At 43.4% G+C, this 72089-nt stretch overlaps 1 long non-coding RNA gene across 1 annotated transcript; it reads right to left on the bottom strand.

The window, feature by feature from the left end:
* Positions 1-18930: 18930 nt before the first annotated feature.
* LOC146785725 (uncharacterized) lies at positions 18931-52844 on the bottom strand. The gene is made up of 3 exons (XR_014970835.1): positions 52708-52844; positions 31544-31732; positions 18931-19015 (listed from the first exon to the last, which is right to left on the bottom strand). It is a non-coding gene; the product is annotated as an uncharacterized LOC146785725 (long non-coding RNA).
* Between the last annotated feature and the right edge of the window lie 19245 nt (positions 52845-72089).

Genomic DNA, 72089 nt, shown 5'->3' with positions numbered 1-72089 from the left:
GTCTTTCAAGAATGTCTTTGGAGGAAAATTCTGTTGTTAATGATGATGTTGAATGTGTTGTAGCTGCAATTGATGCTATTGCGGAATGTCCACCTATTTCTGAGTCTGAGTGGAATTCGGCCTACAATGATGATGTCACACTCTCAAAAGTTAAGAGTTTTATCATGAGCAAATGGCCTGAACGCAGAAATTTATCTCCAGATTTAAGAGCTTTTGCAAATATTTCGGAAGAACTTTCCTTAGTTAACAATATGGTTATGCGTCATGAGTTGTTTGTTCCACCTGAATTCTTACGTAATTCAATCATTCGTTCGGCCCATCAAGGACATCTTGGTGTTGTCAAGACATGTCAACGCATTAAACAATTTTATTGGTGGCCTTCCATGGATGCACAGGTTAAGAGAATTATTGACAATTGCACTCAATGTCTCCTTTCTGACAAACACTGGAAGACTCTTTCCACTCCTTTACATCCTGTTCCTCTTCCTGTAGGCCCATGGGATAAAGTTGGTTTAGATTTTTCTGGACCTTATGATATTTTACCTAATGAAAACAAGTTTCTCATTGTCTTGATTGATTACTATACTAAATGGTTATACTATTCCTTTTGCAATGCAGCGTCAACTGATAATGCCATGAAATTTTTACAAACAGTGTTTGATGTTGAAGGTTTCCCTAAAACCATTGTCACTGATAATGGTACACATTGTGTGTCTCAAAAGATGTGTTCTTTCCTCAAGATTCATGACATTTCTCATTTTAAGGTTGCTTTATACTCGCCTTCTTCTAATGGTTTGGTGGAGAGGTGCAACCGCATAATTAAGGAGGGCATTCAGACTGCAATATCTTCTAGATTAGACCCTTTGTCCTTTGTACATGATAAGGTCTGGGCTTATAACACCACGCCACATTCCACCACTGGCATTGCACCTTTTACGTTGCTTAGGAAAAGGAGAGTGCATACTCATCTTAATCCCACTTGGCTTCACAAAGATGATAGTGTTTCACTTAAGCCAGCTTCCATCCAGGAGCATGTTAGAATAAAGCAAAATGCTATGAAAGCACGTTTTGATACTGGCAAACATTTTGTAGATCATCCTTTGGAAAGGGGAGACTGGGTGCTTATAAAAAATCCAAAAAAAATTCCAAAGGGGCAATCAAAATTTTCTTCTCCTACATTAGTCATTCATGTTAGTAGAGGTTCTGCTCTCCTTGATAACAAAGGATGGTGGAACAAGAGGGCTCTTGTTAAGGTGTCTCCCCTTCAAGCTGATGTTATTAGACAACATACTTGTTCAGAGTCAGACTCTGAACATTGTGACTGGTTTGATTTGACCTATGAGAAACCTTCTTCTGTTGGTTTTTCTGTATCATCTGGTGTACAAATTGATCAACCTGTTGTTAATGACAGTGGTGCATTGTCTACACCTCTTTCAACTTGTGTTTTGGAACCATTTGGGAGTCAACTCATTCAATCTGTTGCCCCTGAACCTTTGCCATGGGTACTGGTGAATTTTCTGTTGCAACGGCAAAAAGATCTTCACGTTTTAGAAGGATTTCATGTAAATTGAAAGACTATGTTTTGGAATAATGTTATGTATATTTATTTTTCTTGTTCCTCAAAGAGGGGAAGGTGTTCTAGAGATGTTTTACTGTCATTCAATACAGTGTTCTACGCTATCTGTATTAGAGTCGCATGAGTTCACGCGACTCATGTATTCTGTTTGTCTGCATTCCAGATTGATGTCTTCCACTCGTGGAGATTCCGATTAACGTCACTCTGGACGTTGGTTTCTCCACGGTTGGATGGCTCCGGTCGTGGGTGCTTTACTTAAGCAATAAACCACGCTTTCAACTACATACCTTGTCCTGTATTTAACAGTGGCAAAAACACATTTGTGGTAATGCCTGTGTTGTAACGGCAGCGTGTTGTTCGCGCCACGTTGTTAATTTAGTTTCCCCCTCTGGCCTGTTATCAGACCACCTTCTGTTTACAGCTGCATTTTTCCTTCATTTATTAAAATACATCTTCGAGGTCTATTGGTTTATTTTTGACAGTTGAACATTTATTCACTGCTAGCTCCAATAATTTTCATGGATTTTTTTTACAGTTTTTACTTTAGAGTTTACAGCATTGGCATAATGGAAGTCACTGTGTTTTAAATTTTGCGTTCTTAGCATTAAAATGATGGCAGGCATAAAGGATGATTGCCGCGTTGACTCCGAGGTCACAGACAGCGACGATGACCGAGCCTTTAAACAGCAGACCTTCAAGCTAAGCGACCATCAGCAATTTTGTTGTTACAGTGATGCTTGCACAGCACTTCAACATTTTAAGAAGATGATTGCAATGTGAAATTTAGCTAGTTAAGCTTTTAAGCGAGGGCGGCAGGAAAAAAAGAAAGCAGTGGTAAATTTCGCAAGAAATGTTGTTTCTTGTAAGGCATCAGTTTCTTCAAGCACTAAAATATACTTTTGCACAGTGTCAGATCATTCCCTTAGGGCTTATCAGACAAGTCAGTCTGTGGGACAGTTTTTATAATGTTTTTGGGGTTACTGACCAGTAGTGTGAGCTCATTGATATCATTCGAATTTTTAATAAATGTGGATTTAGCGAAGGATGGCAGGGAAATGACTACCTTGTGCCTAACAAGTTTAGAAAATTGTAATATACTGGTTCATTTTACAGCCATTCTTCGAAACATATGGCTACAGCAAAGTATGGTATGCCCATTCATGTTCATGTAAATGGCCTTCATGCTGAGAAGTCAAGTGAAACCATCAGTGACTTGCCTTATGGATTGAATGATCCTATCTTACAGCACAAGGGCCTGTTCTCCATCTGGATCTCATAGAGACTGATTTAAACATTGGGGGCACAGATGGATCCCTGGGTGCACAAAGCATATTTACTCAGAGCTCTAGTCTTGACACCAACATAGCGGATTCACATTCCCCCAAAATAGTGTGTCCACCGATCACATCTTTGCAATACGTTGACCATGTGGTGCTTTTAAGCCAAACAGGGGTTAGCGTAGAGAGATTAATAGATCTGCTTGATAACTACTGCAAAGCTAATGAATGGAACTAAACTTTGAAAAAGCAATATTGTAATCTTTAGAAAGAAAATAATATAACATGAAGCGTAGTACTTTGAAAAATGGTGATTGGTGAAAACTACCAAATTTAAGTATTTGGGCATTTGGTTAGGTGATCTGGGCATCTCAAACATCTCAATGCACTGCAGCCAAAAATTGCATCCCTGCAGCACTTTACTTTCTACTCACTGTTAAATTCCACTAAGAATCTGTCTCTTACACCAATTTGAAATTAATCAAAGCCAACCATGGTTTATGGAACTGAGGCATTTCCTGACACAATTGACTTTTTTCCCAGTAATACTCAAAGTAATATTTACAGATGCCTATTCAGGCTCCGGCAGAATTACTCACCAGCTCAGGTCCGGCTAGAATTTAATTTAATCGAACAACAATTGGCTCACGAAGAAGCGTTAAAAAAATATTAAATATATATAATACATTAAAAACTGCACAAATATTAAAATTGAAGCACTTTATTTGAGAGGAAACAAATCCTCACCAACTCTAATTGAACAATGCTTGGTCTAATGCCCTGAATGCCAGTTTGTGTTTGTAAGGAGCTGAAATCCTATGGAATCAGAATCTGCCACATGTTCCTATAAGAAGCTGCTAAATAAATTGGCTCAAGACATTACATTGCCATGGACAAACATATCTTCATGAAAAGAAGTCATGCATAGGTTATAAAAAACTCATATAGAAGCTGGCAACCCCAAGGTTATCTGCAGAGCCAGACTGGGAACCCAAAGCAGACCTGATGACTTTTCCAGACCAGCTGTCTGGGGGTGGGGGCAGGATGGCTGCAAGTATGAGGCATTACTGCTTTTGTTACTGGGAGCCGGTGTTGCAGCTCTTCTGCAAAACCAGCCCCCAGTAACAAAACTGGCCCCAACCCCTACAAAACCAGCCCCCAGTAACAAAACTGGCCCCAACCACTACAAAACCAGCCCCTAATAACAAAACGGGCCCTCACTGCTAGAAAACCGGCCACCAGCCTCCCGGGGAAATGCCAGGTCAAGGCCGACCCTGGTTATCTGGCTCCACCTTTTAAAGTCTACTACAAAATTAGACTAATACAGCTTCATTTTGGTTGCCTCCCTTGACTTGATTCCTGCCTAAACTGGTGATGAGACCTGTTGTGAACACTGTCGTTTATGATTGCAACTTAAACTCTGCTACATCTATTATGAACTTCCTGGTGACTAATTTCAGAGCGCAGATAATTGCTACGTAACATCTTGCAGACAGGCTGCTAGAAAAGGGACAACGTTAAGGACTAAGGGGCTTATTTATGAGCCCTTGCGTCACTTTTGCGCCACCGGTGCGTACCTTTTTGTGACGCACCAGCGGCGTAAAAAGTGAGCCTTGTTGCAACATATTTACAAAGTGACACATCTACCTAGACGCGTCACTTTGTAAACCCCTGCATCACATTATACCTGCGGCAGGTATAATGGGGCAGATTTACAAGCCCTGTGCGCCACTTTTGTGCCGCCGTTGCGTCACCTCTGTGACGCAGCGGCAGCGTAAAGCTAGAACCATGCTGCAGTGGATTTACAAAGTGACGCATCTAGGGAGATGCGTCACGTTGTAAAGCCCTGTGCCACATGAAACCTGCGTCAGGTTTCATGTGGGCGTACCGGCGCAGGGTAGGGGAGGGACGCCTCAGAAAAGTGCCTGAGTGAAATCTACAACATTTCACTCAGTCACTTTTCCGACCCCGCTGCGTCAAAACCTTGCGCCTGCTTGAAACTGGCGTTAGGTGTGACGCACCATGTGGAAGATAGGCCTGGTTGGCACAGTGCTGGAGTTGCGTCACACCCACGACACAACTTCTGCACTGCGCCAACCTTACGCCGGCAGATGCGACACGTATCTGCCTATCCTTGCGCCATGGTGCGCCACGTTGTAAATGCGGCGCATCCGTGGTGGCGCAACGATGGCATTGCGTGTCGCACATTTCTTGGTGCATCCCTGCTGATTTTCAGGGATGAGCCAGGAAACGTAAATCTGCCTCAATGTATGCAGGGGGTCGTTCCAACGCAAGAAAGGATCGTAGAAGTGATGCAGTGAAATCTATGAGCTTTCACTGCATCACTTCTAGTATGCAAATGTGTCAATATCTTATGCCTGCCTCACAGCAGGCGTAAGTCTGACGCAGGCACATTTCACATGGGACTTGCCCATGTGTAATGACCCATTGATGGAGTTGCGTCACTTTTGTGACACACTCGAGCAATGCGTCATTTTTGCGCCTACAGATACGTCAGAAATACTGACGTACCTGTAACTCCTTGCGACATGATGCGTCATACTGTAAATATGACGCATCATTGGTGTCGCAAGTAGAGGGCAATGAAAAGTGACGCATCGCTGTTTTCTCGCAGCGATGAGTCACTGTTCATAAATGAGGCCCTAAGCATCTTTATACAAGATTGCTGGCTGTTATTAGAACTAATGCTGGGCTCTTTTTCAGTATTCTGTCTGCAGAAGGTTTTACTCTGAATAAAGGTGGAGGAGTGTCATACCACTGCTCGTTGAGCAGTGCAAAAGACAAATAAAATGATAATAAGAAGAAGTTATTATCATTTTCTTTTTCTTTGTGGGACTCCAGCTAGGTTGGACGGGGCGGGGTGCGGCTGGGCTAGCCGCCAATAGAGGGAGCAAGAGTGGTTTGCACTCCCTCCCTAAGTGTGCCTAGGGCAGGCCAAACAGTCCTGCGCACTTGCCATGTTCTCTACTGGGCTGTGTTGCACAGCCCAGTGGAGAACATGCTCAGTCTCCCAGGTACTATCTGAGCGGCCAAACAGGCCACTCAGATCAGTCATGACGCTGCTCCTGCAGCGTCGTGATTGGCTGGGAGAGTCGGGGAGCCTAGGTGATTCCGGTGGCAGAGAGCGAGGACAAAGGAGAGACATGAGGTGGCAGCAAAGAAGTTAAGTTAATTTTTTATTATTTTTTCATGCCTCATCCGCTCACCACCCCCGTACAGAGGCAGCCGCCACTGCTGAATTCAAATGTTGTACTTTCATCGCTCAGTTACAAGAACTAATGATCGGCCTTTCCTTTATGTAATAAGGTCACTTGGTTTCATATTTGGCAATTAATTTTTCTTTAAACTATTCAAAGTATTAAAAAGAAGAACTCGTAAAAATAGTCTTCATACATCATTTATATTTCATTATGCATTTTAGACATTTAATCTTTATTTATATCTACACACTTTTAAGGAAGGAACGATTTCTGTCTTTTTACTAAATTTTAAGGTATTTAAGAAAGTTCACTATGCTCTAAAGGCCTTTTAAATGTTGAATGTTGGGCCATATATTTGTGAACTTTTACTATTAAAATATTGCCCATAAAGTGAAATTTTATATTTCCTAAAAAGGTTTCTTTAATTACTTGAGATAGTATAGCACGTTACACTGTATTTTGTGGTTTTGATCAACCGTAATAAACTTACCACTTGATACCAAGACTCACTCAGAGATTTGAACTTTTTCAGCATTAACCTCTTATATATGCACAGGCTCTCTTATAATTTGATCCTGATAATAGACAAAACGCCTCCAAAGCTATGTTACTGATAACATCTAGATTTATCCACCTGTAGTTCTGTTATTGATAATGCATACTCACTCACTCCTGTGGCCTTAATAATGCCCAAATAGTAACCTTGCCATAACCCATCCCAGATGTACGAATGACCACCCTCCGCCCACAGTCTTGCTCAGGCACCATTACATAACCCCTCTGGGTAATCAGAGTCGGAGTCTTATCTGGTGATTAACGGCTGCAGTTTATTTTGAAAGCATGAAACATGAACATTGCATTTCATTTTGGTCATTCGTATGCTCCATGATTTCAACACGGCATCACATCTACAAAATTATCACATTCTGATGCATTGGTCCATAAACTCCTTCCAGCATTTCCAGCACAGCCCCCTGAGAGACAACCCCATTTGGTGTCTAGCGCTTGCAGCCTCCAGGCTTCCCTTGCTACCAATATCTGAGTGGGCAGTCTTCAAGCTTTACCTGGGCTGCAAGTGCTGTGATTGTCTGCTCCGGACCCCAAGCTGGTCATTCGCCTGCTCCCCCAGTGGCCCTGATGAAAGGCATCCCAAGGACACTATTTTGCATGGCTCGTCATACTAGGCTAGTGTGCTTTCTTGTTGGTCTACTTTGTTCTGTTACCCGTGGCTTCCTTGCCCATTCCCAAGTTGCATCTGTGATGCCTGCTGTTTGTTGTTGGTGGGTGGGCTAACATCGAGAGGTCAAGGTCTGGCCTTCCTCACCTTTTCTTAGCCCCCTGTCTCCCCTGAGAACTTTGCTCGGATTGGGGGGTTCAGACCAAACCTGCCAATCACCTGGCCCCTTTTTCCCATGATCCCATCTCTATTTAACTGGCTTTTGCTTCCGTGCTCCAGAAAGCCCCGCCCTCAGGAGGCGTTTTTCATGGGCCCTCCATGGCTTCGGCTCTGCTTTTCCGGCCTGTCCTATAACCCCTCTCAGACATGTGAACGACCACCCTCTGCCCACAGCTTTGCTCAGGCACCTAACCCCTCTATGTAATCAGAGTCTGAGTCTTATCTGGTGCATAACCGACACAGTTTATTTTGAAGGCATGAAACATAAACATCACATTTCTTTTTGGTCACCTGTATGATCCATGATTTCAACACAGCAGCACATCTATAAAATTGTAACATGCTGAATGCATTGGTCCATAAACTTCTTCCAGCACTTCAAGCACAGTCACTGAGAGATGGCCCCTTTGGTGTCTAGTGCTTGCGACCTCTAGGCTTCCCTTGCTACCAATATCTGAGTGTGTTGCCATCAGGTCTGAACTGGGTTGCAAGTGCCGTGACCATCTGCAGCTGACCCCATGCTGGCTATTTGCCTTCTCTCACAGTGCCCCCGCCGAAAGGCATCCCAAGGACACTGTTTTGTGCAGCTCGCCATCCTAGGCTAGTGTGCTTTCTTGTCTGTCTACTTTGTGCTGTTTCCATGTTACCTGTGGTTCCCTGACCTCTGGAAGCTCCCCCTCCTCCGGCTTGCTTATGAAAACCCCAATTGCTCCAGCATCGCTACCATGTTTAGCAGGAATGTGTCCATCCCCATTCCCTGCAGGTGGATGCCGTCAGCCTTGTGGTTCCCTGGAGTCTTCAGATTGATGAGGCCATGCCTCACAAAGGCCCACCCATTCCCCTTGCAGATTTTTGCCATTGAGATATTTACCTTTCTTCTCGATCTTTCTAATGCTACATGGTCATGTGCAACCCGCCATTGGTGACGTGCTATGACCTCGGACCATATGGCATCCACAGGGCGGACTTGCCTTGCCACTGCCATTAACCCTGATGTCATGGCCCCTAATAAGTCTTTCCTCCCCAGGGTTGCCAGGTCATTCCCCTCAAGGTGCACCAGGACTGCTTCTGGCCTTTCTCCCCACCATAGTGTTTCTTCGCTAGTGGATAGCAGTTGCACCCATCACATGCCCAACTGCCCCAGCCATGCCATAGCCTTGTTTCGCAGCCAAATGCCCTTGAAGTTCTTGAGCGCCTCAGCCCATCATTGCGCCCTTGCAATGTACGAATGTCCCAGGATCCACACTCTGCGCCCATCTGCTTGGGGGCCTGCTGTGGGAGAAACAACATTCTTAAATTTTTGTGGGTCGTATGTAGCCTTTATGGTTTAAATCTTTTTATTGAAGCAAATGTCAATCGTTGTATACCAGCAAAAAGGCGTAGTGCGACCAATCGGGCCTCACAGGGCCCCAGTGCAATGGAATGACATACGAAGTTACAAGGGAAAGAAAGAAAGGAATAGGATAGCGCTCACCCACCTCCTCCACCACCCCCTCAACCCAGCCTGTCTATATATGAGCGGCTCCCTAGCCCAAGGCGCAGGAAGCTCGGGCATGTCAATCCCCTAAAGTCCTGTGCTAAAAGGGCCAGAAATGGCTGCCATAATTCACTAATCCCGGAACCTTTGCCAGCCATGGTGAGCGAGATCTTATCCATGCCTAGTATGTGCCACCGTCGATGAAGCCACCCGCAGTGTGTTGGGATTTCTGATGTGTGAGGATGTTTTGTGTGGCCAGGCCCAGTGCAAGCGCAATCTCCTTCCCCCTCCTGGATTTCAGAGGATAGGTCAGTGGGTTAGTGACCCCTAGAAGCACCTACTCCGGGAGCCGCCAGGCACAGCCCTAGATGCACAATATGACAATGTTTTTAAGACAGCAGAATAGGTATCCCACTGGATCATTGAACAACAGCCAATAAAATACAGCGCTGAACTGGGATGGCAAAGCAATCTTTTAGTACCACCCACAAAATAATCAACTTTCCTCACTTCTAACTTAATTTTCCTTGTATATTCCAATGTGTGCCTTTACATTCTCATAAAGTAGATGAGTATTTACTTGAAAGGACGAAAATGGGTAAGCTAAAAGTTTCATATTCGTAGTCAACAGACCACAGCACTATCATTAATCTTTGACATATCTCAAAGGCTCAAAAGCTACAGAGACCTTACAGGTTCAGACTAAAGATGTATCCACATAACTACATCAATTGGACACCAACTTTACCATCTCAAACAGCAGTAATGGTAAAAGTAATAAAAAAGTTATCAATAAAGTTGATGTCAAGTCTCCACCTTCCGTTGCCGCACATACACCAGCACCAAGTAAGTAACGCCAACAGTAACAGTAACTCACTATGAATTAACATTAACTTATCAGCATTACATATCTAATGAAAAAGCATTAGCACTGTCCTCAAACATCAATTAGTCATTTTCGGAAAATGCCAGCTTGTCATTTTTATCAACTACTCATGCATAATACTGTTCCAGAGGAATACATTATATTTTACATGTTCATGTGCCACAATCATATGAAAGAGATGTTCATCATAGTCCAGTGGTAGTAATTTGCTTGCAGCCTCTAAATGCCCACCTCAGCATGTCTATCAGAGGTCATCATGGACTTCAATTCACCAAAATGTCAGGGGTAGCGGAAATTATATCACCCGCCTTTTGACTTCTTGGTCACATCACAGGAGGTGTCATCACATAAACTTGGCCCTCACTGCATGACAGAAAGTGATGCCAAATTACCTTTAACCCAATGGCATCAACAAGAAGTGACATCACCAAAGTAAAATAAAACACTAAAATAAGTGTAAAATGTAATAATTTCAATAAAATATCAAAAAAGTTGTTAAAGCAGGCAGCTGTAAGTTTATTTTAATTATTTTTTTAAATCCCACCAAAAGAAAAAAAGGTTTTATGCATTAATAATTATTAAAAGCAATGTACAGAATTAATTACAATAATTTAGGTACCTTTTAATATAAATGATTACATTAATTTTTAATTCAAACTACGGTATTACAATATTTTATAATTCAATAAAATATATTTCTAGATTTTTTACATGAAATTATATTTAGTTATTTTTTCACTATTTTATAAAAATATATTCTATTTAACATTATTTCCTAAGGGATATTATTCTAATTCCCTTGCTTCATTCATTTTCTATGGGAGGGTTTTGCTGTACCAGTGGTTGGCCATGTGTGGTGTGGACTTACTACAGTTTTTTTAACAGAAACATTTACAAAAAAGTGCAGCAATCTTGTAAAGGTTTTGTTCTACTTTTCTTTGAAAAGTTCCAACTTACTTGGACTTTTACGACTATCTGCTAAGAATGCTGATGAATACAAGTTTTAGATCATGGATAACTTCCACCATATGCAAATACTTGGTAAGGAAAGCCATGATCTAAAAACATGGCGTGTCGCATCTGCCGGCGTAAGGTTGGCGCAGTGCAGGAGTTGTGTCGCGGGTGCGACGCAACTCCAGCATTGTGCCAGCCCGGCCTATCTTCCACATGGTACGTCACACCTTACGCCTGTTTCAAGCAGGCGCAAGGTTTTGACGCAGCGGGGTTGGAAAAGTGACTGAGTGAAATGTTGTAGACTTCACTCAGGCACTTTTCTGAGGCGTTCCTGCGCCGGAACGCCCTCCCTGCGCCGGTACGCCCACATGAAACCTGACTCAGGTTTCATGTGGCGCAGGGCTTTACAACGTGACGCATCTCCCTAGATGCGTCACGTTATAAATCCCCCGCAGCATGGCACTAGCTTTACGCCGCCGCTGCGTCACAGAAGTGACACAGCGTCGGCGCAAAAGTGGCGCACGGGGCTTGTAAATCTGCCCCTGGGTCCCTATTCCATGTCACTGCTATGTCATTGATTGGGCATTCAGGTTAAGGGTAATTACCTGTGGCATACAGCATCTGCATTCCAAAACCTCTTCCACTTTCTGGAGGGAACCTTGTGTTTCACTCGCAACCTTTTTAGAGTCAAATGTACACAAAGAAGGGGGACGCTAGCTCTCGTACAGCCATTGTTGCTGCTAGACCTGCGGGGCAGTTCTGGGCCCCTGCATCCCGGCTCAAGCCACCTTCCCAGTATGAGAGCCGCGTATCTCGCTCCTGGCATCTCCCATTAGGGCATCCTTGCTCAAGACACATTTGCAGTGGAGCATTAGAGCCAAGATGACCACTCAACGGCGGTTCTATGCATTTCGGCGCATGACGCACAAATCTTACAACCTTGGTAGCTTTGGCTCGGCAAATATCAACCCAGTCCCAATTGAGCCCCTACTAACATGGGATCGAAACGCCGTAAACTGTTTGCATAAGATCAGTTCATATTGTTAAATCCATTTACGGGCTGTGTATATATTTGACGATACTATGGGGAATATGTACAAGCCCCTATCGCCACCGCAACATCACTTTAATCGACGTTGTGGTGGCGAAAGGGACTGCGCCTTATGTACAAGGCAGCGTTAAGCCACTCAAAGTGGCTTAACGCTGCCTTGTACAAAAGGCCCCCTTTCACTTTATGGTTAGCATGAAAGGGGTGGGCAGTGGGTGTTGCCATTCATTTTGATGCTACCCCCTATGTACAACGGTGAAATACATAGGAGGCAGCGCCAAAATTAAGACCAGGTAAATTCTGGTCTTATGTTGGCAAAACGAGGAGAAATGAATTATTTCTCCTTGCTTTTGCTTTTTCGATGTGTGCTGCCTTGTGCAGCACATATGAAAAAAGCAAAATGCCATGGTTTGTTTATGCACATGATGGTGTCCCTTCCTGTACATAAACATTTAGGATTGCTTATTTGCATGAAGGGACACCTTCCTACACATCAACAATCCTCCCCTGCACGCAGACACCCTTGCACTATGGTGCAAGGGTGCCTGCATTGACGCTAAGTAGCTAAACGTAGCGCCATCACAGGGGCAAACTCAAGGCTCCACAGCATTCTTGTAAATATGTTGCAGCCTTGCATTTCAGAAGTGGTGGAGCGCTGCGTTAAGCCAAGGAGGCTAACTCCGCACTCTGTCACTTCCTTGTACATATCCCCCCATGTATTTTGAAATTTGCACATATGTATCAACAAGTTTGAGCACTTTCCTCAGCCCACAGATCGCTATTACGATTTGTATTTACTGGTTGCGTTTTATGCAATAATTAATACAAAGAGTTTCTTTAAACACAAAGAATCATCTCTTCTTTGTTATTTGTGTTTTATACAATGAGTAATACATAGAGTTTCTTTAAAGACAAAGGGGCAGATTTACAAGCCCCTTGCGCCACTTTTACGTCACTTTTCTCATGTTAAAAGTGACGCAAAAGTGGTAGTGGTGCAAGGGGCTAGTAAATCTGCCCCAAAGAATCTTCTCTTCTTCATTATTATTACCATCAGAACCTATGTTTCTACACAAACTGAGGGGTATGGTTCTCAACGTTTTGTGTTGCCCCTTGCATGATGCAAGGGGGCGCAAAGGCTACATAAAACCTAGATGAGAATTACCAAGTCATGCAAGGCTACATTGTGTTGCCCTGCATGGCTCAGTAAACCTAAAGTAATGCAAGGTGGCGCAAGTCTGTCCCTTGCTACTTACTCTGCCTCGGGGTGGGGGTGTCATGGGTGGGCCCATGGATTTTGAAGCATTCCCAGACTTACCAATCAATACAGGTAGACTCGGAAATGGTCAGAATTCTACTCCTCCCCAGAAGAGGCATAACAAGGAGAAATATTATTTCTTCTTGTTTTCCCCACTTTCTACACGCACTGCATTCTGCAGCACACATAGAAAGAAGAAATAGTATGAGAGGATCGTTTTTGTGCAGGAAGGTGTGCCTTCCTGCACTAAAACAATCTAGCCTGTAATGCAGACACCTCTGCACCATGGTGCAAGGGTGCCTGCGTTGGCAGTAGGCCGCAATTTGTGTGCCAACGTAGGCAGAGAGCAGGAATGCATCGTATTATGTTAAACACAGCACTTTCCTGTCTTCTCCCTTTTATGCAGCGCAGCAAGGTGACTTACTGCGTTTCATGATATGTTGATAAATTGGGCCCTAAATGTACAAAAGATGTCACTTAGGTACCCAAGTAGTGTAGAGTGCAATTGTAACTTAGACACTAGTGGTAAACCTGCTGTCACTAACTGTCCCAGAACAACTGAGAAAAGGCCACACAGAGCTGTAGACCCTACTTATAGATTGCCTAGACAAGAAAAAGTTGTCACTCTAATGGAGCTCGAGGCAGACTCTTTCAATTCTCAGCTATGCATGAATGCATTTTTTACTTTAAATAAATGATGAAAACACTATTTACCCCCCTAATATTACTGAAATAGAAGTCGTAAATATTTGACAGGTCCAAAAAGAGGCCCGTACGAGCTCGCATGGATTTACAGGATCAATACTTGTATATATTATGCCAAATGTTTTTGAACAAGCAACCGGCTAAACCCCTGGCATAGCAATCCTAATAAGATTAATTGTCACAACACATAGAACAACCAGAGAAACACAAGTTGGGCCTAAACAATATCCAGATATATACCCCAACACTCACTGATCACACATACAAATGGATGGCACTGTTAGGTTGTACCCTCCACCATTTAGACAAGTATACACAGTTCATGGCCGATATCAAAATTCAAACATCCCATTAGTGTATGCATCTTTACGTAACAAACAAAGTGCAAATTACAAAGAAATGTAACACATATAAAACTGCACACTAACAACTATAACCCATAGAAATCATAGTAGATTTTGAACAGGCAATGATTTTGACCATTCTTAACATTTACCCAAATGCTGCTGGAGGTGCTACTATCCGTTTAACAGGAGCATATGGAGGCACCTCCAAAATCCCAATCAAAGCAAAATAAGCAACTAACCATGAATTTGCCCACAAAATAATAAAGCAAATGGTTTTAACATACATCCAGTTAAGATAAGTTGCTCAACATTAAGACATGCTACTTGAATCTCCTGTTACAAACAACATGAAACCAAACTATCTCTACTAATGGATTATTTTGAAGATACTTGGGTTAATCAACTTCACCAATCAGGCCAAAAACGCCTACCCAAATATCACATTCCAGGGTGGAACCTTTATGACAGCACTGTGTCCCAAAGTATCAGGACAAACTACACTGTGTAAAGGTTGCACAATTGCTTCCAAAGAAAACTTGGAAAAAGCTACCCCACATTCCACCAATTCTTAGAAGTACTCAAAAAAACGAAGCTACCAGTAACAATCCCTAATCCAATGTCTCCAAACAAACTGAACAAATGCACGTTCTCCTAGCATTCAAAGTAAGACTCTTTACTAACAAGCCAACCTTACTACATCTAGACATAGGGCATGATTTAGATCTTGGTGGGACTGGTCCCACTGTCGCTTTTTTAGGCTGTCTTCCTGTCTGCCACCTTGGCAGTCTGCATGCCCTATTGAGATGTTAGCAGGTTCATAGATAAAAGACCACTGCAGTCCCACCATCACAGACAGGAGTTCTCTACTTCATTGATGGCGGGATAGGCAATGGTGGCTGTTGGAGGGAGGACTGGCAGCTTCCCCACCAGGCCAATCCCAATGTGCCTTCCCGCTGACCTGACTGTGGCGGTAAACCCTCCACACCTCAGTTGGCTGAATGGAAGGGATGTAAGGCAGACACCCATCTTTTGTCACTTTCACACTTCCTGTTCTGCCACAAATACGGTCTTCAAAGTCCTGCCATTGCCTGCTGCTGCTGATTGATGATGAACAAAAGCAACACCGTTGTGGACGCAATCGATGGTAAGCACCACGTTTACCTGCTATCTACTAGATTGTCTGTTAAAATATGCACAGGACTCATGGACAGGACCGTTCCCGGCGAAGGTCATAGAGAAGACCGTCAAGAAACAACTGACCCGCTACCTCGAGGAAAACAGCATCCTGGACCTGTCCCAGTCCAGGTTCCGCAACAACCACAGCACCGAAACCGCCCTCATCACCGCCACCGATGACATCAGGACCCTGCTAGACAATGGGGAAACCGCGACCCTCAGCCTCCTGGACCTGTCAGCCGCCTTCAACACGGTCTGCCACCACACACTACGCACACGCCTCCACGACGCCGGGATCCAAGATTAGGCCCTGGACTGGACCACCTCCTTCCTCTCCGGCAGAACACAGAGCGTCCGCCTTCCCCCCTTCCGCTCTGAAGTCACCGAGATCATTTGCGGCATACCCCAGGGCTCATTCCTCAGCCCAACGCTGTTTAACATCTACATGGCACCGCTCGCCCACGTCACCCGACCTCAACATCATCTCCTATGCCGATGACACCCAGCTGATCCTCTCCCTCACCAAGAACCCACACCACGCCAAAACTAACCTCCACAAAGGAATGAAGGCCGTCGCCGAATGGATGAGGAACAGCCGGCTGAAGCTGCACTCGGACAAGACGGAGGTCCTCATCCTCAGATCCACCCCCTCGGCCTGGGACGACTCCTGGTGGCCGACCGCACTGGGAACAGCTCCAACACCCACCGACCACGCATGCAACCTAGGGGTCATCCTCGTCTCCACCCTCTCCATGACTAAGCAGGTCAACGCCGTCTCTTCCTCCTGCTTCAACACCCTCTGCATGCTCCGCAAGATCTACAAGTGGATCCCCACCGAAATGAGAAGAACGGTCACCCAGGCCCTCGTCAGCAGCAGGTTGGACTATGGGAACGCCCTCTACGCAGGAGCCTCGGCCAATCTCCTGAAACGGCTTCAACGCATCCAGAATGCCTCTGTACGCCTGATCCTCGACATCCCTCGCCGTAGCCACATCACACCCCACCTGAGAGACCTGCACTGGCTCCCCGTCAACAAGAGGATAACCTTCCAACTTCTCACCCACGCACACAAGGCACTCCACAACACCGGACCAGCGTACCTCAACAGATGACTCAGCTTCTACACCCTCACCCACCAGCTCCGCTCCGCCGACCTCGCCCTCACCACAGTCCCCCGCATCCGAAGAGCGACCTCCGGCGGCAGATCGTTCTCCTACCTCAACGCCAAGATCTGAAACACCCTCCCCACCTACCTACAGCAGACCCAATACCTGCTGACCTTCAGAAGACTCCTCAAGACCTGGCTCTTCGGGCAGTAGCAGCATTCCCCCACCCCCCAGCGCCTTGAGACCCTCACGGGTGAGTAGTGCGCTTTATAAATGCTATGATTGATTGATTTATAAATCTCTCTTACAAGCAATAGCATATCACTGTGCAATGCATTTGTATGTAAAGTAGAATTTTCAGAAATTTAAAGAAACACGCTTGTATGATCACATTGTCTGTAGACATTTGGTGCAAGCTGGCTTCTAAAAAATTAACACATGCACAAAAAAAGAATATCCAAATAAAAGTAAAAAAGTCAACAAACAAGTGTGTTTGTAGAAATTCCCAGCACTGTGAATGCTTTCCAGGTAGGCTACCCCTTGCTGCAATTGGCAGCCAAGCCCCTGGATTGCTTTCAGTAGTGCAGTGTGGCCTACAGAGATGCTCCAGGGGAGGTCAATTGCCTCCTCACTCAGCACAGCCAGGGACACAGGGGCAAGGGGTGAGGTGCCTAGAGAAAGGAAACACCTTCCCTTTTAGATGGGGGCAGGTATGGCCCAACTGGGGGGAGCAAGAGGGAGGGTGGAGATGGTACTCTGGGTGGCGGACAAGGATACATGTGGTTGACTTCCTGTTGGCTCCGCCACCACTAGGGAGTATTGCTGGAGGAGGCCTCCGAAGAGGATGTTGTGGAGCTGCCATTCTCCGGTGCACTCCCCTCACCCTCCTTGCCACTGGGTTCCTCGCTGTTCGTGGTACCAGCAGAGGAACCACTGGGCACAGAGATTCCCCCGCCTACGTTGGCAGCTTCTCCTTTTCTGCTCCTGATGATGCTAAAATTACATATACAATAGTGTTATTGAATCTGTGTAAACAGTACTGATTATGATGTTTAATCACAAAACAGTTACCAAGTTTTCCGATTTCACCTGCTTCAAGGCTTTCATACTTTGGTTCTACACTAGCAGAAGCTCATACATGTAGACAACATTGCCAGAAAACATTTGGTCACAGTTACATTATTCCGGACGATAGCTCCTATATCATGTATGATCTTGTCTCTTATCCAGTATCATATCTCTCCAGGAACTCTCACCCCTCTGAATGGCTTGCTATAGTAGTTTATAATAGTAAACTGATGTCACCAAAGAGGGCATCAACCAAAATCACATTTGTAAAGTGTGTTCACAAGGCCCTAATATCTGCATACCTTTCTTTCTCAATAAGTTAAATATGAATAAATGGGTGTCAACAAATACTGCAATGTTGTACCAATATTACACCTTGATGCATTTCAACATTTGCCTAACTACTCATAAGTTTTCCTGATTCTTAATTTTTCTGATGGAATGTTCTTAAATATATGTGATGGAACAATCCATGTTCAAAAATCCCTTTAAGATTCCCATTTATCTCCATCATTAATTTTTCATCACGACATGACAAAAAACATGGAGAAATGGTTTTGGGTATGCGTTACTCTATCACCAATGTGTACACATTCCTGTCTGTGTTTCCACAATATTGTATGCCTAGTCAAATTATTTGTTCAAAACACAGACTGGCATACACTCACGTTTGTGAAGGAGTAAGACATCATGCTCATCTGTCACTTTTAACATGTATGAAACAGTATTTCTGATGCTAAACACAAATTGAATATGTTTTAATTCTAGAATTGAGCCATTAATTCAGATGTCACTAGTCATTTTGTATCACATCTCTCTTTTGTTTGTGCAGAATCCCAACTTACTAATGTGACATTTGGTACATCCAGTGTATCATAAGTGTCTAGGTTGCTATGTCACATGTGCCAGGGCTACTATTACATCATTCACAACAGCGAAGAAACATCACACCTGACACAATACAGACTATTGGCCTATTTGGCACTACTGTCCTTCACGATGTCGAAGAACTTGATGAACATGTAGAGTTAAGGCACCCACGTGTCTGCTCAGAACACCCCTTTGCTTGTCAACAGAAAAGAGGTGGGATCCTTTCTAACAAATTTATAGACAAAGCACATCATCAGACACATTGGGCAAATCTTACACCTTCAAGAACCCTTCCTGTGCTTTGGACATGGGTCACCCTTAATGTTGATGGGTCAAATCCTGGCTGTAACAAAATATTTGTCATGTAACATTTGAAACTCTGATAAGAACTTACTCCCTTGTTAGTGCTGTTGGGCCCCGAACTGCCCATAAAGCTGGGGATAGGCCACCGCAAGGACGCATGCCATTAGAGGGGGTCATGGTGTGGCGCACGCACTTCCCACATTGAGAGGACTGCCTGAGTTGGAATTCAGTTGACTTTCTGGTCCAGCATTGTAGGTCTACCCACCTCTTGCGGCAATGGAAGCTGCACCACTTGTAGACCCCTAGGGTATGCACCTTCCTCGTGATGGCCTTCCAAATGGGGAATTGACCTGTTTGGATACAAGAAATGAAAGAAAAAAACAAAGGGCTTTTGACTTTTTGTTTGTCTGTATTGATGTAAAAATATTCTTACTGCACCTCTCATTAGCATGACTCCCAAGGGCCCTATTACATGTCTGGCGGTCCGAGGACTGCCAGACTCGTGGTGGCGTGGCTGCAGCGGATCCAGTACTGTCGCACCTGCAGTCGGACCCTCCAATTATGACTCGGGGAGTCGGACCACACTGGGACCGCCGGCTCCGCAAGAGAACTGTCGTTCCCTGGCGTAGGAGCAGCAGTCAGAGGCCACAATAAGAGTTTCCTCTCTGCCAGTGTTTTCATGGCGATTCCACTGCCGTGAAAACCCTGGCGGAGAGGAAGCATAAGGGGCCCTACAGGGCCTCCCTGTGCCTCAACCCCATGTGCATTCACACAGGGGGGGTATAACATGTGCCCCCTGTGTGCATGCACATAGGCTCCCCCACAGCATGGATCTGCGAGTCCTTGCCGTGCAGGAACCTTGTAGTGTGGTCCCATTGAGGTGCTTTTTTTAATGGCACCGCTGTCTTTAAAAGAGGCACCGCCATGCCTCCCACCTGCCAGGGTACTAAAAATCATATTCTGGCGGGCGGCGCAATCTTTGGCAAGCAGTGGCATGGCTGTTTGCACCGCAGCATTACCGCTCAACCAAAAAGTCGTAGTAGGCCCCTAAGTGAGCATAAAACATGTGCATTTTCACATGCTGACCAAAACAAATATCTTAATACACCTTTGTAGTGACCTGTTGACTACCCTCCTCCCATGTCAAGTCATAAAGTCACTAGGGGTGGGCGGAATTTGCGAAATTAACTTTCGCAAATTATCGCGAAAATGTTTAAAATTATCTCAAACAAGCGGAAATATCGCGAAAATGCAGAAGTTTTTTTCCCGCATGTTCGCGAGATTTTCTGCATGGTTGCGGGTCGCCAACTTACCCATGCGGTTGCTTGCGGGCGCGGCCATCTTGTTTTGAGTTGTCTCGCGGTGCATGATCGCGAGAAGAAAGACGTGATCGCGCGACGCATGACGTCACTGCGGGCGCGAACTGTCGCGAGACAGCGCAAATGGCTAAAAACAATACAACATCTCATGGAGAACGCGACCGGATCAAGAGAACTTGTCGGCGAACGCAGGGATTCAGGTAAGGCGATCGCGCGCGAGAATGTATTATTTTACAGCGCGAGCAAGAAACAAATTATTGCCAAGCTGCGGAAACCGGCAATTTTGACATTTTCGCGCTCTCCGCGGAACGCGAAGATGTCAAATTATAGCAATTTCCGCGAACGGAACGAAATTTTCGCCCAGGCCTAAAAGTCACCAATCCAGGCCTGATACATCATCTAGGCCAGGGGGCTCCTGTATATTCTGTGATGTAGCCTACTTCTGGCTCAGTAAATTCTCGCCACTGTGAGTAACACGTCTCCTGACCAAGTATCTCCAGGCCAATATTATTCCTGGGGGCTTACAGGTCCGAAACGAGCCAGCTATCTTTGTGGATCAACCCAAATTTAAGGAAGGCTTTAGATTTGTAGCCAATAACTGTTTGCGCCACTGGATGGTGCTTGGCATAGAGACTGCAATTGAGCAAGTGGAGAAGTTATTAAACGAGACCAACAACCTTAAGCTTGAAATTAGCGGAGACTCAGCACTCACCAATGCCAAAGAAGCCCTAGAGAGATTGGAAAAGACCATCAAGGACTTTGATACCAACACTCAAGCTAAAAAATTGGACAAATTGGCCAAAGACATTAGGTTTTTCAACAAGAAGGCCAAATATCCGTATCTCCAGGAAGACTATTTTAAGCAGGACAACCAAGGGCATTTCTACAACAGAGGAAGAGGAGGATACAGAGGGAACAGACGGTACACCACCTTCTCTTGATTCCTCGGGGTCCAACAGCTCCGGAAGTGACGGTGAACAAGCAGGAACCAGTAGTGGGTATCAGTACCAAGACACCTGGTACCAACCACCACAGGTACCCCCTTCTTTTTTAGAGGAAGGATAATGGAGACTGCCCAGAGGCAGGAGCTAAAATTGGAACAGAACCACATGCCGAGGACAGAACCAGCAGAATTGGGATACAGGTCGACAGCAGGGACAGGTCCAGAAGCAGGTGAGATTCCCCCCGGAGAACCATGGAGAGATCCAGACCTGCCGACGAACATACAGATGGTGATAGAAGTGAGAAGTCCCATCATTAAGTGTTCTGAGCAAAGGCCTTTCCTTCGTGCCTACTACCTATCTCAACCGTTTCAACATCAAAACAGAACTGCATGGTTTCTTCCGCAAAATTAGGCTGAGACACTATTTCAAACATTCTCTACTGGTATCATCTACGTCACAGACAGGACTGCAAATACCATCTATGTTCATGCCTCCTGCGCACATGATGCCATTCAAAATACTTGAATTTGAAAGTGTGGTGCTCTGTGATGTACTGAAAGTGTGTTCTACCAAACAACATACCAAGCACAATGTGACCAAGGGAGAACGTGATGCACTTGAAACCCTGAAGCACAACTGGGCGATAGTGATTAAGCCAGCAGATAAAGGTGGGGCTATTGTTGACCAAAATACACCAGATTATAAGGCTGAAATTTACTCCCAACTTCAGGACGGCGTGAGCTACACTAGACTCACTACGGACCCCACCAAAGACGTCAGGAAATTGATTTTGACCATTATTGAGAAAGGTAATCAAGCAGGATTTGTTTCAGACCATGAGTTTGAATACCTCAACACCAAACAACCACGCCTCCGAACGATCTACACTTTACCCTTAGTGCATAAGAACTTACAACACCCCCCTGGAAGGCCCATCATCTCTGGTTGCGGCTCCCTCCTGGAACCTGTATGCAAGTACATCGACTACTTTCTCAAGCCACTTGCTGAACTAACTAAGGCATACCTGCGTGATACCATGCAAGTGATCAACCTGATTGACAACATGCCATTTGACCAAGAGACCCAATTACTTGTGACACTTGATATAGTGTCTCTTTACACAAGCATCCCACAACGACCAGCACTAGAATCAATGGCCAAAGCTCTAGACAGAAGACCACGACCAGCCTGTGTCCCAACGGAATTCATTGTAGAGCTACTAGAAGTAGCCATGATGAAGAACTTCTTCCTATTTCAAAACAAGTTTTTCCTCCAAACTAAGGGAGTGGCTATGAGGGCAGCCTTCGCCCCGGATCTGGTTATCCTCTTCATGGATGATTTTGAGGAACAATTAATTTTCCATCATACCAACCCCTACAAAGCAAATGTGATGCATTGGTGCCGCTACATAGATGACGTCCTACTGATCTGGACAGGAATCGAAACAGACCTCCAGGGTTTCTACGAATGGCTCAATACTAGATCCCTTGATATAAAATTTACCATCCATTGGAATAAGAATACCATCGATTTTCAAGATATCACCATGAAATTAGATAATGTTTATCTATACACTACACTCTACAGAAAATCAGCTGAACGTAATACACTGCTGAGATACTCCAGCCACCACACAAGAGGCATCTGTGACAACTTGCCATTTGGGTCATTTCTCCGGATCCGAAGAAATTGCTCTCTTAAAGATGACTTTTTTAGAGAATCAGAAGATCTGATCAACCGCCTCATTGACGAGGCTATCCCAAATGGTTAGTCAAACGGTCAAGGAATAGAGCATGGTACTACGACCGAGATGCGCTCCTTACTCCCAAACAACGTCCTACAGACATGCCAAGGATGATATGCGTGACCACATTCTGCACCAGGAGCAACGAAATCAAGAGGATCATTAATAGAGACTGGAAACTTATGTCGGACGATCTTGAGATCCCGGTTCCCCCAATGCATTCCTTCAAAAAACGCAAAGAGCGTCAGAGACCATGTAGTTCGGTCTCTATTGGACACCCCCCCGCAACCCACTGTCCAAACACTCTGGAACCTACCGGAAATAGCGGGACATTTCAAATGGACTAAATGTAAAGCATGAAAGCTGACCATTGAGATCAAGAAATGTTGTTACAAACAACACATCATATGTTCACTCTAGCTCCGACATAACAGATGTGATCTATGGCATCTTGCCCTTGTAATGGTTGTACATAGGCCAAACGAGAGAAAAAGTAAAAACAAGGATACTACAACAGTGTAGTAGCATCAGTTGACGCACAGTAGGTGCACCGCTTGTTGAACATTTCACCACAAAACTACATAAACCAGAATCAATGAGATGGCCAGTTTTGGAAAAAGTGTCTTTGGGGAGTAGGGGAGGTGACATTAGCTCTATTTTGAATGTACGAGAATGCAAATGGATGCAGAAGATGGACACTGTGAGTAATGGTCTTAATGAACTTAGTTGCACAAATGCACAACTTTCCATTCTCGCCACTGAATAATGCTCTCTTATCTGCATATGACACTGTGCCCTAACTGTTATCATGGTATGAAGGACCCCCTAAGATGCTATTTATTCTGCTCATTACATCTAGATCACGAGGCCATGAATCCACATGTGCGACAGCTACTAACTATGCATTATGTGACTATCATATTGTCTCAATGTAATGAGTTTATATAATTTCAAGGCACACCTTGCCACTCAGTATGACAAACTGAAACACCGCAGATAACCATACATGGGTATCACATGATATGTACATCTGGTTACTTCAACCCTGTTATACTCCTATAACGTGTTTATGTTTCACTATATGTTATATACTCAGCAACGTATACGCTTGTTTTCCTACCCGTAAGATTGTTTAATGTTACGCCACTAGAAATCCATGCATGAGTAATACATAATATGTATATCTGGTTATTCCAACCCTGTTGTTTCCTGCAATGTTTTTTATCTTACTGTGTGTAATTTTCAACAATATATGTTATCCCTAAGGGGCTTTCTTTGGTATGACCACATCGGAATGCTTTATGCTCCTAGAAATCTTCTATGTGTCTGTTACAATGTTTCAATGATTGTCTAACAATAGTACAGATAAACTTGTAGGCACAATGTGCTAATCGGTACCATCATGGTAATCAGGCTTTTCATCGTCTCCTATTAAACAATAACATGTTCCACTAATACACTTGGTCCTGTTCACCGTTTTCAGACCTCCACAACCGTGCCTATTAAAGGCAATAGATATGTCTTTTGTGATATCCCTTAAACGCCACCGTTAAGCTTTTGACAGCCATTGACAGGCCTTTGCGTCTCACGTTACAGTATGTGGAGACATCCAGCCGCTGCACCTCACGTGCACGTCTCCGTCCGTGTTTAAATACGGGATGATGAACCGCAAGCTCATTCTGCCAGCAGAATTGGAGCCAGATGGTTGTAAATACAAGGTACGTTGCATTCGCTGCATCTAGGGGCCGCACATGGTTTATTGACCATTTTGTAAGCACACGCTGCCCACTGCCTCTTATCTTACAAAAACTTTAGGGAGATATTTAAGCGCAACATGACCGCTAATGCGTGTTTTCACCAACAATGGGTGCTGGGGCGAGAGCGGAACTATTTAGTCGGGTTCCCTTGTTACTCTTGGAGCCCCCGCTCTTCCCACGACACTCAGGTGGCAATTTTAGCCATGATTAGGCATTCCACACAGGACCACAATTTTCAGTCTTGTGTTTGACCTTTATGATTTTCAAAGTAGGTTATTCTCCTGCCCTTTGCGTCTTAAGCATACCTGACGCATACCCTTTCTGTCATTCATTGTTTTAGATAGATTTGTCTGGAAACTGCAAAGGATCGTTTGACCCTCAGTTCACCTCCAAGTATGTGCACGGTTGGCCGTACCTTCACCCCTTTTTTCAGTAAGTGCTCAGTCAGCAGGGGACCAGAGATCTAGAATTTTATGTACTGATTAGTTCTTGAGTTCACATGCTGAATCTGTGTTTTCTCTGTACTTAGGAGCTCTGCTGAGCCCAACCCTACATGACCGCCCAGCCTAAAGTTATGCGCTGGTTGCAAAATTAGGTAATCCCTACCTTTATTCATGAGCATTCACTACCCTTTTTTGAAACTATACCCTCCTAACACGGAGTATCATATTGCCTCTAGGTGCTCCTTATCCGTACAGTCCTGATGAAGACCCCACCCTGAGGCTGGAATCACCTTGTTCATTTCTTAGGGGTCGAAACGTTGACTACAACTAACTCACAAGCCTTGACAACTGTAATTCATTAACAGTGTTCATGTAATGCTAAGTGATACATTTGGAACAATTGACCTATGTTAGGCCGGATCAGTCTCACTTTGTGAATTTGATGGATATATGTCACACTACCTTTTCCTTGTCCACCACCCTCATGGTTTCACTTTGACCACAAACACTCTATCTTCTTCTTTCCCCACACTTGAGCACCTGTTCAAAAATATCAGAATTATTTCTCGATGAAAGAGCAACTATGTTGCCACAATTGAATTGCGTATTCAAAATAAATTGCATGTTTTGCAGTCTAACTTAAATCGGTATTGTGAATGCTGCTTAATTTTTGTTTTTAAAAATTGTTGCTACTGTGACCACTCTTCTATTGTACTGCACTGTGAGAAAGGGGCCTGCAGTCTGAACATGACACACTTTGAAATGGGAGTAAGATGAAACAAAGGGGTCTATTACGAAGGTGGGCGGAATCGCCCCGGAAACGGGGCCGGCCGTTATGTTTGCAGTGGTCCCGCATGTGCAATTAGGATGCCCCCGCCACACTGGCGGGTGCATTCTGCATTTTTTTTTGTCGACCGGGCAGAAAAGCGGCGGACGGTCTTCCCACCCGCCGCGGTACCCCCACTATCATAATATGGCAGGGGGGTAATGGGAGGCGGGCGGGGGATGATGTCGGGCGGATCGGCACCGCCATGCGGGCGGTGGCGATCCGCCCGACATCATAATAGACCCCAAAGTGTCAACTCAATAAGTTAAGTAACTTTCCCTTTCAACTGTCGCCCATTTAAAAGCATTTAGGGGCAAATTTTTAAGCACAACTCAAAATTTGAACTGGGAAGGATATATGTTAATGACAGATATACATCAGTGCTTCAGTTGTTTCCCTGTGACTCAGCCCAAGCCTAGCCCATGATTCTAACTGGGCACTGCTCATTGCCAAGCCCTGTTATGTGCAGCCTGATAATTATGATGTCACATTGTCACATTCTTCCCCTAACTTTTACATGCAAAACTGACCTTGTGCCAAACTAATAAATGACTTCAAGGCTGTGTGCTACTCTGAAGGGGTCTGGAAGCTACTGGTATCTCCCATACAACTGTTTGGAGACCCCTGGTATAGTGATGTATGGGACCATGCACATAGCTAACATCATCTACATTTTTTTGTAATGAGAACAATTTTATGTACAGTTGTGGAGAGTATATAATGTGTTATCTAATTTCCGGTTCACTGACAAAATATTGACTTCCAAAATATCTCCATACAAAAATATTGAGTCAAAAACACCGATGTCAAAAATATCAACTTCCTATACTTAAAATAAAATATACAAATATTGTGGTCACTAATATAGTTGTATAAAATATCGATTTTTAAATATATGTACATTTAAATAGTAAACATTAATTAACTTAAACAATCATACTCATATAATGAAAATAAAATATATGTAATTTTTTTTGAAAAATTTAACAAATATATTCCAATATTAAAACAAACATCTATATTAATATATATATTTTTATTTACAAATGTCTAATTTAATAATAGTATTACATAAAAATGTTAATTCATATTTTGATACACTTTTTTTTTATTTAATACTATTAAAATAATATATATATACATATATCCAACAACATAAATTATTTAAAAAATAATTTGAATTGAAAATGAAAAACTCAAACAAAATACTAATTTAGAATTTACAAAAAATAAATAAAATATTAAATACATTAATAATTATAAAGATTATAAATTTAACTAACAATATAAAGAAAACGACAACATTTTTAAATTAATACATATACTATTCCCACTACAGCTTATAAATAGTAACAAAGGGCCCATTATGAGTTTTCCGCGGAGTTGGTGTGGTGGTGCAAACTGCGATGCCACTGCTCCACTGAAGGTCGCCGCCACTCAGCCTGACAGATTACAACTTTCCAGAAGTCTGGCAGGTGAGAGGCATGGTGGTCCTATGGCGGTGCCTCTTTTAAAGGCTGCGGTGCCTTTGAAAAAGGCACCTCAATGGGACCACACTACAAGGTGACTAAAAAAGTCCATGCCGTACAGGAACCTATGTGAATGCATACAGGGGGACACATGTCATGCCCCTCCCTGTGTGCATCCACATGCAGTTGAGGCACAGGGGGGCCTTGTAGGGTCCCCTTCGTTTCCTCTCCTCCAAGGTTTACAAGGAGGAAGAACCTCCATGTAAACCCTGGAGCTCAGGAAACCTGCAATATGCTTGCGGGAGCACGGCTGTCACTCCAAGCTATTGTGGTCTCTGACCGCCGCTCTAATGACAGGGAACGGTGGTTCCCTGGTGAATCCAATGGTCCCAGGGTGGTCCGACCGACCAACTCCAAATGGGGCAGTCAGACCGCTGGTGCAGCGGTGGCTGGATCTACTACCTCTGCCCCACCATGAGTCTGGTGGTCTCTGGACCGCCAGATTCGTAATCAGTCCCAAATTGTCAAACTCAGGTGACGTAAAATTTACAAGTCCCACTACGGTCAATGCAACAATAGGAAAAGTATTGGATTGCGGAGAGTAAAATTTACTATTCCCACTGCACTCAATGCAACAGTAAGGTAAAGTGTTGGATTATGGAGGGGTAAAATGTACAATTCCGACTACACTCAATATAACAGTAGGGAAAGTGTTGGATGTTGGTGAGGTAAAATGTACTATTCCCACTCTACTCAGTACTACAGTAGGGAAAGTGTTGGATTGCGGAGGGGTAAAGTTTATTATTCCGACACCAATGAGTGCAAGAGTAGGGAAAGTGTTGGATTGCGGATGGGTAAAATTGGCTACTGCCACTGTGCTCTATGCGGCATTAGTAACAGATTATTTCACCTCAAGTAAAGTAAATAATAACAAAACTATAGTAAATAACAAAAAATCAAAATATTTAAATACAAAAAATCTCTGTTTTTTCAAATTAACAAATTACAAATGTATTACAATGTCTAATACAGATTAAAAATGAATACAGATTTTATCAAAATACCAAAATCTATTGTAAAAATATTAACAACCAATAAATACAATAACATTTACAATTAAAAAGCATAACACAACTTGCACATACAATAATAATTTACTATTTAAAAAAATGTATTTTTTTTAATGTTGTTATTCCTTACATAACTTTCTACCCTACACCTCTACAAGCTACACACCACACATCTAAAATTCTATTTTCATTTATAATATTTACAAATTTTACATAATCTATTAAAATATGAATACTATTTAACTACTAATAAAACAACTACATGTTAATTACCTTTCCACCCTTGATCCGTAAAAAACTAACAACCCACATCTAATATAGAAATTTAAAAAAACATGAATTGAAGAATTTACATAATTAATAATCAATTAAACAATTAATATTACCAATGAACTAAGAATATATTAATTATACCCTTTACACCTACAAATACAATTCACACATAGAACCTAAACAGTATTTAATTACACATTTACATAATTAATTATCTACAATTATTTAAAATTTAAAAAAACTATTAATTATTATTATAATTCCCTGCACATCCTTTACTCATAGAAAAGCCACAAAACACCCCGTAGAAATATATATTAGCAAATTTACATAATTATTTATCAATTAAATAATTATTTATAATAATAAATAATTTTTGAAATAATTATAATTTACTTTCTTCCCACCCTGTACCCATACAAAACCCACAACCCGTACATTAAATTCAACTTAAAGAAAGTATTTATACAATTAAATAAATAATAATCAAGTAAATAAATATAAATAAGTATAAATTAATTATTTATAAATTATAATTTATTTACTACACACCATAAACCCCTACAAAACACCTCAAACTTAAAAAAGACTATTTACATAAATAATTATCATTTAAATAGTTAATAAAAAGTAAAAATGTATTATAAATTAATTATAATTAATTTACTTCCCACCCTATGCCCCTCCAAATCCCCCAACCTGCACCTAAAATTGTAAAACTAAATTTTTTAATTATACAATTAACATAAATAATTAACAATCAAATAATTGATATTAATTGCAAAAATTAATCAACAACCCGCACCTAAAACTAAAAAACAATATTAATTATACAATTAACATAAATAATTATCAATTAAATAATTGCAAATTATCTATGCTTACATAATACTTTGATTTTTGTCATTGTAATGTTCTGATGGACGAAAACAAATGCTTTGATAGAGTTGAGGTGTAAAACACCAGTCTATGAGTTTTTGAGTAGTGAATTTATTGAATTAAATGTAAATAAATTAAACATGGTGAAAACGAATAGGCAAACCAAAAAGTAAAGAAGTAAGTCATGGTGAATAAAATCATAGTTGGAGAGCCAAAATTGTTTGAAGTTCAATTTCCAAAATTCTATTGGCATCAGAAATGCAAATGTGTCCAGAAATAGTCCACATAGTAAATAGTAAGCACACACTGGGGGAAATTAGGGTTGGGCTTTCTTGCTGGTGGTGGCGGAGGTCTTGCCATCCTCACCTCCTGGTAACCTGGGTGGACATCCCCTCCTGTGGGTGAGTGGGGCATCCACAGTTGCAGGGCCTAGGGTGGCTGCAGGTGGTTGTTGCGGTTGCAGGGCCTCACTTTCTGTGGCAGATGTAGATGGGGCAGATGTTGGAGGATCACAGAAAGGGTAGATGGTGCTGGGAAAGCTGTGCACATATAGGTGTAAATGTCCTGCGGGACCACAGTGACAGAGCCCATATTGGAGTTGTGAGCCTGCATGCCATAATTGAGTTCCCTTTGCAAATGCTTAATCTCCCAGAGTTTGGGGGCATATCAACAACAACCGGCGATAATTATCGCTCAGCGCTCTTAGCGTGAGGATAATTATCGCCGGCTAGCGTGAATTTTTATCGCTGAGATAGCGTGCTATTAGCACCGCTTATCTCAATAGCGATAAAAATCTACACGCTAACAGGCTAACGTGAGATTATCGCTGGAAACCCAGTGATAATCACACGTTACCTTGTTGATAGGGACAGGCAAACTTAGCCATGATATCCTCCTTCCATAGGATATCATGGCTAAGTCTGAAAATTAGACGTAAAAAAGCAGCGTTAACCGCGGTTAGCGCTGCTTTTTTTGTCTCTAACAGGAATAGCGACATTCTTGATAATAGGAGAAATGTCGCTTAGCGACATTTCTCCTATTATTTTACTCTGGAACGCCCCCTTTGCATCTCATTAGAGATGCAAGGGGAAGCGTAGAGTAAAAGGGTGCTAACATGCAAATTTGCGTGTTAGCACCCTGTTGTTGATAGGGCGCTAGTTTTATCTCTGCTTTTTTGGCTTTTAAAGCCAATAAAGCAGAGATAAAGCCCTTGTTGATATGCCCCATAGTGAGTAACTGGCCCATCATATCTTGGTACTGATGTTAGGTTCCCATGGCTTGGTTGATGTCGGCCTGGGTGTGAGTGACCCCAGTGACTACTCAATGCTGGCCCACAGAATCCCTCCCACGACCCCTACCCCCACTACCCTGTGGCCATGGCCAAGTGTGCCCCATCCCACTGGGTCCTGGCTGAGGTGGAGCTGGTGGTGCTGTGGTCTCTGAATGTGCTATCCCAAACAGTGGAAAACGTCACCAAGGTGCACTCTGAAATGGATTTCAATAATTGTAATCGATACTTCTTAAAATTTCCTGTATATATTGTTATTCAAATCTTTCTTCAGATTTATTTGTTGAAAACAGTGATTGTGTTCATCATGTTTCTCAAACAAATGCCCAATGCTTGAGAATTAGCTTGCAAGGACCCGAGGAGGCTCGCAGTGAAAAAACTTGGGTTGAACGAGTGCCTAAATCGGGAAACGGGACTCCACGAGCCACCGCATACCACGTCCATCTCTCACACTCTAAACTTGAGGCACTTTCCGTACATGATGACTTTAAACAAACTCTCCAATAAATTATGTCAAAAAAGTCCCCTGAAGAATGGCTAGGCCCGAAATGCATTGGGCGTTTGTTTGAGAAACATGATGAACACAATCACTGTTTTGAACAAATAAATCTGAAGAAAGATTTGAATAAAGCTGTATACAGGAAAATTCAAGAAGTATTGATTACAATTATTGAAATCCATTTCAGAGTGCACCTTGGTGACGTTTTCCACTGTTTGGGATAGCGCATTCAGAGTATATTGTATACCCTCGCACTCAGGAGGGTCAACCAAGCTGCACCTACCCACTTTTCTCCACTTGGTCTACATCATTCACTCAGGAGTGCGATTGTTCTCAACATAGACTGGTGCTGTGTTCTCAACATTACCCAGGACTGAGAGCACACAGGAAGCAGAGGCTTCGGGTAGCGTAGGTGTTTCAACTGGGTTGGGAGGTGCACAGGCTGACCAGATGAACCAGGATCCTCATTGTCATCTGGATTACCGAGAGTGTTGTCATCACTGAAGGCTTGGTCCTGGTCCTGGTCTGGAGTGGAGGTCTCTTCTGTGGCAGATTCCTGCAATTGGACATATTGAGAAATGGAGACCATTTTTATTAGTAACAGTATATATTATACATCCTCATTCATTGGTATTGAACATATTACCCTTACTTTATGCAATTTCAAACAGTACAACTTCAAAATAAGCAGGGTGTGGGATGTCATGAAATGTTTATGAATTCATAATGAAATCTCCCAACCATTCAACCCAACACGGTGGCGAGGTGAAACGAGCAGTTGACAATTCCAAGGCCTAGCTGACTTCAAAACAGACTTTGCAGAACGTGGATGAATGTTTGGCATTAATCATCATGTGAACAGTGTAGAGTCAGTCAAGTTAATAATGCTTTATTCTCAATATTTCTTTGCAATAAAAGGAAATGCAAACATTAAATACAGCTAAAAATGTGTTTATTAACTAAACTATTATTGGTAAACCATATAAAATAAAGTTATAAAAATATTGCTGACCAGTGGCTACAAATTACATAAATTGTTATTGTACCTCTTTATTGAATTAATAAAGCATTCAAAGTTAAAACAATGCCCACTAAACCTGATACCACACCCTTTAACCAATAGTAGCAAACATATAAAACGGTGGCTTTCCCTTGCTAGCCAAGAAAGTACTTTCCTGCGTTTGACAATAGACCATAAGTACTTTGCCGAAACCAAGCAGATTAGAGGACTATCAAGCCGTTGGAAATGGCTGGGTAAGTGCTTGTTTATACTGTCTAAAGTTCATTGAGTGCAGATATAGAATCAATATTAATTTTCTCTGTTGGAAATAAAAGAAACAAAAAAGAGTAAATAATGGGATGTTGTTCTAAGACCCCATCACATGGAGAGCTGGCCAAATTTTTAAATGTGAGAGTATGACCTGGGAAGCCCACCATGAGTGCGAAAGATTTAGGTGAAATCTAACCAAAATAAAAAGGTGCTGCAGATTATGAACAAAGGTTAAGTAGGATTGAACATCACATCTTACTGTGGATGACCTGTAGTAAAGTGCCACACTAAATATATATTTGTTAACCTCCTGTTGAATAGCATCTGCAGTTTCTAAGAAGACATGCTTCAATTTAGTGTTAGGGAAGGTAGCACAAATTAACGGTGAGTCAAACAGCTTGCACAGACCAATACTTGCCAATGTGAATCTCACATATCTCAGCCATGGTATCGCTTTGGCATGATCCAGTTTAAAGCAATCCCTTAATACTGCTTGATTTAAGGTAAACTTCTCACTTTTCCAAATAGAATGCCACTGTAACGGGGGGGGGGGGGCAATTTAACAGCATCACAAATATAAGAGAAACCCAACTCATTATGACATATAGAATTGGGACAACATCAAGGCAAGGAAAGTAGCCTATTAGCAAAGGCATATTGTATGCATTGTAAAGAATCTATATTTACTATGCCCCACGCTGCCACCCCATCAGTGGCTGTCACCTTAGCTTCTGAGGAATAAATATGTAAAATTCCAGGAATGGGTTTATTGTGCACCTTCTTTGAAAATTTTAAGATGACTGCTAAATCTCTTTCCAAATGCATGGTTCTATTGCTCACCATATGCTTGCAATCAAATAAGCCTCAGAGATATAGAAAAGAATCTACCACCTCCACTCTACGCTGGACACTTCTTTAGCGATGTACCTGTTATTAATACAAAGGATTTTGACTGGTTGACATACAGGTCCAAGGAAAGAATGAACCTAGCAAATTCCTCTGTGAGGCTGTGCAGTGCTCTAGGGGTACGTGCCATGAGCATTGCATTGTCTGCATAGAGGAGAATCGGGAGATGACCCCCTTTGATATACGGTACATCCTTAGGGCATCTTACTAGGGCATTCTCCACCGTATTGGTATACAGGAAAAAGAAGAATGGAGCGAGCACACATCCTTGTCTCACTCCACGCTTGATGCCAAATGGCTTAGTGCATTCTCTGGCTCTGTCGAACCTGACACTAGCTGTGGCCCCCTACATAGAGCTGCCTATAAAATTGATGATTGCAGTATGCATTCCCATGGGATCCTGATATCCCATAACTTAAGATGAGCCACGCAATCGAATGTGGCTGATAAGTTCATGATTGCCATGTACAAGTGACCCTTTTGTGCTATTGTGTATTTATCAACAATCATATTTAGGTTTTAGCTTTGATCAATGTCCCTTTGCCTTTTTCTGAAACCATATTGAACCTTGGAAAGGCATCGATTCATTTCTCCGCTAACCAATCCTCCAATCTATTTAGGAGTAGTCAACCCATTAGCTTGGCTGTACTATCAATCAATGAAATCGGCCTATACTTTTTAGGGTCTCCCCTGTCCCCTTTTTTGTAGATGGGTATAATGGTGGAGGGTTTCCATGATTTGGGGGATCCACTTTAGCAACAGCTTCAAACGCATTTGTCAATAGAGGGATCCATCTGAAGGACTCAAAAAGATGTCAGCGGGAACCCCGTCCAGGCCAGGGGCTTTTAAAGAACTGGTTTGTGACAGAAATCTCATCCAGCTCAAACTTTAAGGGGATGAGATTTGCCTTCTCATTTAGAGAACTGTTAGGGATATTGATCTCTAGAGAACTCTGAAAGATATCTTAAAAGTGTGTTACCCAGCCCAATTCCTCAATATCGGAGTCAACAGAAGATCCTGCATCTTCCTGGAGAAAGGGTGCATTTACCACTTTCCAGAAGCCTTTACAATCTTTTCCCTCTGTGGCTCTCGTCAATTCCAACCAGGCTTCTTCCCTTTGTGATTTTAATTTGTTCTCTCTGACCACCTTGTAGTTAGCTCTTAGGCTCTGAATCAGATGGGCATCTCTTGGGATCGTATGTAGGGCTTTACGAAGATTCTACAAAGCTTTGGTACACAAAGGTGCCGATTCCGATCCTGTAAAACCCGGGTACGAACTGTTGTACGGAGCGTTTTCACCGTCCGACTCGTACCCGGGAAAACCACCTTACAAACCCGCAAGTACGATTCGTACAGAAATACCATTTCCGTACGAATCGTAAAAAACACCGACCGGCTAAAATATACCCACAATTCCGATCTGGGACACCGCGTACATGACGTCCGGACGGAGTCAGGCAGCGTTTTACGAACCAGCAAGTACGATTCGTGCCTATGTCACTCCGCACGGATAATATTTTACGGCAGCCAAAAACTGCCAGGAAATTGAGGAGGACGCGAGGAAGGAGCACCTGTACGCGACAGACAGCCATGGACCCCATCCTACGTGTCATCCCGGCCCTCATAGCCTACGACCTGGTGCACAGGAACCGACACAGACGCCGCAGAAGCTCAAAACAACACCCAGGGGCAAAGGTGGGGGGCAGGGGCAGGAAACATTACCCCCACCCAAGGCAAAATGTATACATGCCCTGTACATACCGTACCTCCAGGGTCTGATCACTTCAGGGGGGGGGGGCGAGTCCACCAAGGCCTGCGCCCCGCCACAGCGAAAGTGGACGTGGACGCGTCCCGTCACCACAACAATTGTGGTACGCACTGTACCCACGCCTTAAGAGCGTGGGTACGGGTCGTATCATGCCTACCCCTACATCACCCCAACATTGGGGGTACGGCCCGTACCCAGGCCTTAAGAGCGTGGGTACGGGTTGTACCACCCTGGGTACGGGCCGTACCCCCAATGTTGGGGTGCCGTAGGGGTACGGCCCGTACCCACGCCTTACGAGCGTGGGTACGGGTCGTACCACGCCTACCCCTACGTCACCCAAACAATGGTGGTACGGCCCGTACCCACGTTCTGAAGGCCTGGGTACGGGCCGTACCACCATTGTTGGGGTGACGTAGGGGTACGCGTGGTGTGACCCGTACCCACGTTCTGTAGGCCTGGGTACGGGCCGTACCACCATTGTTGGGGTGACATAGGGGTAGGCATGGTACGACCCGTACCCACGCTCTTAAGGCCTGGGAACGGGCCGTACCCCCAATGTTGGGGTGCCATAGGGGTACGGGCCGTACCCAGGCCTTAAGAGCGTGGGTACGGGTCGTACCACGCCTACCCCTACGTCACCCCAACAATGGTGGTACGGCCCATACCCACGTTCTGAAGGCCTGGGCACGGGCCGTACCCCCAACGTTGGGGTGACGTAGGGGTACGCGTGGTGCGACCCGTACCCACGTTCTGTAGGCCTGGGTACGGGCCGTACCCCTACGGCACACCAACATTGGGGGTACGGCCCGTACCCAGGCCTTCAGAGCGTGTGGGCGGGGTGTGGGTGTTGTGCTACGATCCTTCAGAACGTGGGTACGGGCCGTACTTTGGACAATGGGGGATAGGGACCCCGTGGCTAAATATGCCTTGGGATGGGGGTCGTGCACCTCCCTCTCATAAATAAATGAATTGGTCCCTAGGGGATAGGGTCTGCAGGGCTAACTAGCATTAACCTATTTTTTGTACAAGAGAAATGCATGTCACCTGGAACATACTCAGATGTTGCTGGAGGTGGCAGACTTGATCCTGACTCAGAATGCTTTCATGCATGGGGAGAAATGTTTTTTACAACAACAGGGGACTGCGATGGTCTATAGGTTTGCTCCATTGTACGCAAATTTATTCATGGGTCTTTATGAGATAGAGAATGCCTGGGGCCCAGGAGCACGTGACTGGATGGAGAATATCTTGTTTTACGTCAGATATATTGACGATGTTCTTTTAATATGGAAAGGCAGTAGTGTAGAAGTAGAAAAGTACTTTCTATATCTAAATAACAATACCTTTAATGTCAAACTTACTATGAACAGTTTGAAACAAGAGATCATATACCTGGATTTGAGATTATATTTATCAGGAGGTAATATCCAAAGTGATATATTTAAGAAAGTAACCTCATGCAACAGTGTATTACATGCGGACAGCTGTCCCCCGAGTTCTACCATCGCGGCCATTCCTTAAGGCAAGATGGTACGAGCATGTCGTAACTGTAGCCAGGAAACCAACTTTGATAGAACATTAAAGAATATTAAAAAAGACTTTAAGAAGAGAGGATATAACACCAGTTGTCTGAAGAAAGCTGAAGAAAAGGCCATAAGTTTAAACAGAAAATATTCCCTTGGGGATAGGGTCACCAAGGTGGATAATAAATATCAAGACCAGGTTTTATTCATCACGGACGGAATACAACATGTATAGCAGACATATTTACAATATATTGCGAAAAAATTGGCACCTTTTGCAATCCAACTCTCTGCCATTGAATCTTGTTTCGAATACACCACAAGTCATTTACCGTAAGGGCAAAACATTGAGAAATATGCTTTGCCCAAGCCATGTCAAAGAACCTAAAGTGACATCTCAATCTTGGTTGCCGGAGAAACCGCATGGCTTCTATATATGTGGCAACTGTTGTGTTTGTAGATTTGGTTTGTATAAATGCGTCAACTTTCAATATAACAATTCAAAAAAATATTGGATAGGTTCCTTTATAAACTGTAACACGACACATGTAGTGTATGTACTAAGGTGTGCGTGTGATCAAATCTATGTAGGTAGCAGCATTAGGTCCTTAAAAAACAAAATCTGCATACAAGAACATATCAGGGGCATGAAGAAAAATGAATATTCCCCGGTAGCACAACACATACACGACATACATCCTGACAGACCACAGATCACATTTAATGCCCTAGATCAGATCAAGAGCAATGTCAGAGGTGGTGATAGGACTACATTATTAAGACAGACAGAGGCATTATGGACCTGCCGATTGAGAGCTGTTATATCGGGTCTTAATTGTAATAATGAATTTCATCACTTTCTATGATGGCAGTTGAAAAAGTATAGCTGTCGGGAAATTATGACTCAGGTGGTGAACCTTTTGATTACTCTCTATGATGGCAGTTGAGTAAGCATTGTTTTTCAGATATTATGACTGAAGTGTTGGATTGTTTTCTCTTTCCTCTTTTCTTATTTTAGATCTATGTGATCTGTTTTGAATATAATGAATTTTTGACTGCGGCGTACGATGAATATGCAGAAAATGTAGAGTGTTTTACACATGATCTACGTAAATTTCGCAGAGTTGTGTAGACAGCAAGTATGAGACAAACATGATGTTGATGCCTATATTCACACATAGCATTGGGACATAGATATATGAAGTTATTAGGATACACTTGCTATCTAAGTAGGGTGACGTAGGGTGATGTTGTCGGATACTGTGACATGCTCTACGATAGCAATGGTGGTGGCAGCATTAGAAAAATGTACTGTTGGAATGGATTTCAACATAGTAACGTAAAACGTACAACAGACAAGACATGGCAGCCAATATTACTAACTTTCACTAATGATATGAATTTTTGGAGATTAATATCGAAGCACATAATTATCGAGGGTTATTTTCACAAAAAATGGACATTATGAATAATATTTTACGTAACTAGTGTGCGATCATACTCAATGTGGTTATGATTAACGTATGTTAGATAATTAATCCGTTTACTCTGCATGCCTTGGTAAATAATTCCTGGGCAGATTTAACAGCTAACAGTACAACAATATTGTCTACAACATGGCGCCCATTTTTCCAAACAAATATTGACGATGCGGCCGAGTAACATACTATACTCCTAAAATTTATGCGATTAATTGTTTACACTGAACTACTTGCTAACACTTGTTGATATGATAAGGCGATCATATAAGAACTTTGGTTACCGCATTGGTTGTCGGAATATGTAGATTCTTAGGCCATACACATTATAAGTGCGGGTATCATGCGCACTTCAAGATGGCGCTCAACGTTAGGTGCGAGTCATGTTACCGTCAGGCACGATTGGAGAGTAACAGGTGGGAGCAATTAGAAGGCAATGTAAAATGCGCAAAGCAAAAATGTTCGGTTCCCTACACTTTGGAGGAACCAGATGTCCGCGGCATCACAGAAGGCTCGACACTTTACTGTGAGTACTGAGGTGCGCCGGATATATGCCATTACCTCCTCGTCCAGTCTTCCTCGCCACAGTATTCACATATGAGCCTCAGGCTCCACACAGAACTCCAAGTAAAATTAAAAGAGCAGCGCTCTAGTCTCCCCTCCCTCCTCCAATATGGCCCCTAGTGTCTTCAGCCAATCCCATAAAGGGATACAGATCAAACATCACGACCTGTTCTTTTTTTCTGCACTTCTCCGAGTGCTGTGTTGCCTGTTGATCAGGTGAGTGGGGCTGGGTTCCTGCTTAAGCAGACCCGTTATGCCCTGGGGTATCTAGTATTGGGGGTAGTAGTTTAATTTTCACTGTTGTAAACGGTAGTTTGATTTAATGTCTTTTACCTCCTGCTACTGCCTTCGCACCTCTGGTCCTGCTTCAGCGGACTTTCAGTGGCGTTCGTTTGTGTTGAGTCATGCTGTGACTCTGGATCACCTTCTGAGTGGTTTTTTAACTTTACCGACCGCGCGTCCTGCTAAGCGGACACGGCGCGGCCGGAGACGTTTGATCTGGGGGCCGGAGGCTCCCGGTAGCGTTTTTTCCATCATAACAGGGACGCGTGTGTTTGATGTGGGGGCGGGTGATTCCCGTTGTCATTTTTGGACGAGTCCCGCACACGCTGTCACGGTGCAAGTTACTTACAGTGGTGGGGCGGTGTTCGATCTGTCTCCATCCTCACAAGTCATTCTCTGTGTTACATCGTCTGTCTATGGGCATGCGCGAGGCTGTTTCCTACGACATTTATGTTGATTTGTCTGATGCATGTATTGGCTTGTTCGGTTGCCTAGCAACCCCGGGGCCTTTTATGCCAGGTGTGTTGTCTTCTTGCCTGCCTGTGTTTCTCTTCATGCGTTCACTGGTGTATAGCTATGATGGAGAGTGGTTCTGTGCCTGATTCTGCTCCTGTGGCTTCTGGTTCTGGTGTACAAATCCCATCTAGGGACATATTGCAGCAGATGATCAATTCTGCTGTGGCTGCTGCTATGCAAGGTCAGATGCCTGTTCCTCCTGCGAAGCGGGCTAAGGTTGATGGCGCTGCGGCTGATGTTTCTGACATTGAGGAGGAGGTTGATGTCAGAGGTCGTTTTGTGCAAGGTGCCGACCTGAAGGAGGTGCTGGGTCACATTAGAGAGAACTTGGTGTTTCCTGCTTCTGCTGTTCCTCTGGAAGACGATCTGTTTGCGCAATACCAGCGTCCTGAACCTGATTCTTTGCCTCTGCACTCTTCAGTCTTGAGGGTCCTGGAGAATGAATGGAAAGATGTAGACAAGGGTTCCTTTCCACGCTTTTTGAATAAAAAGTACCCGCTACTGGACTTTGATGTGAAATTTCCTTCCTCGGTGAAGGTTGATTCATTGTTGGCCAGCATGGCGTCTCATGGAACTGTAGTGTCTGAGGATTCTTCTCCTGCTGACCCGGTTGACCGTAAAGTGGATGGTGCGGTGAAGCGCACTTTTGCGGCTGCAAATTTCTCTATCAGGGCGGCTGCCTATGCTTCTTACACTATACAATCCTTGCTTAAGGATTTTCAGTCTCTGTCTGAATTGTTGGACCAGGGGGAGGATGTTTCTTCTACCCTGGCTATGATGGAGCAACAAGTTTGGTTGCTTTCGGATGTCTCCTTTGACTCTTTGGGTGCAGCGGCTTCCGCGGCTGGGTCTTCGGTGGCTGCGAGACGCCAGTTGTGGCTTCGTTCATGGAAGGCTGATGCTGCGCAGAAGAATCTACTGATGAAGATTCCTTTTTCTGGGGTTAAACTGTTTGGGTCGCCTCTGGATGACATGGTTAAGAAAACGGCGGAGGACCGTAAACTCCTGGCTCCTGAGAGGACGGGTCACTTCCGTTCCTTTGGGTCTCAGAGGGCTTTTGGCCCTTCTCGGAGGGGTAGGGCTGATCCGCCCTTTCGTGGGAGCGGGCGTGGCCGGGGTGCTCCTTCCTTTGGAAAAACCCAGTTCTCCGGTGCTTCTTCCTCCTCCAACCCTGCACCAAAATCATGACTGGATCGCTCCTGGTATGGGTCCGGTTGGGGGTCGCCTCAGTTTCTTCCTGGAGTCTTGGAACCTGACTGTTTCGGACAAATGGGTGCTGCAGGTGGTTTCAGAGGGCTTGCGTATTGGATTTATCCAGACTCCCCCAGACTGTTTCAGGGCCACTCCTTATCCCAGGGATCCTGTACGGAGCTTGGCGCTTTTGGAAGGCATCGAATCCCTGATGGTCAAGGGTGCGGTGATTCCTGTTCCCGTCGATCAATTGGGGTTGGGTGTGTATTCCATCCTATTCCTGGTGTCAAAGCGAACTGGGGATCTTCGACCTGTGATGGACCTGAAGTGGGTGAATACTTACATCCCTCACCAGAAGTTCAAGATGGTTTCCCTTCAGTTGATCCTTCCTTTGATATCTCAGGGCGACTTCCTTGCTTCGATAGACTTGAGGGATGCTTATCTCCATATTCCTGTTCATCCAGACTCTCAGAAGTTTCTCCGGTTTTGCGTGCTGGGTCAGCATTACCAATTCCAGGTAATGCCCTTTGGACTCTGCTCTGCTCCCAGGGTCTTTACTAAGGTTCTGGCTCCTCTTATTGGCCTTTTGCATGGGGGGGGGCATTAGTGTTTTTCCTTATCTGGACGACATTTTAATTTCTGCTTCTTCTCTTCCCAAGGCGGAGTTGCATGTCAAGAGGGTGTGCCATGTCCTGGAACATCATGGGTTCCTAGTGAATGTACCGAAGTCCTCCCTGGTTCCTGCACAGGAATTGACTTTCATTGGGGCTCTGTTCAGGACTCAGTTGGGTATGGTGTTCCTACCTCCTCCCAGGATTCTGTCCCTGATGTCTGCTGTTCGTGCCCTGTTGGTGGGACATTCTCATCCTGTGAGCCTATGGCTGAGGGTTCAGGGTCTGATGTCGGCGTCGTTGTTGACGGTGCCGTGGGCTCGACTACACATGTACCCGGTGGTGTCACACGTTTTGTCGCATTGGGACCCCTGTTCCCTAGATATGACTGTTTTGATTCCTATGTCGGAGGAAGTTCGGGTGGTCCTGGGTTGGTGGTTGGACGAGGGTCATCTGTCCAGGGGCTGTCCCTTTCTGATTATTTCCACCCGCGTGGTCACTACAGATGCCAGCCTGCTGGGGTGGGGTGCTACTCTGGGGGATTCAACGACTCAGGGGGTTTGGCCTCAGTCGGTGTTGTCATGTTCCTCCAACTACAAGGAGCTGAAAGCCATCCTTCTGGGTTTGTTGGATTTCTCGAATCTGGTTCAGGGTCAACATGTGCAAGTTCGAACGGACAATCAAGTTGGGATGTCATATATAAACCATCAGGGAGGGTGCAGGGTTCAATCCCTCAGTTGCCTCAGCCGTCGGATTTGTTGTTGGGCGGAGTTGAATCTGGAGTCCCTGTCTGCCATTTCTCTTCCTGGCGCGGAGAACACTGTGGCGGATTGTCTGAGCCGGGTGTTTCCCTCCATGGGCTCTTTGTCCCTGACACATGTGATGTTCAGGAGGTTGCAGCGGATGTTTGGTTGTCCGATTGTCGACCTCTTTGCTTCCCAGGACAATTTCAAGATCCGTTGCTTTTGCACAATTATGCCTTGCCGGGATGCATGGAGGGTGGATGCCCTGTCGTTCCCTTGGCCGAAGGGTCTATTGTATGCCTTTCCTCTTGTTCCCCTGATTCCGGCGGTCTTGCAGAAGATCAAGAGGGAGGGATCCTTTGTGCTTCTCATTGCTCCGGGTTGGATGCGTCGCCCTTGGTATCCCCTGATGTTGGAATTAGCTGTGTCTCCGGGGTGGGCCTTGCCATTCAGTCCTTATCCTCTGTTGGGTCCTCTTCTTCCTCTGCCTGTGTTCCGTTCCTTGGGTCTGCGGGCCTGGCTCTTGAGAGGGATTCGTTGATGCGAACTGGCTGTTCATTGGCTGTGGCTGGGGTCATTCAACAATCCAGGAGACCTCCTACTCTTAAATCCTATGCAAAACACTGGGATAATTTTGTTTCTTGGTGTCTGTGTCGCGATCTATCGGTGGCTTCTTTGGATTCGGCTCGCATTTTGGATTTTTTGAATGATGGATTTGTGCTGGGCTTGGCCATTTCGACTCTTCGGGCTCAGTGGGCTGCGATTCAGGCATTTCATGTCCTCCCTTTAATTTCTGTTTCGCCATTGGTTGCTAGACTTTTTAAGTCTCTCTCTTTCCAACGCCCCCATCCTATTATGTGTCCTCCCCCTTGGGACCTGCCTTTGGTTTTGCGCTCCTTGCAGTTGGCTCCCTTCGAGCCTTTGGAGTCGGTGGAGTTGAAGTTTTTAACACTCAAGGTGGTGTTTCTTGTGGCGATTGCTTCTGCCAGACGTATGGGTGAGTTGGGTGCCTTCCTTCGTTCGGCTCCCTTTTTGTTGGTTTTGTCGGACAGGGTGGTGTTGCGCCCTCATCCTACGTTCATTCCGAAAGTGGATTCTTATTTTCACAGGTCTTCTGAGGTGGTGCTTCCATGTCTTTGTCCTGATCCTTCCTCGGATGAGGAATCCCTGTTGCACCTCTTAGATGTTCGTCGTGCTTTATTGATATATTTGTCACGCACGTCTTCCTTTTGCAAAGTGGACAACTTGTTTGTCAATTATGGTTTGCCGCGTCAGGGACTGAAACCCTCCCTCACGACGATCAGTCGCTGGATTAAGGAGGCCATTTTGTTGGCGTATGCTTCGGTTTCTGAAGTTCCCACCCTTCCTGTTCAGGGGCGTTCCACCCGCTCTGTTGCTGTGTCTTGGGCCTCCTTCAAAGGGGGGTCCATGGAGGATGTTTGCCGGGCTGCTACTTGGTCTTCACCTCATACATTCATGTCCCATTACCGCCTCCAGGTTGGGGGTGGGGGTTCTGTTTCATTTGCATCTTCTGTTCTGACTGCGGGGATGCCTTGAGAGGTTGTCTTTGATTGCTGTACCTCTGTATATTAAATTTTGTTTTTCACTGCACTTTGGTGTGGTCTTTTCCTTACATGAAGCTGATTGCTTTGGTATCGGCTCATATGTGAATACTGTGGCGAGGAAGACTGGACGAGGAGGTAATGCCCCGATTACTTACCGGTAATCTTCATTACTCCGAGTCCTAGTCTTCCTCGCCACAGTATAGTTTCCCTTCCCTCCCGGCCCTGGTGGTGGCTTCATGTCTGCGGCTTTGTGTATCAGGTCGTGATGTTTGATCTGTATCCCTTAATGGGATTGGCTGAAGACACTGGGGGCCATATTGGAGGAGGGAGGGGAGACTAGAGCGCTGCTCTTTTAATTTTACTTGGAGTTCTGTGTGGAGCCTGAGGCTCATATGTGAATACTGTGGCGAGGAAGACTAGGACTCGGAGTAATGAAGATTACCGGTAAGTAATCGGGGCATGTCCCTTGATTTGACTTTAGGTATGTTACATATAGCGGGGACTCGCTAATTTAGGGTACTGGTCCCCCCATGATGCCCAAATCCGAGAGCAATCAGGCCATGTTATGCTCAGTTAACCGTTTAATCAGTTTACGGTCGGGACTTTCGAATAACATGGAATGTTGCCTTACTTGACTTCGAATGAGTTATACAGTAAGGGGTCTTGGTAAAGTTTGATAACTAGCTGTAATAAGGAACCTGAACCTAAGAGCAATCGGGCTATGCTATGTTTGACCAGCACTTTTAGTCGTTTGTCGGAGTCATGGAACATCATAGAATGTTGCTGCATGGCTGCTAGCGAGCAAAAATCGATAACGGCAATATACAATCGCTGACCTCGACTGGACAATTTATGCCACAGAGATATTAATCTCAGACACAAAAGTGATATTGTTATTGTTTGTTCAATCTACATGTCAGACGTAGTAGAGCACCAAAATCAGCAGTATTAGAATTATCTTGACTGTTCTTATGCACAAGATGGCTCGCTTTGTGGAATATAAATGTTAATCTATGGCACATTAGAACCAGTGCGAGGATTGAGGACATGTTTATAGGGGCTTAATGTTGGCTCTCGTGTTTTTACATCACTAATCCTTTGAAATACTCAAATATTCCGAGTCACCGTATGACGTCACCATTTGAAAAAAGTCACGGGGAACACAAATACGGCATTGAGAATGCGGAATTTCTATCAGTAAGTGCCCTCATGCGGTATACATCTTAGTTGTCATGCTGACATGTTTGCTTTATGACTGACAATAGCCATAAGTTTGAGAGTGATCTTAAGAGATAATATAAGATTTTGTGAGACACGTTTATTTCATCACTTTCTGATAAGCATGTATTACTATTTTTAGCTTATATAACAGGGTACTTCCGAAAAAGAGTCTGGATTCCTAATTCCAATCATGGAATCGAAATTTTAAGGTATTGGGCATTTATGAATTGTTCACAGAACATAACAAAATCATGTATTTGTACAAGAGGCATCATTGCGACCTTCCTTTTCCATGTCTCTACAGCAAGCACTCGTTTAGAAACATCGGCCTCTTTAAGAATCATTTTAATATATGAACTATCTTTTGATGCATAGTGATAAATAAGGATACAATAATGACAAAGCAAATTTTAAAATCAGTAAGTGTTTTTATACACTATCATCTACATAACAAGAAGTGTGATAGACAAAGACTTAGAATATACGATAACATAAAATTTACTATTTTAGACATAAAATGTGATGCCATTAAATGTTTTTTACTGTCTTAAGGCATGACAATTGTATGAGTTGCCAAATGGTGATATCTTGCCTTAGGAGTTATAGGGATAATCGTGCTAGGCTCGTAAATGATATATTCAATTAACTGTGTCTGTTCCTTACATGATAATAATTATGTTACATCTTGTGACATAGTAACAGCTCAATTATATAAAAACAGTTCGCCAAAAGCTAACGAATGCACAAAAACAAATACCTATAGCTAGATATATAATTTATGTTTATTTATAGACATACAGTTTCACTGGCGCTGCTGTTAAGGTTGGCCTGAAGTTACTTTTAACACCGACAAGAAATACAGACTTTGACTATGGTATGGATGATAGAGTAAATATTTAACACATATGTGGCGAAAATATATACATGCTTGATTCTGGTGGTGAAGTAGTAATCGATAATGATTGATTTCAATTTTGCAAATATGGCATGAATAGATGTGACATATAAGATGATGTTGCTAGTTTCAAAGATGATGTAGGATCGAAGATGATAGATTTTGTACTTATTTGCTATGTTTCCTTCCCTGTTGAAAAAATTGAAATATAAATACCATGTGAGATTCTGAATAGCTTCCCAGTGATTCCAATGTAACAGAATATGAGTAATGTTTAATGATTATAGTGACTAACAGTAATATGATGCTAGTCCAAAAATGTACTATAATGAATTGTACACGTGATCTGTACTGTATGTTTTTATTGTGTATATATTGTAAATAGCATTTTGTAATTGCTTTTAGCCCTGAAGAAGTCCCAAGAGGGATGAAACGCGTTGGCAAGCAATTGTGTGGTGCTTTTAAAAGAACAAGTGATTTTCCATAAAAAGACTCATTTTGACTACAATCAAGACACGTGACTTTCTACTTTCTTTGGGAAGCTAGTTTGTGTTTTTAAAATATTCTTGCATTGTTTAAACGTGATGTACTACGACATCTATACAAAAGAATACTCATTTTTCTCGGGTGCAGGGTTAACCTTTAGCTACTAAGAAGCATTTACAATGCAATAGGTCTCGCATTTGTGTTTTAGAGTTACAGCTATTGGTGCTGTAATGGAAATGTTTGTTAGTTATGAAGATTGTTTTAGCACCCTTTAAGTGCCCTTAAGTAATGTCTTACAGCTGCATTTATTTTTTAGGGTGTTTGTATCATTTGATATTCAGTAACCTGGAGATGAAGAAGCAACTAAGTAATTACAGTTCGACCCACCCCATCCCCCGGCAATTGGGATCAGTTCACACACAGCTTTTTATGTGATACACACACTGGCTTCATTCACTTCATCTTCTAGAAAACAAATTGTGCCAAATGTGCTCTTCAGTATAAGTGACTAGGTTCAAAATACATTAACATATGCAACCTGTTTTGAATCCAAATATACCAATAAGCAACAGAAATGTAGAACGTCAAGTTTAGGCTCGAACTAAAAAGGAGTCTTTGTGGGAAAAAAACATATTTGCCTAGGATCACACAAATTCCTGAAGCTGGGAAGTGGGATTTCTTGTTTACAGTAGTGCAATTCGGCAACTACATAGGTACTTATTTCTCTCTTGTCTGTTTTACATTAAAGGTTTGTCATCAAAGCTATAAATGTACTTCTTGGCGCAGGAGATGCCCTCTGGAGCGGCAGACAGCAGCCACATGTAAGCTCGTGGGGTCAAGGGGACGACGAGCTGAGCCAGATAGCTGGCTCGAGCCTGGCTCGAGCTTTCAGTGGATCGCCTACTTGTAATGATAAATATATCGGGTGGTTGACGAAAGGTTTTCTGGGTGGATGACCCCACTGCAGTTTATGGCATAAAGCATTTTAGTTGTTAGTAGAGGGAGGAGACACCCTCCAAACAAGGGTGACTTAAGAGGTACATGCACAGGTCCAGTGAAGGAGGGGCAGTGGCGGCCCCGCAGAATCATTCTTCGATTTCTGCACCCTGTATTATGCCCCCGCTCACCTTCGAGAAATAATCGGATTTCTGAGCCTCATTTTGTCTTTATCTAAATAGTTTCTCCGGGTTTCGGCGGAGTGTTTGTGAAAAAACACCGTGCCTGTGCTGGATCAGGGCTGCTTAGCAGCCAATACACCACCAGTCAGTCCCATTAAATGACATCTGGTCTGGGAGATAGACAGATTTGCGCTTGCTGCCACCTGATTTAGTGCGTCTTGTGCTCGGTGAATGCGACAGAATGCGGAAGGGGGCTCAGGGGTGGGGGCTCGCGCCTGGACTGCTCAAAAGACAGAATACTTTCTAAGTGTAGTTTTATCACTCTGACAGTCCGGAGCGTGATTCACCTCCACTTATGTTCAACTCACGCTGCCAATTAGGCCCACCTTTGCCTCAAAGAACAAGCAAATTAACGTCTGTTAATGGACTCCGGCAGAAGTCTGGGTGCCAGAGCTATGTAAGGCATGAGAGGTCTGGCGCGGAGGGCTGCAGCTGCCACTCCTTCCCTCATAGCACAAAGTGACTGCTAAAGGGACTTTCTAGGGAAGAGAGGGTATGTGTGTGCGGGGCGAGGGGGGTGGTCGTAGGGCTGAGCAGCCAATCAGTGGTCCCCAAAGAGACACCCTGAAAAGCTGATTGCTGAAGTTGAACCCCCTGGCACTACTTTTGGCAACAGACTTTGCTTTACACAACAAGCATGTGCAATGCAATAGGACTCGCATTTACGCGAGACCTATTGCATTTTAAACGGGACTGTGGGCCAGAAGGCATGAACAATGGAGTGTGGGGGGGCGAGAAGGCACGGACTGCGGGAGGGGGGGAGGCATCTAAATAAACATACTGTGCAACACTGGAAGTAAAGGGGGGAGTAGACATGGAAGGATACAAATGATGACATGGCCATCATAAGGAGGGACTAACAAGCCTAAAACCCGAAGACATCATTTAGGACCCACAAAGACACATGCTAATAAAAAAGATCGGCGGGGAGTGGGTGGAGCCTTTACGGAGCTTCCACTCCATACTGAATACTGCATGCCTCGCCAAGCGAGCAGCGCATGTGCGCTGCCACTATAGGCTCGACCTAAAAATGGCTTGGAGAGGGGGGCCGCACAGCCCCCCTCTTCTTTTATTAAACTTTTGTCCCCGGAGTAATGGGGTCCCTGGGGCCTAATTAGGCTCAGGGAAGGGGGCCACATGCCCCCCTCCCATTATTAATTACATGGCCCCAGGGGATGTGGTCCACAGGGCCTAATAAGACTCAAGAGCTGAACAATGCAACCACCCCTTCCCTTTATAATGTAACGCATGCCCAGGTGGATAGGGTCCGAGGGGCCTAATAAGGTTTGGGAAGGGGTGCCACGTGGCCCCCCTCTCCTTTATAATGTAACGATGCCTGGGGAGATATGGTCTGCAAATCCTAATTAGGCCCAGGGGGAGGGGCAACATGGCCCTCCTCATCTGTCTAAAAATGGACGGCCCCGGGAGATGGGGTCCCCAGAGCCTAATAAGGCTTGGGGACTGCACACCCTCCTCCCCTGTTTGATTGTATTTGGCCCCAGGAAATAGCATCCCCGGAGAATATTCAGTCGTGGAGAGGGAGGCCTGCTCCCCTTTTCATTGGACTGGCCCCAGGGATGGGATCCCCGGGGTCAATTCGGAGTTGGGGAGGAGGCTCCCCTGGGCCTGAAGGGCAAAGATAGTGCTCGGTGTGCGGTTAGCAGCATGGGCGTTTGGCCACAGGGCATGACAGCAGGCCAAGCCCTGTAGCAAACCCCCTTCTGTGCACGGTCAAAGTCTGTATGCTGTAGGGGCTTGGCTTTATATATGGTCATAAAATATTACTGTATGTTAAACAAAAACCCTAGAAATTCACTGAAAAAAACAAAGGTTAAAGTAACCGTATAATTAAGTGAATGTGTCAGTGATAATATTAATGTTTTGAACAAAAAAAAAACACAGAAATTCACCAGTTATATTTAGCAGAGCTATTAATAATTTGGGCCCCCGCCATACACTGCGTATGACCTGAAATATTACATCACTCATGACATGTTCAATGACATCCTTTATGACATCACTTATGACATCTCAAATGACATCATAGATGACATCACTGATAACATCATCAGACACAACTTGCTCAAGACCGGCGGGAACAGTGAAAAATGCTGCTCCCGTCTGGGTGGGAGCAAAGCTAGTGAGCTGACTCTCATCAGCACCACTTTGTGGACTGGCTGCGGAGCTGGCTGAGACTGTGTTAGCCATGAGGCTTTCTCTGCAGCCCCCAGCAAAGCCTAGATGGTGAGTTACCTGGGTGGGCACTGGTCACCCACTCAAAATTCAAAGAGTGGCTGGCTCTCCCTACAATGGTTGCTGGAGAGCCTGTGGGGATGCGGGGACTTGGGGTTTTCCCGGTGGCCCCCAGCATTTTCACAAGATTGGATCACCCACTATTAAAATACAAAAAAATGGCAAGCTCCTGCTGTGGTGGTGGCTGGAGAGCGGGCCAGAGCACCCTCTGAGGTGTCCATCATTATAAAAAGGTGTGAGTGCCATGGGTGAGTAATGAGGCATCCAAACATTTTAAAAAAATAGTGATAATAATAAAAAGGAATAATAAATAAGTGTCAGTAGCCACACATTTATTATTCACTGCTCCAGAAAAGGATCACCACATAATTCCCTGAAGGGTTATTTTGCTAATATTTTTAGATCCTGGAAGTGTTTCTAGAAGGGGAGAGGCACCACCAAGCATTTTTTATGTTGTTGGGGCTGCATTGGGTGCAGCAGCCCCCCACCAACATAAAAAAAAGCACACCATAAATCTTGTTGGTCATAAAAGGCATGATCCCAGGAGAGCTTAACATATTTTCTTAAAGCACTCCAAGCTTGAGTTGAATTCTCTGTTGTGCAGGGTTCTTTTGTGGTAGGTTCTATAGCTGCTCTTTAAGGCCTGAATAATGGTAAAAGAAAGACTCAAATACATGTTGATGTTTATTTTAAATAAAGCTTTACTAAAATAAATTATGATAATCACTATTATTAATCATGCAATGTGTGAATTTATAATGTACATTTGCTTATAATCATGGTGGCATGCTGAGAAAGATAACAGGTCTGCTTTATATGTGCCAGCATATGAACCCCTTCATAAAGCCCATAGGCCCACTTTTGTAAATTGTGGTGTTCTGACCATTTGTCATAGTCAGCCATGCATGCCTCATGCCAGGCCCTGCACCTAACCCCATGCTGCTCACAGTAAAAGGTCTACACCCAACTCCCCGTCACTCATGGTGATGCACATCATACTTTACATGAAAAAACATGTAGAAATTTACTGAAAAAACAAAATTGAAAGTGACGTTATAGTTAGGAATTGTAATTATATCTTAATTTAAATTTAAAAACCCTTAGCAATGTGCTGAAAAAAACAAAGGTTAAAGGGGCGTTCTGATTAGGTTGAAATATTAGTTAGAACATACCATTTTAAATTAACAAATCTACTGAAATTCACCAGTTATAGTTTTCTCAAATAACTATACCACTTGCTCAAAAGTAATTATAACCTACACCCTTGTATGTCCTGCTAATTTCCTTCCATATTACTTCACTGATAACATCACTGCAACATCTGAAATTACCTCATTGATGACAACAAAGGGCATGGCAGGGGTGTAAGTTATAAATTCTTTAGAGCAGGAGTATAATGAAACAGCAAATTGTGTATCTCTGTAGAGCTCTATTACACTGAGTTTTGTAAAAGTTAAAACTATTCCTTGATAATTGATTTATTGATTCTGCAATTAACTCATGATCTGCATTGCTAAAACGCTAAAGTCATCCTTATTCAAGGAACCTTATACGGAATTGAGGTATTCCACATGTTACTAGGGTCCCTAACAGAAGAGAAGTATGTATGGAGGAAGTAGTCGTTTATGTGCTCTGTGCCTTAATTGGTAGTCAGTTCACAAGGAGATACAGGACAGGGAAAGATCAAAGACGGGCAGAATAGGTTCTTGCACACACAAGAGTACTGGTGGATCCTGAAGCAGTGAGCGAGGTAGGCAAACCCAAATTGGTGGGTTAATAGGCGAAAATGCTTTAGTTGCGGTAGTCTGTAAAGCGTTTGAGCCTGGTGCAGATATTTTCTGTAAACTCAGATACCCCATTGCATTAGCCTGTTCCGCTCTATAGCAAGTCTGAAAATGATTGTGATGGTCCTCCCAAAAGACAGTGAAAAGATATTAGGTTATAAGAAGGAAGAGCAAGCAGCAGCTCCTTTTGACAGGCAGGAGGGATTATGGTATTTTTCACATTGATGCCACTGGACCACAGTGCATATGCCTAAGGACACAGCATGCTTAAGTTCTCCCTTTGACCCCCTTCACTCGGATCCATAGCCATATATGGACAACGTCAAGACTCCACACTTCTGCTAAAGCAAGTATTGGAAATGATTTAGAGGAATGTTGTAGTGTAATGTGCTCCATTACAAGGAAATAGCATGAGAATGGATCTGTATTTGTGCGGAAGCAAAGACCTGTAGAATAATATTGGTGTAGGTTAAAATGTAAGGTGCCAGTTGCACTGTCAAGCCAGACCTAAAAATCCATGTAGGTTAATGTCTGCTTCCTCCCATCTGTTCTTCTACCAAAGAAAAATAACATAAATTGTCTAGTTATCCAACACATTTTAATATCATTGGAATGCCATGTGTGCGCCCCAGAAAATTAAAGATCAGGCATTTGGATAAAGTAAAGATATTTTCACCGCTTCATGGAGGGCAAATCTTTTTGTGGAAGCAAACAACTTCTACCCAATCAAAACATGAACTCCCAGCTAACAACCTATGGGCAGAGCCGACGCCCCTCTCCTGGTAATTCTCACATATTTACCGGGCGCCCCCTGTGCTGTCAAGCCAGAGCATTATGGGCTGCTGTTGGTGCCTACTCCTGCAGCCCCATCAGCATTAGTGCCTCGAGCGCTTTGTTTTGGGAAGTAGCTGGTGAAGGGATTTACGGTTTGCACCCCAAAACAACATGGCAAAAAAGTAGAGCAAAGTTATAGCCATGCCACTTGAACTTCATTCAGCTGTGCCGCGCTAAAACCCATTTAAGACCCTTTTGTTCACCATTTGCACCATTCGTGGTCGCGCCTCCAGAATATGGCTTTCAATTGCTTATGGTTGCAATATGTTGTTGAAAAACAAGCATATGACGTGTTCAAATTGTGTGCTTTTTAATTGCTGAATGTTCCTTTCAGTACTTAACTTGCTTCCATCTCCCCTCTCCCCCGCTTTCACAGCATCATGTGACATGTGCAAGAGTTTGAGTTTGACAGCTATACAAAAAGCTCAGATATACTTAGGCACCCATAGAAAATATTACAAACCTGCAAGGTATAAGCTGCCTCGGAGTCAGTTTTTTGATTTCAGACTTCATTCAGCTGCTGGCTGCACGCTCCTCTTGACCCTCGCTGCGTACCTCAGTCAGTGAGGTTCCGAGGTCAGTCACTGACGGGTTCGGGTTATTTCACAAAGGGTTACCATCTACTTGAAATTCAACAGAACATTTCTCATCGCCGCTCTCGAGGGACCTGACAGGAACTTGCGCGCCAAGAAGTGTCACTTTCAATTCTCCTGAGATCCATCTGTGTGCAGTTCTCGACATTTCCCTCTGCGCAGGTGCCTCGATTGACTTGTGACTATCAAAGCTGAAAAGCAATCTCTTACTACGAAATATTTTTATATTAAACCTTAAAATGCCGGTCAAGTTTCAGGTGTCACATTGGCTACGGCCTTACCCTTCGTCCTCCCTTTTACTCTCTGAAAGTGACAAGGAATAAAGAGTTTGGTAAGTGGAAGTTTAAACAAAAAAGCCCTTTTAGCATGGGAAGCATCGTCCACAAAAGAAAACGAGCACTGGCAATGCCAATAGGTCTGGATTTAAGGGACTGTTGAATGGTAATGTGAAACATTACCAGTAGATAGCATGGGAATGCATATGTATTTGTGTGGAAGCAAAGAACTGTAGAATAATATTGGTGTAGGCTGAAAGGTCAGGTGACACCTGGACTGTCAAGCCAGACCATAAAATAGCTTACTGAGGGGCATATCAACAAGGGCTTTATCTCTGCTTTTTTGGCTTTAAAAGCCAAAAAAGCAGAGATAAAACTAGCACCCTATCAACAACAGGGTGCTAACATGCAAATTTGCATGTTAGCACCCATTTACTCTACGCTTCCCCTTGCATCTCTAATGAGATGCAAAGGGGGCGTTCCAGAGTAAAATAATAGGAGAAATGTCGCTAAGCGACATTTCTCCTATTATCAAGAACATCGCTAACCCTGTTAGAGACAAAAAAAGCAGTGCTAACTGCGGTTAACGCTGCTTTTTTACGTCTGGTATTTTTCTGACTTAGCCATGATATCCTATGGAAGGTGGATATCATGGCTAAGTTTGTGAGTCCCTATCAACTAGCTAACGTGAGATTATCGCTGGGTTTCCAGCGATAATCTCACGTTAGCCACTTAGCGTGAGGATTTTTATCGCTATTGAGATAAGCGTTGCTAATAGCACGCTATCTCAGCGATAAAAATCAACGCTAGCCGGCGATAATTATCCTAGCGCTAAGTGCGCTTGGCGATAATTATCGCTGGTTGTTATTGATATGCCCCTATGTGCCCTTCTCCCATCTGTGCTACACTTCTTTAATAGCATTGCAAGGCCATGTTTGTGCTCCTGAAACGTCAAGCTCGGGCAGATGGATTAATAAACAAAATGATCAAAGCTGTGTGGAGTGCAAGCACTTTGTTGTGGAAGCACACAACTTCTGCCAAAATCAAAACATACTCCTGGCTCCCAAAATATGGGCGGAGCCAAAGCCCTTCTCCTGGGGATTCTCACATAATTTTCTGGTGACAACTGTGTTGTCAAGCCAGAGCCACAAAAAGGCATGTTTTAGCATGTAAAGCATTGTCAGCTCCATAACAATCCACTTTAGAGAAAAAAAATTAATAAAACCAACTCGGGCGATAGAAAGGAGTCACTCAAATATCACAGGACTAGTATCTCAGGCTGTGTGGTAAGTGACAAATTATTTTCTATTGTGCCTTCTGCATCAGAACGATGTTTGAGGTTCACAAATTGTTTCTTATGTTAGATCTGCCTACTGCATTTGCTACATTGGACAGCACATGGTCATTCTCAAGGCGCGTGTGTTGCAGGAATCAGCACATGCCCGAACCTCTTTTATTTCAAAGACCAACAAGGTCTTTGGATCACCAAAAGTCCACGAGAAGCAAAGATAATATCAGGGATGCTTTGACCCACAGACAGATTGCAGGGATGATTCCTCTTCCCACCCTGAACCTCTCAACAGCACTTGATTTGTTGCATTTCATCATCAAGGGGACATTGCCAGTGGAAAATAAAGAGTAAATATTTTGTTACTGCTGCTTCCCTGCCTTTATGGCTGCTGAGACCCATGGCTTTAAATGCAGTGACAAAAGTATGAAATGGGAAGCTGCTGTTGACACCCTTGAAGAACATGTGGAAGCCAATTTCTTCTCCCTACTTGTCTGCTTTTGAGAAAGTCCAATGTGACCTACCTGAGATTCCAGGCACACTTTAATCTTTTGCTATCCATAACCTGGATGAAGCCACTGGCTGACGGCCTTCACTCAAGCGGCCTGATATATTAACCCCTTAACTGCTGGGTCTTTTCCCCACCAGTGCTGGGGCCTTGTTTTGGCTATTTGGGGTATTTCACACTTAGGGCTACACAAAAGGTATGCACGCCAAATTTGTTTCTCTTTTTTTGAACATCCTTGGTATTCTGCAGGTACCCGGGGTTCATCGATTTCCCTGGATGAGACCGAGAAAATAGGCAAAAATAGCTAAATTTTGACTTTTTTTGATAAATAGTAAAAAGCGCTCCAGATAAAAGTTGTTTTTCCAAAAGATGACATCAAAGAACAGTTTGCTGTGCTAAAGTCGCAATCTTCCCAGCTTTCACGAACATGTAGAGCCGAATCAAGAAAACTCGTTTTTTTCCACAGTTTTGGCATTTTTTTAAAGTGTTATCCCATTTTTCAAATTTTTTTGTGCTTTTAACCTACTTCCAATTTTTTGTGGAAACCTGTGTGAAACTCATGGGTGATCCAGGAAAGCTCATTGCCGGTTTCTGCGAGTGGGTCGAGGGGCTGTGCCTTTCTAATTACAGCTTAAATCACAGTAATTGCAAAGGGTAATTACCATCTTCTTATTTGCATTATAATAAAGGCACTCACTAAATGCCTTACTTAGCCTGCCTAGACAGCATTCCGTTCTCCAAAACGGACGCCAGGCAGACCAGACAGTTTGTCATAGGCACATGCGCTAGTGCGCATGTGCCAGTTATATGGCGGCCTTTGCAGCATTGAAATGTAAGCATCCTTTGGGCTGACATACTACTTGCCCAGGTCTGCAATACTTAGGGTCCTCAGAGACCTCCCATTTATGACGTGATGCAGCGTCACATTTTAAAACAGCCCCGGGCGTGTACAGTATCAACCCTGTAGTCCCGGAACTGCTTGTGAATCATCTAAAAGCTGATCCTCACCACCCCTACCTTTCCCAGGTCGACACAGGGTTGGGAAGGGGAGGGGTTGCAGCCTTTGGAAGTCAACCAGTGCAAGGATTTCTGGAGCTGTCAACTTCTAAAGCAGAAACACTGCAGGCTGTTGGTGTGCAGTAACTTTGTCTGCGACACCAACTGGAAGACAAAACTGCTCGGGTAAGTAGTCGCCTCTCCTTCACTCTATTTGTACTCTTTCCCGCTCCCTTGTCCTTATTTTTCTTTTTCTCACTGCCCTTCTCCTGTTGCTCACTTCTCCTTTTGCCGCTATTTATGTAAGAAAGCAGCAGGAAATAAATTAGGCACTTGCCTGGGCTTTGTCAGCAAAAGCATTTAAATTGTGCCAGGCTGAGAAGAAATAATAAACAATGCTTCTAAAATCTATCTATCCTGGACTTTTGCGTTCTGTTTCTAGAAAGTATGTTACCTAAAAAAATTAAATTAGGCAACTTAACTGTCTGACTACAAAACGTACATGCTGGATAAATATAAATACTTCAGAAGCATCGTTTTGGTTGCTTCACTGTCAGGCAGAATTTAAAATGCTGCCTCCTAACGTGACCCCTGCTCCCATTAAAAGCACTCCCGCTTGAGCACTTCAATTGGAGAAATAGAACAACATTCAAACGTATCACTATATCCCCAGTGCAATGTAAACTCTATGCATGACCCACATTATTATAGAGGAGGGTTATAGTCTAAATAAATCAAACATAATAGGTTTTCGTACAGCTAGTATTCTGAACTCCCATATTTGAAAGTGCTTTCATTTGTGATAATAAATAAAATTGAGTTTTAGTGAAATACAATATTTGTCTAAGAACACATAATTTAAGTGGTGAAGTCGTGATTTTTTATCCAGATTTTCTGGTTTCACTTTGTACAAATCAGCCACTGAATGGGTACCTAGTTGTCTTTCTTTCTGTAAAGGCTTTGTTTTTAACCTCTTTGTGCAGTTTTTATATTTTGCAAACTTGACAGAAGGTATTGAAGTACTTTCCATGAGAGCCAATTACATTGCACAAGATCACATACATTTTTTATGGACTCGGGGGGAGTAAGTGATTTGCCCTGATTCAAAGGATGGTAAGCCAACCCCAAAAATTGAACCTGGTTCATGGCTCCCCAGTTCCAAACTCCGCAGCCCTGGCTGGAACCCTCATCTTAGGTAGAGGGAGGGTGGCAGGCTGAAGCAAGTAAACAAACTGTATTTTTTGCCCATTTAGCAGAGACATAGTGCTGAAAGTTGCACCAAAATAAAAAAAATTCTCAGGAAGACACCTCTTCGGAACCCTCGTCTCAAAATGTCAGGCTGGCTCACTTAACTCACGCACACTATACTTCTATGATTGGCCTTACGCCTACCACTTTCAAATTTCACTAGCCGCCACTGGGAAAGCTATACAATTCTGAAAAGAAGACACAATTCTTAATTCATCAAGGGGTCATATGTGTAGATCCCTGAAGGTTTACCTAAAGAAACTAACTGTTAAAATAAGGAAATGTTGAAAATGAGTAGGAAAAACTGCTATTTATGACAGTGTTACTGCAACTTTTTGTCACAATCACAGATTTACAAAATCAATATACCATTATGTTTGCTATACCATTCCGGTCATGGAGCTATATAAGGGATTTGTGGGTTCTCCAAGAACCCAAGGTACCCAAACAGAGGGCAAAAAACTGTGATTTCCTATTTTGCGATTTGCTTTGGGCTTGATGCATCCCAAAAGGTAAGATACCAGTCGCAAAGGGGCCGATTCTGCGAATTGGCTCGTTTGCGACTGGTATTTTGCTTGATGCATGTGCCCCTAAGTCATCCAACCAATAAGACCATACTCACCCCAGTTACTATTGAGGAACTACTCCCTTGGCTTAATTTGTACCCTAACAGGAAGGCTGCTCAGTTATCATATCAAGGTTTCACTACTGGCTTTCGCATACCGGACCAGGGTATTTTACCTATTCTGCATTGCAAAAATCTGTTGTCATGCGTGCACACCCAGGGGTGGTAGCCCAGAAGTTGGAGAAGGAGGGCTCTTCAGGCAGGATTGTGGGTCCTTTCCATCTGCCCTGTTCTCTAATGTTGTTTGTTCCCTGCTTGGTGTGGTCCCAAAGAAAGATCCCAGTCAGTTCCGTTTGATCCTTAACCTCTCAGCACAAAGGGTTTATCTGTCAATGTTGTGATCAACCCTGCACTATTTTTGATGACCTACTCATTGTTTGGCATGGCATTGGTTAAGCTGAGCAGGCTGGGCCCTGGGGCATATTTGGCAAAGACAGACATTGAGTCAGCGTTTTGGCTTCTGCCTTTTCATCCTGATGATAATCACTTGCATGGTTTTCAGTATGGTGGGCAATGCTTCTATGACAGATGAATGCCAATGGGCTGTGCAGTCTCATGTAACTAATTTGAGCAGTTCATCTCATTGTTGCAGTGGTTGTTTAGTTAAAAAAACAGTTTCATGGACATCATACATTACCATGATAAGTTCCTTGTCATGGGTCCACCTGCTTCGGGGGCCTGTAGTTGGGCTCTGGAAGAGTTGATTTCTTTGTTCAGTGATACGGAGTCCTGCTTGCACCTCGACAAGACAGTTGGCCAGTCCACCTGTATGTCCTTCTTGGGAATGGAGATTGACACCATTGCGGGCGAATACAGGCTTCCTCCTGACAACGTGCGGGACTTCACCCTGTGATTTATTCCAGTCTCCAAGGTAGAAAGGTGACTTTACATCAGCTTAAGGTTCTTGTGAGTCAAATCCATTTTGCCCTCCACATTATCCCATGGGCCACCCCTTTTCCAGGTCCATAGCAAGGGCAATGGCCCGTTTAACACAGAAACACCATCACACTAGGCTACAGGCTGAGGTGAGGGAGGTACTAAAAATCTGGCTGGAATTTCTGCAACGCTTTAATGGGTCAGTAGTCTGGCCAATCTCCCTGGTAACTAGTGAGACTTTTGGCCTGTTTACTGATGTAGCGGGCATTATTGGTTTTGGGGCTACTTTGGACAACAATGGTGCAGGGCGCACTGGCCCGCTGGGTGGCATGAGAGCGGTTTGACTAGGAATGTAGCCATTTTTTTTGGAACTGTTCCCCATTTTTGTTGTAGTCACAATCTGGTCCGATCTTTTCCAGAAGAAGTACTGTGGGGCATATTATCAAGCAAGGCGTTAAAATTATCGCCACTTTAGCGGCAGAAAACTGCCGCTAAAGCGGCGATAATGGGCTTGATAATATGCCGCAGAGAATTCCAATAGAAGCCCATGTTGACACCAGAACATGGGCTTCTATGGGAATTCTCAAGGGCATATTATCAAGCCCATTATCGGCACTTTAGCTGCAGTTTTCTGCCGCTAAAGCGGTGATAATTCTAACGCCGTTTCTTGACAATATGCCCCTGTGTTTTTTAGATCAGACAATATGTCGGTTGTCAAGGCTAGTAACAGGCATTCTTTGTAGACAGGTATTGAGGCTCCTGAAGCATCGTGTTTTACTTTGCTTGAAGCTGAACATTGTCTTTAAGGCTAAGCACATCCTTGGAGTTCAGAATCAGGCAGCTGATGCTTTGTCTCACTCCAAGTTGCATGAGTTCCGGGAGTTTCACCTTCGAGCAGGGGAGCAGATGACAGAGTTTCCGACATCTCTTTGGAAGATTGAAGCTCAGCCTTATCGCATTTAGTGGCAGCTTCTTTAAGCGAGCGCACTCGGAGGGCATACCAGAAATATGTTGAGACCTACAGGGCCTTCTTGCAGGGATAAGGGTTATCAGATTTATTTTCACCCTTGGCCGTATGCCTCTTCCTGGAATCTCTGATGTTGCAGGGCAGACCAGTTTCTTATGCGAGAGCCCATTGGCTTCTTTGCTAAATTAAGGGGCATGCGTGATGTGGGCAGTTGCTTCCTGGTGAGGAAGGCCTTAGTGGGATGGGCCAGGTTTGAGGGCACAGTTAAGGATGGAAGGAGACTGCTGGATGCGCAGGTTTTGGGAGCTATGCTGGCCAATATCAATCTAGTCTGCAGTCTCCCTTGTGAGGTAGCCTTGTTTTTTGTGGCATTCTCTGTAGCTTTTTATGGGGCCTTTAGAGTGGATGAGTTAGTTGGGAAGTCAAAAAAATATTTATTAGGCGGTCTGCAATTGTTGGACACTCACATCTACACAGACTCAAGCATAAGCTAAGGAGGTCCAAGACCGTTCCTACAGGGAGGGGAGCTATGGTGGAGCTCAGGGCAGCCCAGGGATCCACCCTGGGACCATTACACTTATGAGGGCATACATTTCTGTCCGACCATACGTGCAATCCCCCACGCTGTTTGTTCATGCTAATAGAGAGGGCCTGTCGAGGTATCAATTTTTTGCTGTTGAACGCAACAATCTTAGCAGTCTTGGGATTGACTCGGCTGGTTATTCGTCTCCCTCATTCAGGATTGGGGCAGCGACTTTTGCTACGGGGACAGGGTTGTCTTCGAATGAGGTTAAGCGGATTGGCCAGTGGTCATCATTGTGTTTTAAGTGCTAAATACGCCCGAGTGGCTCTGATTATCTGTATTTGGCACAGCTGGTTCACTGTGTGATGCCGCTTTCTCACTCTGCTTTCTCTCTTTTAGTAGTATACCGTCCAAAGTGTTATGGGTGCTGGGCCACTTCTTTGTGCAGCGGGCTGCTTGCAATTCGCAGCAGCATTGTAAGTTGAACCCTGCGAGTTTGGATGATGTCTTCTTCCAATGGTGCAGAGTGGAGGGCCGCTGGATTGCTCAGCTTCGCCAGCTGGTGGGGGGGACAAGGGGCCACGTGAGACTGCAGTTCCCAAGCTTGATCATTATACATGTCGGCTGTAATTACATGGTTAAGCTGGGGCATAGGGCAGTTAGGCAGGCTTTGCTAGGTGAGTTTGCCTGGTTGGGTAATACGTTTCCCGGTGCTTGGTCACACATGATCCTGCAGTGCAAGTGGGGACTTGAAGTGAGATCAAGGCCTCTGAACATATCAGTCAGGTGCCTCAACCTGAAATGGCCAAGCTGTGCCCAGGACGGGGTCATCTTTGGAACATACCCCAAAAATTTGCTCAGTTGGGGACTAAATGTTTGACAGAGATGGGGTTTACTTGTCGGACTTGGGCACTGACATGTTTATCAATGGAATCTGGGCTTTTACTCGGTAATTATTCTTTGGTGGGAAGAGCAAAGGACTGGCTAGCCCTGGCCACCGTGTGGCGGGAAAGTGAACACCAAGATCGCTGTACAACAGCGAGGGGAGTGCTTCAATGCACTTCCTAGGGCAGCACTGAAGGGAGAGAGAACAAGCTGAATCCTGCAAGAGAATGTTCACACTGGCTTGTGGCAGGGGAGCACAGTTAGTCAGTGTAGGACATGGGGCTCCAGCCCCTGGTCACACTCTACAAACCCCGTAGACAGCCTGGTATTGAAGGGGCGGGCCCCTGAGGTTGCAGACTAGGATTAGAGAACTGGTGACTGCCCCTCAGGGACGCAGGTTGACTACACTTGTATGTTTCTCTGGGATGAAGAGTGACTGGATCTTAGTGCTGGATGGGTAAAGAATGTAAGGCTCCACTAGGATTGTGTGACTTGATTGAATTTAGCTGTCAGATTGTAAAGGTTTGCTACTCTAATTGAATACAACTATGACAGTGTAAAAAGTGTTTTTCTTAGCTTTTATTGGATGTGTACTGCTGAAATGTTTTAAAGGTAATTATGCTCTTCCCAAAGCAGCTATTGTCTGTCATTGACTGGTGGGGCTTTGGGAAGGGGTCTGGAATGGTTTGGTGGGGGGGGGGGGGGCTCGGGTCCTATAACACTTTAGGGCCTTTTGTGTTACGGTGTGTTGGCCCATCCTCACAAGTGAGGTACCATTTCGATCAGGAGAATTTGGGGAATGCTGGGAGGTAGGACATTTATGGTTCCCTGCAGAATTCAGAAGCTTTCTTCACAGAATTGTGGGGGAAATTTGTGTTTTTATTCAAAGTTTGATGTTTACAGGGCATTATGGGTAAGAATGTGTGGTGGGATCCACACGAAGCACACCACCCTGGACTCCCCTGGGTGTTTAGTTTTCAGATCTGTCTGGGTCTGGTATGTTTTCCTGGGTGGAAGCCTCTCTCTCCTAGTCCATTTGTAAAAGTAACACCGAAAATAATCAGATGCCCTCTCGCTTGCCATTGGGATGGGGTTTGGTAGTCTGCAGTGGAGCAGAAAGACTGTGAGGCTTTAGGGTTGAGTGTGGGGCATAATGTTTGGATGGGCCTTGCCCACCCCATTATTTTATTAAGTAAATGTATTCCTACCATACAGTGGGCTGTCTGCCTCCCCGGGGGAAAATTGAAGGCATACTCTGTGTCTGCCCCTGGGGGCAGAAAGACTTGTTAGTGCCATTTGGGGTGGGGGGTGTGACTAATGCAAGAGTGCAACACCTGCACCACTTTCTTTTGCCCCAAAGGCAAAATCCCTGGTGTTAGGTGGACTTTCTACCCCTTGAGGGGCAGATTTGGGGCATTCTCCCCAATTGGAAAAAAACACATATCGGCTCCAAGGGGAGCAGAAAGACTGCATTTCCCTTTCTGGGAGACGAGGCATGCCGTCAGGGTAGGCTGCACCCTCCTTTTCTTTGTTTTGGCGCCATTTTGATTTCCCTGGTGTGTGGTATGCATTCTACCCCCGGGGGGCAGATTGTGAGTATTTACCCCCTTCCTCCGGGGGGGGCAGAAAGAATGAAAGTTTTGAGACGGGTGAGGGGAGCACAAGCCCTTGCCTAAGGGGCAGCTCCTCCTATCCCTGGTGCCTAATGGGTGCATCCCTGCTTGGGAATTGCTCTCCTGTGGCAATCCACAAGCAGGGATCCACTGGGAAGAGATACAATTAGAAAGGGGAGACTCTTCCCTTTCCAACAATACCCCTCCCAAGAGAATCACTGCTCGGGAAGATGAGATATGCCCCAAGCATTGTTGCAGTGAAAGTAAAACAAGCTCATCGGCTCATTTTACTTTCACTTTTAAAAGTATTTACTTCTTTGCTCCCTGTGTGCTTATCATCATTACAAAGAAGAAAAAAAACACTCAGGGAAGCTCTTCCCGTGCAGAACAAGCTTCAGGAATAAGAAACAAACCCTCTGGTGCAAATCACCTAAGGTGCCTTTTTAAATCTTCCCAATGTCAGCCAATGGCAAACAAACACACTGGGAAGGGCCAATGGCTGACAGGCTACACATAAAAAAGTTGAAGGATTTTGCAATCACAAAGCCTGCAATTCACAAAATTACAAGCTTTGCGACCGCATGATCTGATGGTGCAATTTATCAAAGGTAAATTGTGATTTGCATACGTCATTGTGAGCCAATATGAAGCAGTGGGCTTGAAGTTAGCTTCATCCTTCCTAGCAATCCACAAATAAATATTTAAATGATTTACTACAGCAAATGTGTTCGTAAACCATTGACAAGATATTGTCACCCTAAGGAAGGTGTTATCAAATTGCAAAGTAGGAACTGTGACTGAGTGACCCTTCTCAATTTGGGAAAATTGATTTTTGTAGATAGAAACTACAGTGTCAACTACATACATGTCTAGTTGCTACTCTGATCAACCCTAGTGGCTTTTAAACAAGATAGTAATGCCAATCTGAGATTATCAAATTTTACAACTGCATTCAGTTTAAGCAGGCATAAGGTTTGCAGAAGGTTAACATTTATCTAATTTGTCTAAGCATGTTCTGCCTTACCATGCCACCAAGATTGTGAATCCACTTATGTCACATTACCTCACATGGCATCCATGTGTTTTAATCATTTTCTTTTTTACCAGTAATTACTAATCATGTTTTGAATTTATGATGATTAATCTTTTTTCTGAAATATTTACTGGACATTTATTCGACATTGGGCATCAGGCCTCCATTGACTATTTCGTTGCACTTGATCATGACTCTTTATTCTTATGTTTATAATTTTTAATAATAGTTTTAAAAACAAAAAAAGTTTAGGAAAAATTAAAGGGGTGTTCAACAATACAGCCTACACTATTCACATACATTTATGACAATGTCACCATAAACAAAAACAATATTTTGGTACACATAGTCATGCTGCAGGCCACGATTACATTTGAAAAAGAAATGTTTATGCAGTGCCTGACAGGTAGGAGCATTGCTACAGCAGGGGTAGGCATGGCAAGCAAATGATACACACTTATATGGATACCAATAAAAATTCTCTCGTAGTCAGCCCACCCTGTCAATTTATAACTCCATCTTCAATATCTGTGTGCCAAATACTTCACACTATCATTGACTTATGCCCGCTTTGTCAACTATCCTTTTGCTCACAAAAGATGCAGGATTAGGGGTGGACCTCTTTTGAGTCTAGGATTTAATGCAGTAGGCGCCACTCAACAGTTCAGTTTGGTTCAAGTTTTTATTTATTGTTAATCAATGTGTACAAATTATATATGATTGACTTGTTTTCTATGAATGGCTTACTATTCTGCAAATGCGATGGATTTCAAGTCTCCCATATTACAAGTATGGTGTATGAATTATCCAATATATTTCTGACAACTTAACCTGTCTGACCAACTCCGAATCTTTGTAATTTCAGGACCCTCAGAAAAAGTGGAGGTCCTGAGCAACAATGGAAGCCACCCACCCACCAATCAAACAGACACAGAAGCCTTCACTGGACAGAGTTCTACTGGACTTGATTGTGAGGAGGAATAGGCCGCCCATCTGGTTTGGCTGGTCAGGTAGCATGGGTGAGCATCACTCAGCCCATATCTACTGCATCTACAGAGAACATTGTCTAAGCTCATATTTCCCAAAATTCTGCATTTGCTGTCTGTGCCCCTACCAGCTCGGTTGTGCGCACCCCAGTTCTGGCTCCTGTATAGCATTGAGTGGGAAAGCCACCAATCCTTGTCAGGGCGAATCTGAAATGTCTATAAGAAACACATGTTAAACTCTCTGGTAGTTCAAATCAAAGAAACAGGCTAAACCAAAAAGGAATATGTACAATATTGTTCAAAACAATCATACATTTAAAAAGTTCAAACACGACACAAGTAAAGTCCAAAATTTGTTTGGAAAAAAGTTAATGTTTTTATTAAATAACTAAAATCAAAAAGCAGCAATGACAAACCTCTTGTTGTGTACGACTGGAACAAACTTTAAGTCAAGTACTGCCACAATTATGATGCGCTGTACACTCTATGCAACCAATTGTATTTGATGTGATCCACTTCACAAGTCATCGTCATCCCTTTGTTTAATGCTCTTGTGCCTTGTTTGTTGCTGGGATTTCGCTCTTTGTGAAATATTGAATGGGTTCAGTCGATTTGAGATGTTAAATATTGTTATGCACTATCAATGTGTTTGTATACTGATGATCTCAATAAAGAATTTGTTTTTAAAAGTGCCACCACAATCAAGAAAAGGGCGGATACATGAACCAGGTTAGTCCTGCTGATAATTTACCTTTCTGCCTTTTTCATTTTATTGAAAGTTAGATCCCTTCAGCATGAGGTGCTAAAAAGCTAGGTCAAACTTTGATGCAGCCTCGGCGGGTAGATGGGCAGGAAACTCTTGTTCCCACTCTGCTTCTCTGAGTGTTTTTTCCTATAAATATGACTAAGTACAAACTTGCATATATATAAACCTACGGAGTACACTTCAGCAACACACCAACGTTGAAGAAACTGGAGAACACTTTTCTGGTGACTAATACTCACTCCAGCAAAGTCAAAGGAAGGGTACATTGCATGTCCAGGGTGGACTGGTCATCTGGGTACTTTTCAAAATGCCAAAAATTTGCTTAAGAAGTATAAAAAAAATGGTTTAAAAGTTAGAGTAAATCTGGTGTCTCTGAAGACTTGCTCTGTCGCTGTACCTAACATAGGAGTCGACCTACCAGGCACTTTGAGTTGTTTTTGTGCTACCTATGAACAGGAGAAGGTTCAGTATTCCTTCCAGGTTCCACACAGCCTTGCTGTTCTTCTTTTGATCTCCTCATGTGCATGATTGTGCTGATTCCAGTCTGTGAGAGTACAGCTTTTAATGTCAATGTCAGCCTATGGTTGGAACACAGTCCATTCTTCCTATAGACAATGGGTCAGCGGATTCCTCCTTTCTTCAATCTCTAGAGATGTCAAGATGGCTAGTTAGACAAGGCAGGGCCAGGCCTGGTGTCAGTTTCTTTTGTGTATGGACAGAGCATGGGCATTTTAAACCTAAGTGGGATAGGAAACTGCTACACTGTCTCATCCTAGCAGAATATGCCACACCTCTACACCCATGCATTGCTGTTGTCTGGCTGAACACAATCCGCATTCCCAGTGGGAGAGCAAATCAATCAGCAGGGGCCTTTTTAACATTGGAAGCAGGTCTCAGATGCTTTTGATTACTAAATGACATTAGGCCTGGTTTAGAGTTCAGAAGACAGGTTACTCCATCGCAAATGTGGTAGACATCCCGTCCACATTAATACAAGTGCCTTATATGTAATGCCACCTGTAATAAGGTGAACAGGATATCTATCACATTTGTGATGGTGTACCGTATCCGCAAAGCTCCAAATCAGGCCCATACTTATTATTAAGGCATTCTCAAATTTAAATATTATTGTAAATTATTTTAATGTATTTGTAAAAATAAAGTTTTGGTACATTGAATTGGCCTTCACCTTTTCATGGTTATTCGAAATTAGGAGTTTAAAAAACAAAAACACATTTGTCAGTTTCATTTATGGTTTGTTAGTAATCCATAAGTTTAGAGTGAGAGGTTTCCTTTTTAAACCAAAATATGTTGGATAAATATTTTCAGAATCTTACACATTATTCATAATAAATGTGGATTCAAAAACAAGCAACTCAATAATACAAGTACAATTTAAAATATTTGTATGTTTATCCTCCTAAACATATAAATGTTTACATTTGCTACATATGTCATTAAACATACGTTTAAACTTAGACAGCATAGCAAACCTCTGATTTTCTATTATCTACGTGAGGCATCATTGAAGGAAAGTAGGTCAAGTTAATGACAATTTTGAAATTTTATTTAAATAATTTTGTTCAGTTTCATAAACTTAGTCACACAACAAAACTTACCCTTGTGTGAAGATATTTTCAATTACTTCATGCTTGAGGCCCATGACTTCTTCCTCCCCAATGTCATTTTCATGGCTTAACTTTCCAACATCACCCATGCCTTCATCGTGGAAGTCATCATCAGGGATGAATGTATGTTCCCACGCAGGACAATGTAGTGATGCATGCAACAGACAGCTACAATATGGCACACTTTTCAGGTGAGTGAAGGAGGGCTTCACCAGACTTATCCAGGCAATGGAATTGTGCTTTGAGGAGCCCAAACTGCTGCTCCACAGGCCTCCTTGGTCTGCCATGTGCCTCATTGAAGTGGACTTCCCCTGGTGTTTTTGGATTTCACAGAGGTGATAACAACCATGGTCTGCTTGAATATGCGGAGTCTCCTGAAAAAGTAAAGAATATGGAAACATGTAAAGTCCTGTTAATTAAGCGATTAATAATACTCAAGTCATGCCTTCATAGGGTGATGTTGTGAAATCTACTGTTGTATGCTGCTGTTGCATAGCACTAACAAATCATGTGTTGATCCTGGGAGTTTAACACATACACTGATGATGTACAAGTCCAGAATGCAGACAACCTGCACATTGATTGGATGGATTATTTTTCCAGGTTTTGTATATTTGCTTCAGGCCTTGTGGTAGTATCAAAGCAATATGTCTCCGATCAATGGCACCAATTAGATGTGGGCTTGCCCCAAATCAAAAAAGTAACAGGGTACCGATATCAGCAGGAAATTGAATAAAATATTTTTTGTGAATAATCATCACTTTTAGAAATTGCTCTAGCACACATGAGCAGCTGGCGTGCAACATCCCATTGCAACCCCCAAGGGTGCACTGGGAAGATCCAGTGGCAGTGAAATGCAGTACAGCAAGTTCTTTTTAGATGCCTCAAAAAATAATAGTGGATTTTCAAATAAACATATGTCAAATAGGCAAAGTTAATCTTATTGTGAAGATCAATATTCAAGATATCTAAACGTTGTCAGATTTATCTTTGCTGAAATCCTATTTTAAAATATAAATGCCTCCGAGTATTTTAAAATGAAGTATATATTTTATATTTATTTAGAAGCGCTCCAGGGCAATATTTTTAAATTCTGCTTGGGCCTACATTGTTTAAAAACAGTAGCACTCTTTCATATTGTTTGTCATGAGTGATGTAATTTTTTAGGTCAAAAGCAGTGCATAGTGGGTGAGCAAGTTATAGTGATCTCAGTAAACTATAACTGGTGAAATTTAGTGACCTTATTTGGCCATGTTTGTCCTGAGGTTGGCTCAAAGCCTGGCCTGTGGCTAGGCTCTGCCCCTAATCCCTCACATTGCCTAGCCCCCCGCTGCATACGACCTTTGGCCATGTGCATTGTGGGGTTGGCTGCAGGTCCTGCGGCCAACCCACCTCAGGTGGCCAATGCCCTGCCGTGCATGGCCTTTGGCTGTGAACAGTGTGGGGTTAGCTGCCGGGCCTGGCCGCATGTCCTATGTGGCAGGTGGTTATTTCCTACGGGAGTTGACCGCAGGTCCTGCAGCCAACCCACACTGCGCATGGCTGAAGGCCATGTGCAGAATGGGTTAGGTACCTGAGAGGGGTTGGCCATAGGTCCTGTCCACAGGCAAGACCCTCCAGCCAACCCGACTCTATGCACATCTGGAGGGAGTGTGCGGCAGTTGTTGGCCACATGCAGAGGTCAGGCCTTTTAAGCAACCGAACCCTGTGCACAGCCAAAAGATGTGCTCAGCGGGGTAGTTGGGTGAATATGATCAAAACCCCCAGAACTTTACTGAGAAAAGCAAAGGTTAAAATTACGTTATAGTTAGGTATTGTAATAAGGTCTCACCTTATGTTAAAAAAAACCCTAAATACTGACAGAAAAAAACAAAGGTTAAAGTGATCTTATAGTTAGGTGTTGAATTAAAACAAAAACTAATGGTAAAAATTGGTGATGTCATCAATTATGTAATTTAACATGCTATGATATAATATGTGAGGTAATAAGCAGTGTATCGCATGGGTGCAAGTGATAGTGCTCAGTGCACACTACCTGGTAAATTTCAGTGTAATTGCGACACCTACCTATAAGGTCACTTTAATCTTTTGTTTTTGTTGACTGAATATCTTTAGTTCTATCTATCTACTTGTCTATCTAACTATACATTTATACATACATACATATATGTATGTGTATATATATATATATATATATATATATATCAATGAAGCAAAATCGGGTCCTTCCGGGATCAATCCCTCGTCAGGTGGTGCGTTTACCGGCGAACCCAAAGCCGGTTGCGTTAATATGATTTGATATATATATATATATATATATATATATATATATATCAATCTTTATTGAAAATTAATAAAACCAATTTTAACGAATGCAAATATTCATCGTATTACATGAAAAAACTGAAGATAAATTATCTAAACTTTACCTGTAGTTAAATGCATTAACTGGAACTTTAAAGTGCATCTGTGTGTTAAAATGATTTGAATTCACAATTTCTAGTGTGCTACGATGGGTTTTTCCCTTCCAGCTAATAAAGTGGAGCATATAAGAATCTAACTAAGCGACTTACCAAATGCAGGTTCTCCACTTCTAAACATTTCTTAAATGGATCAATAGTCCTAACTCCCAAGCAGTTGGAACATGGGCAAAGCAGGGTTTTTCACTGAATCAGTAATTCAGGGGAACTGCATATTGGACATGACAATGATTTTGTCTTGTAATCACAAAGTCGACAGCACAAACAACAACAAACTTTTTTATTATTCTAGCCTGCACTTATATTAGCTATGGAAAGTCATTGGAAGCGAGTTCTAGAAACGCAAATCATTAAAATTAGTTGCAGATCAGTAACCAATACATGAATGTTTTAGTCAAAATAATGCAAACTAATTCAAAATCACGACTACATAGACAAACTGTTTGAAGTTGTCATAAAGTAGATCAAAGCAGGGACAATTTGCCATGAAGGGAAATTCCCGAATTCACTAAGCTAGAGAAGTCGGGTAATTTGAGGAGAAGTCAGACAGAAGGTGTCAGCAAGTAAAGCCTCTGAACGGAGAATCAAATACAGATTCAGTCAAATAAGTGAGAAAGAAATGTGCCAAGGAGTGTAACTCTTTCGTGCAAGGGTAATGAAAGCGTGTTCGCTTAAGGTGTGTGAAAAGGGCATCTGAACTAACTAACTCAACAATGCATGGGAAAATCATGTCTTCTACGAGGATTTCAACTCCCTGTGATTCTCATGAAGTAAACCAATGAGAATAGAACATGTTGCAATGATAAAGGTTTTAGTTTTTCTACTCAGCTACCAAACAATGGAGTCTCTGCTGCATGGCCTTTAGCTGGTTCTCTGTAGCAGGATGATACAAATTGGTCAGGTCTTTCCCACTCGCAGGTGTGGAGCTCATTATTACACTCTCCAAGGAACATACACAAATAACCAAAAACTAAACAATAAATGCATTTTAATAAACGTTTACTGGCACAGCTTTGCTCTTGCAGTCAGAAAGAGGAAAAATAGATGACAAGCAGAAGACACGACAAATTAACATGGGACATTTTAAATTAAGGCCCCCCACTTACTATGGTCAACTTAATGTGAACATCACATACTGTATAAGTATGGATTTTGCCGATGAATGTAAATATGTACGCAAAAACATTTCGAAATGAAATCACCATCATGTGCATATATAATTTTGAAATTGAGTCACTTAAACCTATTAAAAATAACTTAGCTATGTATTAAACACCTCTAATGTAAAGGCCTTAGGACCTTATTTAGCATTTGGCATATAGGATACTCTGTCACAAATGTGGTAGATATCCCGTTCTGTGTATTAGCAGTGCATTATAGCCTATTGCACTTGTGGTATGGCGGATGGGATATCCAAGCGTTTATGACAGAGCATTCCATTAGACATACACAAAATAATGTTCTAAACTTTTCGTCAATGTAATGACCCCTCATGTGTAGCCTTCAAAGTTACAAACCATCTGAAGCAATAGACGGGAATCATGACTAATCCATTTTCCCTACCATATGAAGCACCATAGATCCCATTAGTTACATGGTTGTGTTATCAATTTCAGATGTCCAATTTGTTTCAAACGTTTTGCTCAGTTCGTGTAATTAGGTTGTGAATGACTTCAGCCAGTCACTACCATCAGATCTTTATCTCGTTATTCATAAATAATTTTCTCCAACTGAGATTTCTCCTCAACAGTCTAGCAATTGTTTCTTTCCACAGTGAGAATCAATCTTTCAGCAGAACCAAGCATCTTGCTATTGCTCTAAGATCATAGTGGATTGTTCTTGCTAACACACAGTGGGCAGTGGGGACAGTAGCAGAGTCAGTGTGTCATGTGCCCTCGTGTAAGGAAGGAAATGCCCCCCCCGTCTGCTGTTAGAATTATAAAATACACCAATAATAAGGGATCAGTGGGCCCCTCAGGTCTCTGGGGACTGGTGCCACTGAATCTGCTGCACCAATGGAACCTACGCCCCCTGTATGGGGATGTTTCTGAGGAACAGAGCGTCACCATTTGTGTTTGTCTCTCACAATGGCAAATCAAAATCTCCTCAGGCTGTCTTTGTGAATCTAACTAACTTTCAGCAAAGCTCATGATGTCACTTGGATTGCTCAATGTTGGACTTGGCCCTTCTGGCAGGTTCACCCCTGAACTTTTTGCTTTTATTGGTGACCTGGTGGTAGTGATTTTTGGTTTCTGCGCACTTTCCCTGTGTCCCAGAGTAAAGCGCGTGCGCACTCTGAGTGCATTTGGTGAGATAGGCCTGCCCTCCCATAGGAATGCATGTGGAATGTATGTGTCCCTGGTAGTTCCTGATGCGTGGGGTGTGCAGGCTCGAGTTTGGTATGTGCGGACTCGTGTCATTAAATGCTTCGCAATGATGTATAATGCGTGATTATGTAATGTACGGAAGTGCCACTTCTAGGAGTTGGCATATTAGTGTAAAATGTGTCTGGCGTGTGATTGGCTGGAGCTGGCTGGTGAGCCTGGCTCCAGGAG

This window comes from Triturus cristatus, chromosome 11, assembly GCF_964204655.1.
Source record: "Triturus cristatus chromosome 11, aTriCri1.1, whole genome shotgun sequence".
In the NCBI taxonomy this organism is placed as follows: Eukaryota; Metazoa; Chordata; class Amphibia; order Caudata; family Salamandridae; genus Triturus; species Triturus cristatus.
This window is presented reverse-complemented; position numbering and strand designations above follow the sequence as displayed.